General features: G+C 26.7%; 5 protein-coding genes across 5 annotated transcripts; 3 read left to right on the top strand and 2 right to left on the bottom strand.

Annotated features, from left to right (window-relative positions):
- Nucleotides 1-7,734: 7,734 nt before the first annotated feature.
- LOC129613832 (uncharacterized) lies at nt 7,735-21,371 on the top strand. Its single transcript, XM_055528123.1, has 3 exons — nt 7,735-7,761; nt 15,634-16,315; nt 21,157-21,371. Exons 1-3 carry the CDS (start codon nt 7,735-7,737, stop codon nt 21,369-21,371), a joined length of 924 nt encoding a protein of 307 aa, XP_055384098.1.
- An 8,225-nt stretch (nt 21,372-29,596) lies between these two features.
- Nucleotides 29,597-30,478, top strand: LOC129613824 (uncharacterized). Its single transcript, XM_055528116.1, has 3 exons — nt 29,597-29,657; nt 29,744-30,203; nt 30,282-30,478. The coding sequence occupies exons 1-3, from the start codon at nt 29,643-29,645 to the stop codon at nt 30,476-30,478; spliced, it is 672 nt and encodes a 223-aa protein (XP_055384091.1). The 5' UTR covers nt 29,597-29,642.
- Nucleotides 30,479-44,690: 14,212 nt separating this feature from the next.
- LOC129613818 (uncharacterized) lies at nt 44,691-52,805 on the bottom strand. The gene is made up of 3 exons (XM_055528103.1): nt 52,776-52,805; nt 50,307-51,143; nt 44,691-45,431 (listed from the first exon to the last, which is right to left on the bottom strand). The coding sequence occupies exons 1-3, from the start codon at nt 52,803-52,805 to the stop codon at nt 44,691-44,693; spliced, it is 1,608 nt and encodes a 535-aa protein (XP_055384078.1).
- Nucleotides 52,806-54,500: 1,695 nt separating this feature from the next.
- On the top strand, nt 54,501-55,351 carry LOC129613813 (keratin, type I cytoskeletal 10-like). Its single transcript, XM_055528089.1, has 2 exons — nt 54,501-54,515; nt 54,593-55,351. The coding sequence occupies exons 1-2, from the start codon at nt 54,501-54,503 to the stop codon at nt 55,349-55,351; spliced, it is 774 nt and encodes a 257-aa protein (XP_055384064.1).
- A 5,966-nt stretch (nt 55,352-61,317) lies between these two features.
- Nucleotides 61,318-62,208, bottom strand: LOC129613807 (keratin, type II cytoskeletal 1-like). The gene is made up of 2 exons (XM_055528075.1): nt 62,194-62,208; nt 61,318-62,121 (listed from the first exon to the last, which is right to left on the bottom strand). The coding sequence occupies exons 1-2, from the start codon at nt 62,206-62,208 to the stop codon at nt 61,318-61,320; spliced, it is 819 nt and encodes a 272-aa protein (XP_055384050.1).
- Nucleotides 62,209-72,089: the final 9,881 nt, after the last annotated feature.

Below are 72,089 nucleotides of genomic sequence, written 5' to 3'. Positions count from 1 at the left end.
ATATTCAGATACTGAATTTTGCATGTTACCTAGCTTATATGTTACCTAGTTCTAAATTATAGTATTTTAATAGTTAGGTCTATTTATTTATATATCAACATTTAATTTGAAACTAACCCAATTCCTTTCAGAATAAGCAAAGGTGAATGAAATTAATTATATCAAGGCCTTTGCAGGCAATTGAGCATAAAAGTCGGGATCCTGCAATGTACTCACAGAAAACTCATTTATAACTCACTGAAAAAAAATTACCACCATATTAAACATATTAAAATACGTATGTGTACGTATATTTCCTGTTCTAATAAATTGCAATAGTTTCACTTTGTAAATTTTAAATTAGAAAAAAGTAAATCAAGTAAGCTTAGACTTTTAATAATGTAGGAAACACAGATTTCCAAGAAGTAAAGTTTTTGTAAATGAATTGTCAATATCAAAACCCTTTTGAAATTCACAAAAATTAAATTTCTATATTTTGTTTCACTTTTTTTTATATTTGTACTACCCAGTATTTACAATAAGGGAAGTGTAATGCGCTGCCACTTAGTTTCACATGTCGAATATTCAACAGAAATGCTGCATATTGGTCTGCCGATTTGAGTATCGGTTTTTGTTTAAATTTCTTTGTCTCAATGTTAGCAAAATTTTTTGAAGCAGTATATTATTTAACGATACCGTGAAGTAACCATCGGATGTCTTGATAAATTTTTTTGGGGATGTTAATTTAAACCAACTAAACTTTTACAGCTGGTTGGTTTTATATTCTTTACAAAATATTAAAAAAAGTTACTAATTTTTGAAATTTTATAATTGAGTAGACAGAGTTTAGAAAAAACCTATCTAAACAAGTTTTCAAGGAAATCGAGTATTGTAGAACCTGCTCTAAAAAACCAAAGTTACAATTTTAATGGATTATTAACTGGAATCTTTATTATATACTAAAAATTTCAAATAAGTGTACAAAAACAATTAACTTTCATAATTTATAATTGTAGCATTAAATATTATACAAAAAAAAACCATTGTTCTGGGTATGGGCTCACCACACATCTTATAAAGCTTGAAACAAATAATGCTAAAGAATTGACTATAGTTAAGGTCATTTGTTACGCAAAATTATAAAGCGAAAGAAAAGTCCTTTGTGTACAACAACAAATCCCATTTCAATCGAACAATGATGGATTTATTACTTTTTAATGCTTTAATACTGAAAAAATTCAACTTTAATAAATAAATTTTTTTATTGTTTTTAATGCTTTTCATTTTCATTGATTTATTTGATTTACGCGTATATCGAAGCCGACAATCCAATGCATGCAATTTAATAGTTTTGAATCAATGGACTCATGTTGTTTTTTTTATATCTTAAAAACGTTATGTTTTAATAATATTGAATGAAATGGAGAAAAAAAAACCTCACACAATCATACACACGGGAGATAAGTTTGGTACCTATTTCCGAATTACAAATTCAAAATATTTTTATATTACATTTTAGGTTCAAGGCCATTTTGTGTTTATTAAATTTTAATTTTGTATCTTTTAATAGAGCATTAATAAAATTAAACAATAGATCAAAAGATACAAATTATCGGATTAAACAAAAAAAAAGTTAATTAAAAATATTTATTTGTATTTTTATGATGCAATTATCATACTTGCATACATACCAATTTCAAACATTTTACTCTAAGGTACCATGTAATGTTCAATTAATTAAAAAGTCTTGCACGCATGTATTAACAACAATGATGGTAGTTGCAAAATGCACATTTGTTCGAATTCATAAACAACTATTAAAATCAGATTAACTTAGAAAAATATAATTAATTGGGCGTGAGTAATAAGAAAGAAATATGTTGAAAGATAAAAGATATTCATCAAAAAAATAATATTAGATTAAGCTAATCTCGACATTTGATATTACTAATTTTATATAATAAGGTATACGCAATTTTAAGAGTTGATTTAATTGTCTGCTATGGCTATGAGCGATAATTGAATACTACTGTAAGAAAAATTAAAAATAAAATTTAATTTGCTCTCATTTAAAATATTTTATTTTGTTAATTTCAAAATATGTAAGTGAACTATATGTATTAAAATTTCAAGCAAGTTTGACTACGGGATCATGCCTGTGATTCATCGAAAAAATATTTCATTATTACAATTTTTTTATTAATTGCAATTAAGAACTTAATATTTCATGAAAATTAATCAATTAAAAAAAATTTTTTTGACCATAAAGGCCAGACATGGAAACATAGACATGGGGGCCATTTTTGCAACTATTGTTTAATTTACAAAAAATATACATACAAAAATCTTCGAAATCTAAATTTTATTCCGGTTCATTGCAATTTGAAATAGGTTTTAATTTTTTTCAATAATAAAACAGAATTAAAATTCTTATATAATTTCTTGATCTTAATTTTGGAATGTTCGAGCTTTTTGATTTTAATTAAAAAAAAGTTATTTTACATGTAAATTACACATCTATGAATGTCAAAAATATTTAGATATATTGTTAAAAATAATTAACTGCTAGCAGATAACCGATAGCATTACACATGAAAGCACTTGAGAATATTTTTTGAATTCTTGTATAGACTCGTGAATGATACTTAAATGCAGCATAACAATTACAACTTTATAAGCACAGCAAAATTTTATTGTATTCAAATTTATTCACTGCCATCATTAAGACTATTAAAATCTTTTATTCAGTTACAATGGGATAAACAAACAAAATAAAATAAGTTAAACTATCATGGTTTCTTTTTACGGAGAAAATTTATCCCAATATAAAAGTAAATTGCGAACGTCCTTGAGCTATTACGCAGTTTTCATTTTTGGTTTTTAATTATTTGTTAAATTCGCTTTTTATGCAAATAAGTACAAATTCAATTACATGAAATTGCAATGCTTAAACATCAAAAATCCAAATAGTTTGACTTTGGTGCTGTCAAAGTAAACGACGAATTGTCATATTGTGATCTGATTTATTCCCAAATAATGAACTTTAACGATCTTTTGTAATTTCTTTAATTGAATAATTAATTTTTCATGTTAATGCTTTTTTTATACTCTTTCATTTTAAATTTTTAATTGAATTCCTTTTTTAAAATTTATTTTAAATTTTTTTTTGACTTAATTTTATGAATGTTTTGTTTCGCTTTTTTAAAACAAAAATTTTTTAATTTGTATTTTACCAGATTCGCATTTAGAAATTTAGTAATATGCAAATGTATCGGCGATCTTTGACTTGATTTTGATTCGAGCAAAATATTTGAAATCCAACTAGTTAAAATGAAATTACTTTATTTAGCGTCACATCTTGGCTATAGGGTTATCTTGCGGAGCTTCTTAATATAAATAAAACATAAGTACTTAAGGGTTATGAGCTTAAATCGAAAAGTTCTGTTTGAAATAAATTAAAAATTTTTATTTTCTAGTTTAGTTTCTTTTTAGTTATATAGCTAAATTTTTTCATGTCATCGAATCAATGGTATATGTTGTTGTATACCTTTCTGAATCAACCTGTATTATCTACATAGATATTTTGTAAAGAATTCCACATTTAAGAACTGAGAAAATCAACTCTGACAGGGTTTGCTTGCACGCTGATATTTTTATATCTTGAAATTTAATTTCGGCAATATTTTAATCTTCCAAACTGGATTTTTTATTTTCACGAAACTATTCAAGTGCAATAAAACAAGGATCAGTTACAATTTTTCAATAAATTTCTTCAAAAATTTTACCAAGTACCCAGACAACAAATTAATTCAATTAACTCAATTTAATGCAATTATCTTAAATATTTAGCAATGCTATAAATGATAATATTTTTTAGATCAAAGAAAGTTATAAAAAAGTAAAGTTGGGTCAAACCAATGCTTTGTAATGTAGAACTTTTCACTTGAGCAACAACAACTGAAAACACTGCTACGCTATAAAAATTACATACCTACCTATACTTTTAAAATTACTTTCATTCATATTATTCAATTATTTCAAGAATTGCATACATCAGGATGAACGATTTATTAATTACAGATGTATTATATTTGTTTAAAATTAATAGATAGATTTTTTTTATGTACCCCTTTCGCCCTATATTCTTAAGGAATTTTAAATTCGTTAGTTAATTTAATATTATTTACGAAATATACTTAGCATAAGTGATGGTTTACGCGCGGGTCACAAAAAATTTTTATAATAATGCTCCAATCTCCAATAAACAACATATAATTATCAATATTTTTATGTAAAATAACTTAACTTTTGATTTTTTTATTATTGAGTGGGAATATTTAAAAAAAATCAAAAAATAGCCAAAGTACAGCAATTCCTCAATTTTAAACAAGGAATGAAATACATAGTATTATTACCATGAACAAGAGCGAGTATTAATTGATGTAAATTGCTTGATAAAAATTTGTTCATTAGTGCTTGTCGCTATCATCCAAGATTGTCCGTATATCAATCAAACTTTACACATATTCTCTTACAATTACAATAGACGACAAAACTATCAATAATTTAAATAAATATTTAATAAATTATTAAAATTTTTCTCACACTATCATTTATTAATATTGAGTTTTGACAGATAATTATATACATTTACAATATTATTTAACAATTACATATTTGCCATCAAACTATTACAGTGCCATTACAAATTAACATCCATTAAATTTACTCTCTTAATTATACTCGTTCTTCATTATACCCGTAGGAACTTAAGGGTATAATAAATATGCCTTACCATTTATAACGCTAAGAAATAATAATCTGAAATATAGACTCAAGAATAAGTTTTAAGTTGATCAGCTTCGAATTCTGAGTTATTTTAGATTTATCTGTCCGTCCGTCCATCCCAATGATAACTCAAAAACTAATTGAGCTAAGTTCACAAAACTTTTACAAATGGTTTATTATAACAAATGCCAGAATCCTATTTAAATTAGTTATGATCGTGGTACTGGTTCGGTACCTGCCATACTACTTCCAAAGAAATCAGAAACTATAAAAGCTGTCTCATCTCACAAACTATAAAAGCTGTGGTATTGAAATACAAACAAGTATATTTGTAGGACCAATGCGTTTGATAAAAATCATTGAAATTGCTTGGCTCTTTCTGGTAGCTACTATATACAACTTCAAAAGTTATTTGGCGTTATCTGGAAAATTATTTGGATTACAACACAGAAATTTTGTGAAAACAAGTGTTTTGTATTAAGGCTGTTATGTGTGATAAAAATCGTTGAAATTTCCTTGTGGTAGCTGCCGAACACTTAACAGGTAACTTGACTTCTTGTGGTAGCTGCCGAACAACTTCAATAGTAGTAAAATATTTAAAACACAGTATTACTTATACTTAGTGAGCAACTTAAAGTCATAGTCTGATAGTTAACTATGATATATTTACTCGCACATAGGGTAACAAATTCGTACTGGTATCACATAGTTAATAGGGTCAACTCTATTTTTTCTCGTTTAGAGTTATGTAATTATTGCACTTTTATTTTCGACGCTCACTAAGAAAACAACAACTAACTTTTATATATCTTGCAAATTGCATCAAATATTCACGTAGTAACTATTATACGCAAAAAACCATTTAATTCAAGATCAAAAATATTTTTATCATTCTTATTTTAACATTATTACTCAATCAAATGAAAATTGTAATTTCTAATATTAATTCATAAATTTGTAATATTTACTTAATGTTATTGTATACACATTACTTAATGATATTCTTTTGGATGATCATTACTCATGTACTCGCACCTACATAACATTTTTGTTAATTATAATTACTATAAGATTGCAGTTATTTAATTTTTTTACTAAAACACAGCCCTGCTTAAAAAACAACTATAATTTTTTGTTTAGGTACATTATTCGAAATTATAATACAAATATACATAAAAACGAAAATAAAAAATATAATAAAAAATTGCTATAGTAAAATATTAACAGTTATTTACATGTAAAACTACTTATCATTCACTAGTAAATGAATGTTAAAATATCATTAATTAGGATGAAAATGTACATAGTCATAATGAAGATTAAAATTTTTTTTCCATTATTATACTCTTTGTTAAATTTTTTAGCATACTTATGTGTATGTATGTATAAATCGTAAAAATATTGCAGTATGCATGTGAAAATTTTATCATATTTTTAACTTTAGCTTTATTTTATTGCATCACAAAGGAAATGGGGGAATCATTGGTAAATTCCAAGTATAAAAATTTTGATTTACTTCATTTTTACATTTTTATTTTTATTTTTTCAATTATCACTTTATTATTCACGATCACAAATTGAAATATAGCAGGTCTATTTTGAATTTTTAAGTTTAATAATCTAGATTGCCACATATTATCAGCACACCGGTAGTAATATAATAATTTTTCAAACAATTTTGCGATTTTGTAAACCTATATATAGTAAGTGTGTATATCATTATTACAAGAAATTTTTTAAAACTTTTACTCTTTACCGTATAAAATAAACAAAAATTTCAGTACGAGAGTTATGGTTTTTTTTCCATAACATATGAATCACAACATTATGTACAAAAATTTTAATGTTTTCTTCTCAAATTAACTGAGTATAATATAGCCCAAGTTAATACGAATTCAAAAAATGAACTGCAAATGAAAAGTGATTGGAATGTGGATTATTTGAGCTACAAACATGATGAGCCATATACATAAGAATATTGAGGTAATCAAAAATGTCTGTCTATTTGAAATATATTCCTCTTTGAACTTTCCAAAGGGAGATTTTTTTCATGATTTTTTGGTTTTTCTCTTATTTTATGTAAAAAAAATGCTTGAACAGAAACTTTCAGGAAAATAAATATGAAAAATTTTGTACGAAAATGAATTGAATAATCAATTATTAATTTTTAGGTTAAATTTTTTTTTTTTAAATTATTCACTAAGTGAATATTTTGCATAAACCGTGATTGGAATTTAAAATGATGCGGAAAATTATTTACATATATATATATGTATATACCTAGGTATATATTGATCATTTAATAATTTCTTATTATACATTGCGAAATGTTATACATTTTTGTTGTAATTATTGTATTAGTAATTTGGTGAAATTAATTTAACATTTTCGAAAGTTAGAAAAAAATAACCAACATGAAATGCAAAGAACAAAACAAGTAAATTTGTATTTTTTAATTCATATCTATCAAAACCCATGAAATTTACCCCAAAATATATGCAATTTTTATTTATGATTTTGAAATAATGTTAAGGTAAAGATATTGCACTTCGAAAAGTGTAAATTTTTTAAATTTTATTATTTGAGACAACTTATTTCTTAATATTAACTTGTAGTACGTAATTATATATGCATTTCAACTGCATATCTAATTGTATCTTAATATGCAGTTTAGATTGAATTTCGTTTAGAGATGAAATATTATGGTTGTACTCATCAAGAGGAACTAAAAGGAACTATTTGTAATTTAACAAAAAAAAATTTTTAGTAAACACTTATTTTTGCAAGAGAATATTTTTACCTATCCCCCCGTCTAAAAGCTATAGCTACCCAAAACCATCAAAAATGCTTTTTTCAACTATTTGTTGCAATGAAATCAAAAATATTTTTTTAATTTTGTAAACGCAAGAAGTTAGTAATATGTTCCTTCTACCTCGAACCAGCACAATTAAACATTATAAAGACAAAATGGCAGCAGCTGACATTAACCATTACGTAAATTTTTTTTTTTTTCAAATTTTCGATATCGTTTTTCTTCAACAAGAGAATTTTATCTGTTATCGCCTCTCGAAATTCCTAAAAGTTGAATTTTCGGTACCTTATATTTCTGAAATTGCAAGCTTTTTCAAATTTCTATAAATGTGGATCAATAACGGTTAATGCTTATTTCTTAACGGTTAATATAATTATTTCTTTTAAAATTAAATTAGTATTAGTAATAGAAGTAATTATAAATAATTTAAAATGAAAGTAATTGAAATTATAATGTAGGAGACTGATATTTAAGGGAGTATTTTAATTTGTACATAGGAAAAGTGCTTATGGAAGTACACAAAGAAAATTTCTTCATACAGTTGCAGAACAGATAGACGACGTAGCCAAAGGAACGAATTAAGGCAGAAATATTAAAAATTAAATTTTTTCTTCCAAATGATCTTGAAGCAATGACCTACCGCTTTCTAGGGGTAGGTCACCACAGAGGAAAAATGCTTCCTTGCAAACTATTGGTTTGATTTTTCCATAATTTCAAAAACTATGTTACATAATCGCTTATCTATCGTTTAATAATGTTCATTATCTGATGCAACACCATATTTATAGGTTGCACGTATAGTTAATTATTATTACAACATTATATTCTTTGTTCATCATCTAATAGGGAATATTACATACTGAAAAGCTCAATTATTAATAGTTGCATCAAAAACCTCCTAAACTTTAAATTAAATAATAAAAATTCAGTCTGCAATAAATTTTCGTTTTGAAAAATTCTTCCCGCCTTGTGAAATTTTTATTCGAATACAAGAGATTCAAAAGAAAATGTTTAATTTTTTTTTAATATTTTCGCAATCAATTCTACAAATTTCGATTATAGTATTCAATTAATCATGCTGAGCTTTTGAATAAAATAATTACCATTATAATTTAATTTCAATTTCAAGTTTCATAAAAACCCTTTAACAGCGTTTTTAATAATTAACTTATTTTATATGGCCATTAATAATACAAAACTTTTCAATAATATTTTTTCCTTATCTTTGATCGATGCTTTTCCATTTATAAGTACACATTAAGTGCCTATAGACATACGTATATGTACATGTGTGTGTGTAAGATTTCATACGTACTGTTTCTTACATAGCAGTCATATATAAGTAATTTGAGCATTTCTATCTAATTTTAACATAATAATTATGTATGTATGTAAACTTATGTTGATTATTTTTATTATAATTATAGTGTTGTATATGTACAATGGAGTTGTGAAATTCAACAGTTAAATTTTGCACTAAACTTTAAAGTATACAAAAGAATGCACTGCATCTTCATGTCATAAATTCGCAGCATATTAATATAAAATATAATATACACACGTCGTACTCGTATGTTACTACATTTAACAGAAGGAGAGGAGCGTTTCGAGAGGAATTTTCGTTTAATTTCGACTGATCAATTTAAAAATGTTTTGTGATTTCTTTTCATTGTTCTTTTTTTTTGCCTTTTGATTTATAAACGCAATTTCATCGCTTGTTGTACAATTATTATTAATTGTAATAAATCAGTCTCCGAAATTCAAATGAAAGTGAAATTTATGAGGAGAAAAATAATTCATTGTTAGTAATCAGTGATAATTGTGGAGCATGAAAGAGTCATAAGTTTTTTTTTTTTTTTTGATACCACATATTGTTATTAAATGAAAAATGTTATTTCAATTAACTTATATGGAATGTGAGTTTAATTCCGATGTAATTTCCGTTTCAAAAAAATAACAAAAAACTTACGACAGTAACCTTACATAAAAAAATTATACTTTTTAAAAATTAGTATGAGAAAACTAATAATTTAAATAACAATATGTGAAGTAAAATTTTATGAAGTAAATTGGAGGTCCCGTAAAAGTTTTTTAAATTAGTTGTTTTAAGAAACACTTATACCAATTCCTCAATACAATTATTATACATACATAATTATAGTAGATCATAATAAATTTTTCAAAACTTACAGCAAAAAATCAAAACAAAACACTTAAAGGAGCTATATGAGATTAAGACTTAGAACAAAGGGGATTTGATAATTTTAATATCGTTTAAGAATTTCAATATTGCAACTTTACGGGTCCGAAGTAATCCATTTTAGTTCTAATTGAATTTCGCCAAAATTTATTCATGTGGGATAAAAGACAAGAAAAGTTCTACAAATTTTCGTTGGAAAGTTTTTCGAAAATCGGCTCTGCCATGTTCCCCGCCCCTCTAAAATTTTCAGGAAGGTTAGTCCTTGTTCAAAAGATTAAGTGTTTACAAGTTGTAGGTTAAGCAAGTGTCTCTTTCACTATAGCATTTTTCAACAATTTTACCTAAAATATTTTCAAGTGTAATGCAACAAACGTGCGGATAAAAGAATATTTTCGAATGTACTGATGTTATTTTTATAATACTTATCCATAAGTTTCATTCTTTGAGCATATACATACATATATATTTTTTTACAATTGTTTTAAACTGTACAAGTTGTTCTCGCAAAATATAAAATACAAAAGTTTTCCAATAAACGATTAAAATATTTAATTTGATGTTTCTTGATCAGTTAAAATTACCTGAATAACCCTGAATCTTTCCTTACAGTTTATCCTTTAAATTTGACTTTATCTATTCGAATGTCGTCAATTTCAGATATTTTTTCTGTTTGACAATTTCTTTACATTGTATATATTGTTGTATATCACAATTAATCCAAACTATTCTATTCGGAAAATAAAGGTTATTATGGTCTTCTTGAAGCTTACTAGGTCCATTGACAAAAATATAGTATCGAATGTATTTGCTAAAAACTAAATCCTTAAATTTGTTCTTTTTAATTTCACTTGTTAAGACCTACACGTAGATCTGCACGTGCATGCATAGCTGTAATTAATATTTTGCTATTTTGCAAATAAGATTCAGAAAATATGAAAAATTCTATTGAACTTTACTAAAGTTGATTTTATAATACTGTTTACATTCAAACCACATAACCCGAAAAAAATTAGTAATAAATTACAAAAAAAATTACACCGAAAATTATTAAGCAAAAAAAAAATATCTAATGTTAACGCCCATCAATTTTATTTTCACCTTGAGAAATTGCAAATATAATAAAATTCGCTATTTTGGTATTAATTGAAGATGGAAAACAAAAAAAAAATTAATATTTTATTTAGATATTTGGAATTTATCAATTTCTGCAAACTTTGTATCGATCTGGTTTTTCAACTTTTCCAAAGCTTTTTTTTATTTTTGCAATGACCTGAAACAAGAGTTGATCTTTAAAATCTATGAATTCTGAGTCTTCTATACGAAAATTCTATAAAAATGCAAAATTTTTAATTTCCAATGTAACTATAAATCATGCTTCGAACTATGAAAAAAAAATAATGAATGTTCAATGCTTCCATTATTGTTAAGATTGCTTTTGAGAGCGGTGAGAGTACCTAGATAGACATGTGGAACTTGAAAATTGGTGTAAATAAAATCATATTACAGCAAAGCTTTAACTTTGTCGAAGACAATCAAAAATTTCTAAATTTTGTGTAAATTTACAATAAAGCGTTATTTACACACAATTATACATCAATTTCAATTCTCTTGAGAACTTGAGTTCATCTGCACTTTGTATTTCTTAAAATTATTTTCATTCTAACTTAATTTTCTATCAAGCTGAAAAGTTAAGTTTTATTAGTATTAAATTGAATTGGCCCGTTCTTTGTTTTTGCAAAAATAATTTTATGAACTCACCGTCTTTATGTCATCAAAAGATTTTTGGAATTTTTTAAGGTCTAAAAGTAAAGGCTCATCTTTTAATTAGAAAAAGTATTTATCAAATTCTAGGTACATTGTATAATTCGTCCAATCCGATATTCTAACGGCGCACTTCTTATAACGGAAAATTTGTGCAATTAATTAATCGGAGCTGCCATATACTAGTCTGCGTTTAAATTCTATACAAGATTCCATATAAGATGCCATATAAGATTGATTGTATTCCATATTTTCACGTTCGTATTAAATTTTACCCAAATCTTAAAGCCATAAAAAATACACTTAATTAGTATACTTAAAGCGATAATCGCTATAAATTGTGAAATCTTGTTTAATTGTTTTTTGAAGAAATCCAAAAATAATTTTTAATTTAATCTGCAATTAAATTTAAACTACACAAAATATTATATACGATCGAAAAAAAATTGGATACTGACAGTTCAACTTGATTACAAAATACCGAAAAGAAGGTTGCAGCTGTATGTGAAATTTTGTAATTTCATTATATTTAATTATTTGCAAGGAAGGTATATACCTAGTTGTATGTACATATGTAGACGAATTCGTACTCAAACATATTTTCCACTCGTATTAATTTAAATTCAAATATGATGTGTTACTTATGATTTCGTAATTCTCTTTATTGTCATTTTTAAGTGTCTGTAAAACGGTTTGCGAATATGCGAATTTATTTAAATAAGCGTTTACGATATAATTGTTATAATTTCATTTTATTTATTTCCGTATTTGATTTTTTTATTTAGATTAAAGATTTTAATAAATTTTCATTAATATTGTTGATTCACTTTTTATCAGCAAAACTGTTTCACTTTTTCTTCGTTTCTTATTATGAACATGAAAATTTAAAATTTAAATCTTATACAAAAAATTGTCATAAAATACAATTTGCCGCTTAATGTATTTGTGCTATTATATATAAAGCAGATGGACGCCGATTGAAATATTTTTATAATATTTATTATATGTATAATGAATTTGGAATAAACCAATGGTTTGTAAAGTAGCAAATTTACCTTCAACTTCTGTACAGATTTACGTATGTGCGTATTTTATTCTCATCATCATTACACTTCGTTAATTATTGCATATCTAGTGGGATAAGAAAGCTTAAGGAAGGAAGCCTTAACACTACTAAATTATAATGGAAAGAAGCGTATTAGATGACTTAAATAATACTATTTTAATATGGTTTACTGTTTTTATAGAAATTTGAAAAGTCTTAGTTTCGTAGAAGTAATATTTTGAAATATACTGTTTCCTATAAAAATATAATAAACACCGACCGGTCAGAGGAAGTATATCGGCATTTTTTTACATTTGAGCCCTAAAGTGCGTAAAAGCTTTATTTACAGGCACACGAACGGACTGACCAATGTACAATATGAAGCTAAGCAGCACATTTTTTCCAAATTTTTTGAGATCATGCATAAAAATTATTTTGATGGGTAAACGCGGTTAAAACATTAATGGTTTGTAATATAAAACTTTGGTAATGGTTAATTTTTGAAAACTTTTGTCTTTGTTTTAGCATAATTTTTTATTGAAATAGTCATAACTTTTGTTTTGTTATAACAGAAGTTGCTTTAAAGCCTACGGTATACCTATGAATTATTATAAAACAAACTGGCAAAGCCGGATTTATCAAATCAGATTTCTTAGGAAAAATGTAGAAGCTTAAATACTGATTAAGTAACTATGTAGAAGTATTTTTAATGAATTTGCTCACTATTATTGTCTTAATAAATCAAATTATAGAAAGTATATGAACGGGTTAAATATTTATTTTTTATGCAATAATTTTCTCATTCAATAAAATGCATCCAAAACTTAATAATCCGTTATTAACGTTACACAAAATCATTCTGAGTTTACATACATGTTGTATAAAATATTCACAATTTATTCATACAAAGTACTCAATTTTATAGAAAATAATTTGAAAAGTAAATTAATATAAACTAAAACAATTCTTAAAGCATCACTTTATTTTGGTGACAAAAAATGAAGCGTATCGATTCATTCATTTTACAGGTACGCTCGATTTAGTCTCTGACGGATTAAGATTTTTTTTGTAGAATTTTTGCTTAGGTTAAATATAGTCACTCAATCAAAATTAAATAGATTTTTTTTAATAAATAGGCTATAGTTTCATGATAGAATTAGGATTAGTAAAGTAAAACTCGAGAAAAACATCAAAACAAGGACACTTTTTGAAAAAAATGAATATTTTCATTTTAAAATTATATAACAACAAATACTATCAAAGATCTGAAGAAATTCGTAATTGTGGTTTATAAAGGTATAATGTCCAAATTTTTACGATAAAATCGGTATCAATTAATAAGTTCTAAGATACAAGATAGAACCTTAAACCAAATTTGGAAATAAGCTTATATCTGATAATTTGCAATAAAATTTATTTCTCATCTTCCCAAAACTTTCCATCCATTGAAATTCAATTTACTTGAATTTTAAGGCGGTGTCATTAAATTATTAAAATGTGTACTCACAGTTACCCAATTTTTTATTTCCTACTAATTCTCCAAAATAATTAAATAATTTAAGTTACGAAAAAAAAAAATTTTTGCTATACCTTTTTACTAACTACTGTCCTAAAAGTTGAAAAATACTTTTTTCTTAATTTGTTTTAAAGCTTCAAAAATCAAAAGAAAAAACCAAATAGAAGATCAGATGCAGTCATAATATTTTTTAACTCTCACTATCATTTTTGTGATTAAAGTATAAAATACTATGAAAATACTAAAAAAGCTTGGAAAAAAAAAACAAAAAGAGTTTAAAAAAACGCTAATTACAAAAGTTATACGAAATTAGTAAACAAATAAAAACCAAAATAATAAAAGATTTTTACGAGAAAACAAAATTTGTGGCAAAAATAACGTGAGTAAAACGTGCGATTATGACCAATTTACCTTTATACACTCATATATCAATTAAAAAAACACACACAAGTTCATCTACATACATACATTATGTAAAATAAAATTGAATAAGTGCCCAACACTCAACTCAACATTTCAAGAAAAATAATCTTCTTCTCCTATTCACACACAACAGAAAATACTCATATTGATTATTGTTGTTATAATGATTGTGATTGTGATGATCATGACTAGTTAGGCAGACAATATAACTAAAGACCGGCTTTTATATTCGTTTATGTTTTTATTTTTTTTTTATATACTCATACACATTTTCGTACATCAGTTAACATGAATACTTAATAATGTTATTGTTATTGAGTTTTCGTGTGTGTTAACAATGTTGTAGATGTGGTGGTAATAATTATCATATTAGTCTCTTCATGCATTTACTTGGAAAGGAAAACTATAACTGCATAGTTGCCTTTACTAGACAAATAAATTTTTGTCATGCGACCACTAGAGTCAAAATTTTCCTATGAAAATTTTGATGTAAAATTACAAATTCTATTTTTTTTTTTCTGGTAGGCACCAACTCTTTATTTTACTTACCAAAGATGACCCCGAGGCTGATAAAATTCAAAAAAAGAAGAAGAAGAAATTCAAACTTGTATTTCTTATTTTGTTTTATTGGTTTTATTTTGTTTGTTTTTTTTTTTTTATTATAAGTATTAAGACGCTCTTGTGTACAAGTTACCAATCGAAATCTACTAACTGATATTTTTACAGTGAAAAGCTTAAAAGTAAAAATTTAGTTCATTATGATTTTTCATATATAAAACTGTGGTAACAAGTCAATAGCAGCTTAATATAATTTTGACAGTCAAAGAAGATAAACCACAAATTTATCAAGTTTTGAGAAAAAAAAAGAAAAACTAATTTGAAAAGGAAAAAAGTGTATTAGTGTTGATTTTCTGTATAAAGAAATTATTTGGATTCCCCCTTTTTCGTTTTCGAAATGAAATTATTTTTGGTATGTGATCTGCAATAAATCATTTTTGATAGTGATTTTTTTTTAAATATACTAGAGATTAAAAGAAAAATAAAAATGATTAAATAATAATATTGTATAATATCAAAAATTAATTCATTGTTATTGTTATTTTGTAAAGGTGTTGTGTTCGTTAAGTTTAGCATCATGTGCTTCATTAGATGGTTATCAGTACAAACAAAATCAGCAGGGATTTATTGGTAACAGTATTCTAGGCGTGGGTGGTGGTGGTGGACATCATCATCATTCGCAACAGCAGGGATTTATTGGACTTCCTAGTCCCAATATAGGCAATCAAATTAATTCAAATCAACATGGTTTAATAGCACCACCATTACCGCCTGTTTTACCTGCACCATTGCCGCCACCATCATATAGTGCACCACATCAATCATCACATATTCAAGGACAAGCCGTACACGGTGGTTCAGCATATCAAGGAATACAACAAAATATAGCACCAATTGTTACAAAAGATGTTTATGTACATGTTGCACCTGAAGAACCAGAAGAACATATTGCTCAACCAAATTTACCACAACAACCACCACGTAAACATTATAGAATTATATTTATTAAAGCACCATCCCAATCAAGTAGATCGGCTGCATTAAAATTAGCACAGGCTCAAGCACAAGTTGAAGAGAAAACTGTTATTTATGTTTTAACAAAGAAAACAGATGCCGCCGATATACAAGCAGCATTACAACAAATTCCACAACCAGTACAACATAAACCAGAAGTATTCTTTATTAAATATAAAACACAACAAGAAGCGCTACATGCACAACAACAAATTCAAGGTAAGTTCTTTATAAATTTACCAAAATTTTTTTTTAAAATTTGCATGTCGTTTTTTCAATCGTTTTTTTAATAAGTAAATGCCACTCTCGTTTACAAAATTCTTAATACACAAAGTATAAAACTGGTTTTGCTTGCAAGTTTTTTTTTTTTAACGAAAATTTAATTCGCTTAACAGATTAAGTAACTTAACAAATATAAGTAACAATCTGCTTTCGGTTCTTGTTTTGATTTCCTCAAATTTAATTAAGATTCAGATCTGAACATTAAAAACCTTGACCAGTAAAATAAATTAAAAATTATTGTTAAAGTATTCAAATGCAAAGAATGTTCAATATAGATAAACTATCAGATAATTGTAAATTAATTAGTACCTTCATTTTATACAAATTTAATCTAGCATAACAAGTGCAATGAACCTTAAAATGAACAGTTTTCTTATAAATTGGATATAAGGCTCTAAACAAAATCAATAAAGTTGATTTTTTAATTAAATATTTAATGACTGAAAGAATTCATAAAACAGAAATCTTCTGAAATGAACTTTAACAAAACTCTTACAAAATTATGCAGCTATATTTAAATGAACTATGAAAATTATATATTTCTGATTCAGTTAACAAAATTTAAGTTAGCTCCAGAAGAGCTTTCATTTCATTTCATTTCATTCAACATTTCGGTAGAAAATCTTGTTTTAAATGGTTTCTATGGGTATTTTTATTTGACATAAAATTTCTTTCAATTTTCTTTTCTGATGTTATTCTCGACTGACCACCAATGTCCTTATCATTAATGTAAATTTCTGTTGTCTTCCTCAATTATTTGTCGCAATCTTTTCGTATTCCCACAATTTATAGTTTATTGTCAGCTACATATATAAATATTTGGTATATTAACTATATTCTTAGCTTTAGTGTAATAAATGGCCTCAAAGAACAAGGCACAGTTCAAAATTTTGCTACCATATTTTACAAAAATATCCCATTTTTTTTGTGTCTTCAATTCATGCAGATAATGGACAACACCATTTATTGTGCATTCTCTTCTTCAATTCAATTTTTTCATCTACAATAGATGAGAAATTTTGATTACAAAAATAATAAGCTATCAATTAATGTGGTGTCTCCCATATAGTTTTATTTCTTTGTTATGATTAACATGTTATCCATGACCCAAAAAAAAACAAAATTGCAAAAATTATATCTTTTAATTACATTATGACATATGTATTAAATTTATTGCTTTTAGTTTAATAAATTTTTAAGAGATGAAATCAAAAGAAATAGGAAAGAAATCCGTTAGGCTCTTGTTATTATAACACAAAATTATTATTTTCTTTTTGTTTTCAGTTTTAAAGAAAAATTTTATAGCGTCAATAAAAAACCAATTTTGTATTCATTTATTATTCTTTTTCTGCTGTTAATTTATTCGTGGTCCATGTCACCCAAGTTGATTTACATAAGAGTATAATGCTTTTATTATCATCACACGAGTATATTAATGGTGTAATAGGCTAGTGCTACTATAAATTTCCATTAAGGATGGCACGATAATATCTTTTCAAAAAAGCAAAATCCCTGCTACCAAGTGGCTGTCCACGCACAAGATAGTACACACAATACAGTTTTGAGTCATGAATGTAAATAGAAAACTAAAGAACCAAAATATGACTAAAAGTTCAGCGATATTTTAGTTCGGCAAACCAATTGTAATTGTTCGATAATTGTCAAAATACTAACATGAAGATGCTCCCTGAACTGTATGGACAGGCCAGTATATTTTTTCTCATTAGAACCAGCCAGCCGTTTAAAAATTTCAAAAAATCAGCTCCTGTTGTTTGAATACTTCTTCTGGTTTTTGGAATTTTTACAATATTCATGAGACATGAAGTGTCGAAGAGTACATCTTCCATTGATTAAATGATTTAAATTAAAGTTTATGGTTTCATCTATTATCGCAACTTATTCGGATACATTAAATAAATTTTGAAGAAATATAGAGCAAAACGTGGAACACTAGAAATTGAGATAAAATTCAGAAAAGTTTAATTCGGCTAATTTAGGTTACATACACCAAGTTCATAAATACGAAGCGTAAACAGTAATGTCACACTTTATATACATTATGTACATATGTAGATTTCAAAGAATTTTTTAAAATCAAATAAATTTTTTTAAAAATGGTACAATCATAATTTTCTGATCATACGATATGGGTTATTTTGTAAATTAAGTTATGAGTTTCCATTTGGAACACGCATTTGGTTAAAATTTTTCTGTTATACGCATAATCAGACAAATAAGGTTTTTAAATGCGATTATAAATTTTTATCAAAATATATGTGTACCCTAATCGGTTTGGAATTGAAATTACAAATTTTTGATTTTTTTATAAAAATGTCCATACATAAATATCGCCATTTACGAGTGTAATCACTTTGTGTGACATTAAAAGAAATAATTTATTTTGGATTGTATTACGACATACTCATAATAATACAAGTACACACGATATAATATTTTTATTATCTGTATATTACATACATATGTGTATTTAAATTCACATAATGTGTTTAAACCTTAAAATTTATGCGCACTATTTATGCGTGATCGGTGGGTCGTTAAACAGTGAAATTTATGTGAAATTTTTTAATAATTTTACTTTTCTTATTAAATTCAGTTTTCGTTATGTTTCTTTGCGGATTTTGGTAACTAATTTATTCAAAAAACAAACCAAAACGAAAAAAATTTATAATTTATTACCTATATTTGGCAACATTTATGATGGTCATTTTGATGAGTGTATAACACGTATACAGAGTATAAGAGTTGATAGTATGCAATTATGTAATTTCAGAATTCATACATAATTTTTTTTTATTTTCTTATTAAATAATCTTGTTATTTTATTTTATGGCTTTACTTATTATGATTAATGTATTAACCCTGCAGGGGTTACAATGCATGGAAGTGCCATAATTATCGAGTACAATGAAATTGAAATCTGCATATGAAAATAAAAGGGATATCCGGTACCCAGAGTGCGATAAAATTGATGACGTGATATTTTAAACAATCCAACTTATGAAAATATTCGTATTGAAATTCACATGGATTTTCATATTTTTGGGAATGCGAATTAATTTTCATTTTTTAGAGAATATGAATTCGCAGTTTGAGATTATTATAGTTTATTGGTTTCGTTGACTAACAATGATAAAAACAAAAAACAGCAAAAATAAAATGCAATTATGTGTTAAAATTTATTATGCTGCCAAAATATTTAACTATTTCCATTAATTTAATTTACCAAAAAAGAAGAAGCAAAGACAAATTTTATTTTTGTCTTAAAAGTTTTATGAATTTAAGAAATTCATTATGAAACAAATTCGCAAATATTCAAAATATTTATTTAGTCATTATTATTGTTAGCGCAATAAATGATTTACAGTAGGCTGCAGCACATTTTAAAATCGACTAATAAATCGAAATAGTAAAGGGGTTTCTTAACGTTTTAATTGCATACTAAAAACAGAGATAAATTTTTCATTCTTAATTATATAATTTGATCATTTACATTGTATGCAATCGTATTGAAGTATAATATGCAATTGAAGTCAAAAGTTTTTCAATCCCTTGCACTCTGTAACACTTTCTCGTAAATAATGCTGTGATTATGCTACGAAAATAATTGTGAAATTTAATTCTAATATGAAAATTATAAAACCTAGAATAAATTAAAAGTTGGCCTAACACAAATTGGCTGATTCATTTAATTTTCCAATTTGTGTTACTCATTACGATCTTGCGATACGTTCTTAAATAATACTAACTATTAAATTAACTGTGCAAAAACTTTTTCATTATTCTTTCGTTTGACTGTAGTTTATATAACTGCAAACTTGTGTCTGTTTGTCTTTTCCGAAACTATTGGCCCAATAAATTAATAAAACTCACATTACAACATTCTTATGACTACTAAAAGATTGTTGATATCAGATGCTAGCCGCATATTATGCGTTCAAATCGTAATTGCTTTTCAATTTTAATTTGTTTGGTATACATAGATATACATAAAAGTACACTTTACCATATCATATTGAAACCAATTTATGAAAATAAACAAGCTTGTAAAATGTGAGATCTTTTAAAAGTCGGGAAGTGATTTCAAAATAATGATTTGAAGAATCAACATATAAAAACAAGATATTTCAATATGAAGAGTGTATAAAAAGTACCATAACCTATAAAAATCTGGCATGACCATCTAATCCGCTATAATCGATCGCATTTCACCATACAATTATAAAAATATCTTTTAACCATTATTTTGAATTCTATGAAGTTCTGTGTTTACATAGTTCTTCGTATAAACATGAAATAAATCATAGAATAACATGGAGAAACGGTTTTCCGAAAAATCGACATTTGCCCCCACACCATTATTCTCTCTTATTCTATAAAAATGTGGCCGGTAATAAACTAATTTTTAAGAAAAGTTTTATATTTCAATGAAAAACAATCTTTACTTGTACACAACCATATCTTCGCACATACACATAAATCGTTTTCTTATCAAGTATAAAACTGTGTTTTATTTGTCATTAAAATTAATGTTGATTGGTCATATATTTTATTATTAAACAAAAAATACTCGATATTATTTCCTATTAATTAATTACAATGAATTTAAATAAGTTGTTCGGAATTCCCTTATCATGCATAACTCTACCTAACCATGTATCATTAACATTAAGTCTCATCTAACTAAACATAAGTATAATAAAATTAATGAATTCACATTTAATTATATACATGCATTTTATGTATTTTTTTATTTACAGCACAATATGATGCATTAGGTGGAACAAGTCAAATTACTGATGAAGGTATTGCACCAGTCAGTTCTGTTATTGGAGCTCTAGGAAACGGTGGTCATAGTCACGGACATATTAATGGTAATGGTGGTGGTGGTTTAATATCAGGTACTGCACCATCTGGACCAGGTGGTCTAATTTCACATCAAAATTCAGGTTATTTACCACCACATCGCCATTAGAAAACTAAAATAAAAAACAACACATTACATATTATATAATAATCGAAAAAACAAAAACAACGAACGAACGCGCGCATTTAATTTATTATTCATTTTTAGCTGTGATTAGTTTTCTTTTTATTTTTTTTTTCATTATAATTTCATTTGTTTTTTTTTAGTTTATTATCTATTTGTGTATATAAAATGTTTGTATAGGATAATATTAGTTCGCAATAATAAAAAACAAAGTTACTGTTATGTAATAATTATTGTGTAATTAAATATTTGTTACTTATTATGAAAAAAATTTTTTTTACATAAAAAAAAAGAGAATTTTATTTTTAATTATTTTCAAAACATTTTTGGAATTTTTTGCAAAAATTTAGCAAACCGGAAGTCAAAGCAGTTTCTAATTCACTTGACCTTATTGTGAATATCAGGTTAATTTGAAACCGTAACAAATTTTTGATGGATGGAATCAAATCGATTAACACATTAATTCACAATAAATTATTAATTTATAATCAAGTGTAAAGAATAAAAAAAAAAAATCGAAGACAAAACAAATTATTTATGTATAAATAAAAAAACAATTTTTATACACTTACCTACATACATGTGTACTTCAAAAAGACCAAAAAAATTCACAATAGGTTCGTATACAGGTATGTGAGAAAAAGATGAAAGTGAAACAACAAGACGGCACGGAGGTCAAAACCGTAAACTGCTTAATTTTTTATTTTCTCCAAAAATGATTTGCTTTTATAAAAAAATAGATTTGAATTCATTTAAAAAAAAAAAATTTTAAACATTAACATAATCTTAAAATTTTTTAAAAATAAGAAAAAATCACTACATTTTACAATTCTATTGTTTATAATAAAAAAGAAAATCAAAACAATGAGACAATCAAAACAAAATCTCATAACAACTTCTTCTATAGCTTAAATAACCAAAAAGAAAAATCAAAAAGTCGAAAACTTAAAATAGCAGAAAAATTTTAATAAATTGAATTCAAAATAATTTAACGCAAAGAGTAGGATGCAGACAGACGCTTAACACGTTATTGTTATGACGCTTAAGCACATAATCGATGCTTTTTTTATTCAAAAAAAAAAATTTAAAAATTGCATAATAAATAGATTTTTCTTCTTGGTTTTCTTCTGACGTCTTGACTTTAAATATTTTATTTAAAATATTTAATAAAATTTATTATGAAACTTTTTTGTTTTTTTGTGTTTGCTCTTCACGAGTTTTCTTCAAATTTGTTCAACAAATTAATTTTTAATTATCAATTCAGCGATAAAATAAATCATTATTAAAAGATTTCTAAAAATTATGAAATTTTAGTGCGTAGACATAACATTTTACGAATTGAAAGTTACTGATTTGCGCATATTATGTAAATTAATGAGCATTTTAATAATAAGAAATGCACAGTTTCTCTATTTGTTTATTTTGTTAATTTAACAAACTTCAAGACATTCTTATACTAATAATTAGAATTTGTATAGAAGCAAGCAGCTTATAATTAATTAATAGTGCTTTTAGTCCAATAATCTCCCAATTCATTCAATGTGTTCTAATTTGGATGTTTGCGGTACAATTTTAACCCACAAGACGCTTTCTGCTACATAAAATTATACTTTTATAAAATTTCTACTATTACTTGTAATTTCTATTAAAATAATTGTCAATGATTTTAATTGTTAACTCAAGCCGTTTTGTAATTCTTATACTGCTGTGAGAATACAAAATTCTAAACTTTACCTTGAAAGTTTTGTGCTGCTTTTACATAAATTTTAAAAATTTTTTTTGTTATATTGTCAATTATATAATTATCAAACAAGAATAAATATCTCCGCCATATGCATATTATGTATATATAATTGATTTTCCAATGATAAAATCATAAGTTAAATCATGTAAAATTCTCTAAAATAGCATTATTAAATAATTTTAATTTCATATTTAATTTTATGACTTCCAATAAACCTTTAAAATGCCCTATATTACAATGTAAAATTATACACATACAAAAAAAATTCAATGTTACTTACATGACTTTGGAATAAATAAAGATCTACCTTGGTCTTTACTATTCTTATTGTTTATTCATTTTGAGACTAAGTCTTTATTTTATTAGTACCTATATTTATAAATTGTAGGTGGAAAATTTATTTGTGTGCATGAGAAATCATATGTAGTTGAAATATGAAATTTTTGAAATGTGGAAGTGATTTGAGTCATGAGAATAATAGAATTAATTTAAAGAAATCGAAATTTAAATAAAATTTATATTAAAAAACAAATAATTTAAAATATTTTCAAGCTATCTGCTTTCAATATATTTAATTTATTTCAATTAATTCGGAAATGAATTCTTTCTTATGTTTATAAAATGCTTGACGTAAAAATTATACGTTCATTATATTTATGTTGACGTAAAAATTATACGTTCATTACATTATAATGCTGTTTATGTCAACAAGTAAATCTGAAAAGTTTTGCTCTTGATGAAATTTATGTAACATCGTAAAATATGAATTCCATTCAACTTTTGCTATGAAATGAGAGATACATAGGTAATAAGAAACATTCCAGTCTTAAAATTACTTAAATTCAACTTAAGGTTTAGATTTATAAATAAAACGAGAAAAAATAAAGTTGACCTTGTCAACTCTGTGATACCCGTACGAATTTATAATCCTACGTGCGAGTAAAGATGCCATAACTGAATATGGGAAAGATTATGACTTTAAGTTGCCGTATTACCATATCAATTTTTGCAAAATTTCAGTACTGTTTTTCAAAATACTGTGTGTGCCAAACTACTATTGAAGCTGTATGGCAGCAACCAGAAAGAGACAAGAAATTTTAACGAATTTTATCAAGCACATCGGCCCTACTAACATGTTCGTTTGTGTTAAATTTCACCGGTAACCGGATCATGCCCAATTTAAATGAGGTTCTGTCACTTATTACATTAAATCATTTGTGAAAAATTGCTGAAGTGAGCTCAATTAGTTTTTGAGTTATCGTTGAGACGGACGAACGGACGGACGGGCGGACAGACAAAGCTAAATCAACTCAGAATTTGACGCTGATCAAAAACATACACTTGAGTCTATATCTAACACCGTTATTTCTTCGCGTTACAAACGGTATGGCAAATTTAGTATATAATTAAAATCAATTTATTTTTGAAATTTTTTTATAAGCGATAAGATGGACCAACCTAGTTAAAACTCGTACCAGTCATTCTTATAAGGCAGGTTGCGATTTTAAAAAAAATTACGAAAAACATTTACTGCCTAAATCTTAGTTGTTAAGAGAAGAACTTGAGTAACACTTTATTAAACTTTCCGAAAAGTTTAATATTTGTGCTTAAACTAACTGAAACAGTTTACTTAAATGCAAGTTGAATCTGTATGTTGCAAGTTTGAATCTGTAATGTAAACAAGCGAACAAATGTAAATGAATTTATTTAAGAGAATGGTTTGAACGCAGCGATTTCTTAGAATACACAATTTTCATCTGTGTTCCAATTTAGCAACTCCAACATTCAGGATCTGATGGTTTAGTGTCATTAGCATCGTTGATAGTTAAGGTGATTCATCTAATATCCTATAAATGTCCAGCCACAGAATGCCCCAAATCTAGTACATTTTATATGTATGGCTAACAATCGTGGGGTAATGTTCTTTGTTTTAAACTTTTTGATTGTGAGTTAGAAATATAATAATAATTAAAATGCCAGTAATGAGTCAATACAATCGAAACCAAACAGTAAATACCGTTTAATTTTCGTGTCAAATTCTTTGTCAACTAAATAAAATTTAATTATTTCATAGTCACGTATAATGTCACGTAAATAACGTCTATAATATTATGTTATGTATAATATAAAGAAGAAGCAAAATCACATTAAGTATTGCTCGTATATTATAAAACAATATAAAACTTTTAAATATAATCTTATTGTAATGGGATTTGAATATCGATTATCTTAATCGAAATCATAGGAGGTTTCAAATTAAAAATGGTAGTAATTTACATAAATTTTCTTATACTTGAGGTATTTTTAGTAAAAAGCTAAAATTGTATTTCCGGAAAATTATATTTTATATGTATATATATGCATATGTGTTTATTTTAATAAATTCTAATAATCTTAATTTTATAAAAAAATATAAAAATATTTAAAGCAAAAATAATGTCATATGAAATTTTTAGTTTATAGAAGTTGGTGCACACATGTAAGTACATACTTTTTTAGTACCTAAATCTTGTCTTAGATACAGAGTTTTAAAGAGGAACAATAAGACTTTTCGTTAATAACATTTGATCAAACATAATATGTCATGAACTTTTACTCTTTTTCTAATTAAAGTGTTGAAATAAAATCATTTTGACAGGCTTATTTAAATACCACTAATGCCACAGCGTCCTGGACGCAGAAATATCTGTCCGTCTTTGTGTTTAAAAAACTTTTAAAATTTTCTTATTAAATATGACGCCAACAAATACCGAATATTCCTATCAAGCCAACAATAATAACGAATATTCCAATATTTTTAAAGTGTTAAAGTAAATTTTACTATAGACGTTTTTTGGCATATAGAACTTCCCTTTTTTCGTAATTGAAATTGGTTAAAATTTGGAAGTTCGTCCGTCAATTTAGTTATTTCAAAAGTTTTAGATATTCACATGAAATCAAAAAAAAATACTAGAGAAATTAATTAGTTTGTTTCATTATTTTATTTTTCGTTAATCCTGCAGTTTGCGAACCACACAGATTCACTTATTAATGAACTATTATATAACAATTTTATTTACTCATAGGTATCTTTAATTTTTGCTTACTACAAAATTCTGGTAAATAAAATTCTTTCGTAGACAAACCAAACTCATTAAATTTTATCAATAATTTAAATCTAAAACATAAGTTTATGTTCTCACATTTCTTAAAATCTCAGTGATCTTAACTCAATCAGACACGCTTTCAATCACTTATTTAATGTTGATTTGATTAAAACTTAATTAAAGTATTAAACTATTAAAACAAAAATAATAAAAAAAATAATGAATTTTCTAAATTATACTAAATTAACAATTTTTGAAGGTATTCAACAATCTAGAATATGATCAAAAACCATTATAAACGCGACCAAAGCATTTTTGTATTTAAAATAAATAATAACATTCACACACCGCTTTCGATGCCGTCATTTAATTTAATTCAAACGTAAGAAAAAATTTTATGTTAACAGACAATATTATTTGAATTTTACTAATTGATGAAATTAAAATATTGCCAGTTTTAAATTACTGAAATAATATGTCAAGCCAGATACGGAGATTTAATTGAAAATGTGGTCTTAAAAACTAATTTTACATAACCAAATTTCTTTTTTTATAAATTAAATTATTTTCAATATTAATCGAAAATGTTTGAAAAATTTAAAATATTACAATTCCTAAAATTTAAATATGTATTTGTAAAACTGGGTAGCTAATGTAAAAAATGAAATTATTTCATTAAAAAATTTTATTGCATATATTTAGGATAACTACTAAAGTAACAACAACCGATTTTAAAAACAAAATATTCATTAGGTATACAAGAAGCTTACAATACATACAAACATTAACAGTAGAAAGACTGAAATTTTGTATATACCTATTTTGCCCAAAAGCAGTCAAAATGACTACATTGTGTAAGAATAATTAATGTAAAAAAAAAATTGTTCAAAATTTATTTTTAATATTTTTTTATATTATTTACAGTTACTTATTAGTAAATATTTAGAGCGTAAATGATGTAAAATAAACAAGTAGGGCGAATATTACTGCATAATGATACGAAAAACAATTATTGAGCCACTGCAAGCTATCTAGTTAGAGCACGCTCAAGTCGACAATTTATCACATACTTGCATAATGACATTGTAGAGCGAAAATCTCACTTCATTTTAGAATAATAAACTTTTACTTGAAAAAAACGCCAACTTTTATAGGCCACGTTTTTTCTAATGGTGTAATATAAACGTATAACGGAAGTTCAAAAATTTTCCTTTTTATAATTCTTCTAATTTCCTCCTAAACATTTCAATTATATTATTCATTTTTTTCCTATTTATTGATATAGAATAGCTTATTCTTTATACAAATTATCATTAATTGAAAATCTATCCTAATTATTTTGACTATTTTTGCCGCTTTTTAGCTTATATTTTATATACTTTTAATGACATTAAACAAAATTTTAGGAGTGAAAGAATTGTTACCGTATTACATGTTTTATAGCATTTTTCTTAAATTTGATATAAAGGACCAAAAGTACTAAAATAGTACTATTATGTATTATTTTATGCCATAGCAGTATTGGCAATATTAACGTTATTTCATATAAAGTTTTTTTTCAATTCTTTCAATTTCATATAATTTGTTTCAATTTTTTATAGCCCTCTATTAGTAATTTTTTTTATAAAAAGTTTTGAAAATAAATTTTTAGGCATCTATTTGTTTTAAACTGTCCAAATATGAGTCTTGAGTTTTTCAAATATGAGTCTTAAAACCATAAATTTTTGGCAGATAAATCAGTACGAATTGCTATATGTTGAGGAAACACTGCACATAATTCGAAATAAAATCATGCTAAAAATGCAAAGTTCGATAAGTTTGGAAACGGCCTTAGCAAAATTACAATGAATGCAAGTTTGTTATTTCCTTAATCTTATTAAAACATGTTTTTCGTTTTCATTATGGCAATTAATTTACCTAAAAAGAAATTATAAGAATAAAATTTTAATTTGATGCAGGAAATTCTGGTATTACATAATTTAAATATCCGTTATCTAACAAAATTTTTCTTTTCATATTCGACTCTTCAACATAAGTGAATATTTTATTTTATAATTGCTTTGTAAAATGCGAAGAAGCCATAATTGACAAGTCCAAAAAAATATAAAATAACTCCACCATCGTATTATGTGATTATTAATTTAACAAATTAGATTATGAGTCAATTACAACAAATTTTATTGAATTATTAAGTATACGGTTTATTAGGCTGAATCAAAGGAAAAGCACTGTATATCTAATTTGATCGAAGCTGCAGGAATTAGGAGTAAAAGTTTTTTTTTCGTTGAAAACAGAATACTTATAGTAAAATCTACCCTTATATTATAGAAAGGGCACTATTTATATAGATAGAAAAAGCAATTATTAGGTTGCGAAAAATTTCAATCAAAAAATACATACATATACGACAAAACTATGCCTAATTGCTGTTTACATATCGGACTGAATAGTTAGATGAAGTTCGGACTTTATGTCAAAATTTATTATTTCTTCTAAAAAAATTATAATTAGAATAAAAATAATTGAATTGAATACTCCCATAGAATAGAATAATCGATATTGAATACTCCCATAAAAAATTGGTTAACGCCATTTTACTTTCGAAAAATTAAACGATAAACCCTGATGAGAATAAACTAATTTATACTAACTGCCGTCGGGAAAAATCTAATAATAATCAGTATTTAGACATACAACATTCATTAGACTCAGATTAAATCTTAAATGTTGTCGTTAATGTTAACAGAACCCTAGATAAATTTCTAAATTTTGTATCAAATTTTCTTTTTTCTAATAATCTTGTTTAAGTTGTTCTTCGAAATAGTCAAATATCTTCATTTAATTGTTTTTACAAGGAGATAATGCGAAAATTCCTACATACAAGGTTACAGGTTCATGCTTCGTAATATATTAAATTGAAATAGACAAGAAATAGTTTTAAAAATCCGCTGGATCAGCCTAATTCCTATATGAAATTTAATGAATATTTCCAGCGATTTTTATTATCCATTCGCCTCTTAATAATTTTGTAAGAAATTAAAATATAAACGACTATTTTTATTAATGAATAGAAAAAAAATAGAAAATATAAATATCAAAATATTTTACTTTTCCCTTGCATTCCCATTGTAATTCCATTCAAATGCACCGACTTACTTGTTTTATTTCTTCAGATAAAATATTTTAACTCTAGCTACTATGAATTATAAATTTATTTTAGTGGCGAATTATGCAAATGTTTCAATTTTCACATTTTTAACCGGCAGGAATTGTCGTTTTGTTGCACTTTTGAGACATTTCATTTTCATTATGCGATTATTTCAGCCTACAAAGAATATAAAAGTGAGATTTTGATTAAATATTTGTGCAGTTTGCGATGACTCCTCTACATATTAACATAATAAAGGGATATTGTTATAATCTAAAATGCGACTACTGTTAGTAAGTATTTAAATATACTAAAATAAGTAATTTGTGAATTCACTAATGTTAGTAAAAATTAAAAATATAATTTGTTGCATTAATAGATATTATGTTGTTTGATCATGGTAAATGTAGCATTACCGATACAGCCAGCATCTTCTCAATCACTATCATCTGAAAGTAAATATCAAAGTACACTTTTATCTAAAGATCCGGAAGATAATCAAGATTTAGAGGCAGCACTTGTTTCCAAGCACATCTATTATCATACAGCTCCAGAAGAACCAGAAGAAGAGCCTAGAACCGTATTAGCATCGAAACCACAAAAAAGTTATCGTGTTGTATTCATCAAAGCTCCAATTTATAAACCAGCTAAACTATCACTGGTAAATCATAAGGATAATGAAGAAAGAACTGTTATATATGTTCTAAGCAAGAAAACTGATTCAACTGATTTAGATATTTCTACGCCAGCACCTCAAGTGGAACCATCTAAACCAGAAGTATATTTTATCAAATACAAAACTCAGGAGGAAGCACAAAATGCTCAGCAACAAATTCAAGGTAAAACATCTTCACTATTTCATTAACCAATTATTTTTAATTGTTTTCAATTTTTATGGAAAATTTTCATCATTTTAGCACATTATGATGCTCTTGGAGGTGAAACCAAACTTAATGATGAAGTCACGGCTCCAATTCAATCAGTTATTGGTGTATATTCACAAACATCACCCTCAATAACATCTTTAACACCAAAACAAATAAACAATAATGGTTATATTTCGAACATAAACAATGAATTATCTAATCCAGCTTATTTACAAAAAAGAGTTTAGATCTATGTATGTCATTAATTATATTGTAGCAATAACAATAAACAGCGAATAATTACGTTGATTATTATTTTATATTTTATTTATGTATATATTAAAGAATATTTGAAAACTTAAGCGCAGGTAACAATGCATTATCTGCGGCTAACTTGTAGCTCTCATGAGCGGAACAAAAAAAAAAAACAAATAAAAACGTTTCAGTCGGTATAAACCGATTGAATTATACCCTGCACCTTTCGTTATTGTGTAGCAATTACTCGAACCTCTGAAATCATTCTATAGAAACTTCACGGACATATCTGACCTATAATTGGACATCCGACTGCCAAGTTTCATGAATCTGACCTTATAATTTTTCCAAATATTTAAAATTAGCTTTTGGAGTTGTATGGTAAGTATCTGAACCTGCCAAGCAATTCCATCAAAACTTCACAAATATATCTGATCTATAATCGGACACACAACTGCCAAGTTTCATAAATCTGACTTTATTATTTTTCCAAATATTAAGAATAAGCTTTTAGACTTGTATGGGATCTACTCGAACCTGTTAAGAAATTCCACCAAAACTTTAGAAATATATGTGACCTATAACTCGACATACAACTGCCAAGTTTCATGAATCTGACTTTATTATTTTTCCAAATATGTTAAATAAGCTTTTGGAGTTGTATGGCAAGTACCGGAACCTGTCAAGCAATTCCATTAAAACTTCACAAATATATCTGATCTATAATCGGACACACAACTGCCAAGTTTCATGAATCTGACTTTATTATTTTTCCAAATATTAAGAATAAGCTTTTAGACTTGCATGGGAGCTACTCGAATCTGTCGAGCAATTCCACCAAAACTTCAGAAATATATTGGACCTATAATTGGACACATAACTGCCAAGTTTCATGAATCTGACTTTATTATTTTGTCGAATATAAAAAATTAGCTTCTGGAGTTGTATGGCAGGCACCCGAACCTGTCAAGCGATTCCTCTAAAACTTCAAAAATATATTTGACCTATAATTGGACACATGACTGCCAAGTTTCATGAATCTGACTTTATTATTTTGTCGAATATAAAAAATTTGCTATTGGAGTTGTATGGCAGCCACCCGAACCGGTGCAGCTATCCCATTACAATTTTTAGAACATGTGTAGAATATAATTGGACACATGTATACAAAATTTTATATTTATAGCTTTATTAGCTTTTGAAATATTTAAAATAAACTCTTGGAGTTGTATGGCAGCTACCCGAACCCGTTGTCCGACTTAGTCCAATAACAATAGGGTTCGTCCTTAGCACAAAAGAAAAAACTTGTGAAAGTTTGGTGTCGATTGCATTATTCGTTTTTGAGTTATCGTGCGATCGGACGGACGGACGGACGGACGGACGGACATGTCTAAATCGACGCAGAATTTTACGCTGAGCAAGAATATATATATATGTCCATACCGCAGATGACTTCTTCAAGTAGTTACAAACTCCATACCAAAGTTAATATACCCTTCACGAAGTGCAGGGTATAATAAAACAAATTTTTAAAAAAATTCAAAAACCAAACCAATGTTCTAACTTTGTTTCGAAGACTATGGCTCAAACGTATATAGCGGTAAGTAGTTTTACTACCTACTTTACGGCAAATAGTTTAATTACAATATTTGTTGTCGAATTTGTAGCGGCAAATATTGTAACTTAAATATTTTTTTCTGTCACTTTTGTGTATGTACATACATAGGTACATTATTTCCACAACAAAAATTTGTCATTAATTTAATTTGTAATTCAAAAAGACGATTTTTATTTATGTACATAATCATATAAGTACTTAATTTAAAATTAAATTTAAAAAAAAAATAAAGTTTTGAGTTTTATTTATAAATTTTTTTTTTCTACTGACGCTTATAGGCATATGATGCTTATAGTTACACATTTTTATGAAATTTTTTGTGTGACTATAAGCGGACTCCACTGTAATTGTGAGATCGAAAATAAAAAGCAATCAATTTAGCTGGAAAACAAGCACCGATGACTACTCTACGTCGCATAGTTCCAAAGTTATAAGCATTAATATGCAGGAAAAATTTGATACTTTTTTTTTTGGAACCCTTCCCCTCTTTCACACACACAGTTTTTTACTGGAAATTGATTAAGGAATCATCCGTAAAGTTATTTGACAACCTATGCAAAACACATGCGAAAATATGGCATTGAAGAAACTCATATAAAACTACTAAAAACCAAAAGCGGCAATTTTGTTTGTATTTTTCAAAATAAATTGATAATTTTCCGAATCTTAAGTTTCTCCTAAATAGAAGAAAATTAGCTTTGATAAAGAGCAAAAATAGAATGCCTTTATTTGTAAATAATTTTTGGAGTTACACAATAGAATTGAATTTGTTTGAGTGGCGCACTGTCATTTAAATTACCCTATACCTACATAATGTTTCCTTTTTTGTTTATTTTCTGAGGATGCACAGTATTTCCCTAAAGCATATTTAATTACTCTACGTAAATCGAAAGAAGGCTGTAATTTAAACCATTTGGTATTTAACGAATAAAGTCAAGCTCAAAATCAGAATCTAAAATTCACAATTTGGATTGCAAAGGTGAATTCCGCTGTGTTTTAAATAAACGTACATTACGTCATCTACCTGGAAGTTTTCCTTGAATTATTAATCGTATCATACGTCGCACATTGCATAATTTGTGTATTAAGAATCGGGTACGAAAATTGACGTTGCAACAAATTATACATCAGCTGAACTTGAAATAAACAGATGAAGTTTTAGATAACAAAAATCCTAATGCTTCAGTTTTCAATAATAATTTTTAGTAAACATACATATGTACAATTTATGCATATGGAATTCATTAATTCAAGAAATTTTTAGAGTTATTGAAAAAGTGGATATTTATAAAAAATTATGAATTTATTTCATTGTATATTTTTGAGCATTGTATATTTTAAATCTAATCTATACAGACTATGTATGTATTTAATTAACACGGCCTTCCGAACACTTTTTGTGAAAGAACAACTTTTCATCAAAATTTTAAAAGAACATTTTTAAATTGTGTTAGAATAAGTTCTAGGTTAAATTTAAAGGATTTAACTTGTGTAAATGCTTTACTGTGCTTCCGTTTAAATATTGCTATTATAGGTGCAAAACAATAGTTGAGTAATTTCCGTAGAAAGATATTTGAAGTAGAAACCAATTAATAACAAGCATGTTTAATAAATTATTCATAGTTATCATACATCAGTCGAATATTCATCAAGCAGTCTCCCTTTTCAAGTAATAGACGTTTTTGCTAACTAGAATTTTTCAATAGTTACAATTAACTTTTTTTTTAAGAAATCAAGAAGTGAGAAATCATCTTAGTCACTTAACTTACTGAAAAGTTATTTAACAACGGTAACTCAAAAAAAAAACGCCGATCATCAAATTTTTATAAAGCAATCTTGCTGCAATCAATATCTACCATTTTTTTTATTTTCTATATATAAATCGTCATCGCAATCACCAAATTAGAATATGTATAATAGGGAAAAAAAGTTGTAGTCTCAGCTATATTAAGCAAACTTTGTAAAAAAAAAATTTATGTAATACTTTGGATAATAGATGTCACTTTTTTCAACTCGGAATTTTCAAAATTAATTTAAGGGAAATTTAGCTGACATTGGGAATTATTTTAAAAACATAAAAAACATCTAGGTTCGCCTCTTCATATGCAATTTTAAGTTGATAACATTTCGGTTAGTGTCTTTACTAAATATGTTTTTCTTTTTTTAAATAAAGAACTGCTAATATATTTTTTTATTAAAAAAATATATTCTAGTAATAGCGAAGGAGTAAATAATTGAAGGGGTTAGAAGAATAAGGAGTTAAGTGACATTTTTCTCAAAAATCGTTTTTTGGCAGCTTTAGTCTTTTCAAAACTTACACGTCTTTTACAAAAACGCGTTTTCGAAATATGAAGTTTTACGGTATTTAGACAATAAAAAAAAGAGTTAAGTACACATTTTAATCTTTTGTTTATTAAATGAAGGCGTTAAGATCACTTAACCTACTCGTACAATATAAATGTTTTCAAATAAAATGAGAAGTTTATTTCTTAAAAGGGTTAAGTGCGCATTTGACACTTTCATCCACAAACAATTCAATAAAAAAAACAAAATATTAGCAAAACCGTTATCATATTTTAGAAGTTTAAAGTGTTACTAGTGTTTGTTAAGTGTTATGAGGGCTAAAATTTTGCTATTATTGTTAAACTTTTACTATTATTGTTTAATTAAGAAAGCGTAAGTCAAATATATAATATGGGAATATGGGAACAATGGAATCAAGAGGATAGCAAAATGGTAAAACCGGTTTCGGACCAAGAAAAAGAAAAAAAGAAATCTATAGACAACGTTCATACTGAAGAAGCTCAATTTAGTATGTACATTTCACTAATCTATTAGTGAAGAAAAAATTAAAAATTTAAAAGTACAGTTCATTTTCATTCCAAATGAACATAAATAGTTCTATCAAAATATAATCGGAAGGAAACCTGAACTATAAATACTAGTGGGATATTTGATGATATTAACGAATTAACAGAAAATTATTTCAAATTTTTGTTTTTGCTTATTAATTTGAGTACCCACATGCACTGCTAGATATTATATCTGAATCTGAAAGTGCTTTATTTAGTAGTTTAACAAATATTATGTATTGATATTATACATATTTAATATTTTAATACCTAGTATAAATATACTTATTACGAAACCTATATTCCTTTTTTCTTTTTCAATTAATTTAAAAGAAAATTACATATTTTATTAAGTTTATAAGGTTTATTCAGAACAAATATGACGAACTTTTTTGGTTATTTTCTAAATTAAAGTTTGTTTTTTATTTTTGTAATATTTGAAAAAATAATACAGAATGATAATATAAAACAAAAATTCAATTAACGCTTTTTAATTCTTCAACAGTTTGTTTTTTGTAAATTTTATTGGTGTAAAAAGGAGTTAATTGCATATTTTTCTAAATTCCACTTTTGCCGTAACATTCACAAGAATTTGAAATACCCTATTTGAAAGTACTTTAAGAACAATATAAGATCTAAAAAATAAAAATTCTATGTTTCAAATAGGTGAAAAGTTGCAACGTTATTAAAATCAGAATACAAAAAAGCGTTTTTCTCGAAATATTGAAAATGTTACTTAACTCCTTCTTCTTCTAACCCCTTCAATTATTGAGCAAATTATCAACAAGCAATTTTTCCAATAAAAACGCATAAAATCTAAAGAGTTGAAATTAATTTTTTTTTTTTAATTCTTTTCTTTCAAAAACGTTAACATTTTTAATAATGTAGCATTTTATTAAAGCAATCTTGAATTAATAGAGGTGTCTGCCGATACCAATGTACATAGATCAACGAATTTTAAGAAAATTTATTGCAATTTTGTAGAATAATTTTGTAGTACTACCACATAGAACCTTTAATAAAATCAATTAGTATGGAAAAACACGTAAATGTAAAACCTGACGGTCATTTGATTTATAAACTTTTAATGTCAACTTACCTGTTGTTTATTATAGTCTCATTTTTCATTTTTCGAAATAGTAGAAAAAAAAGCACACATTTAAGATTTAAATTTTCATAACTTCCATAATGCATTAATAGTTCCATAAGACATAATCCATAAGGTTCAACCTTAAACGTTAATTCTAAAATAAGGGTAAATTCTATTGGGCTTCATGTCTTCGCTCACCTTATTAAAAAACGAGAATTACTGTTTAAAAATTTCTGTAAAGATTTACATTATTTTACGTTAATAGCTAGAAAATTATTACAATGCATTTAAATTGCGTGACTACTTACATACCAGAATTTTGAGATATATAATTAAGAAGAGTGTATTCACAATATTTGAGAAGAGATTAAAATTCTAAAAGTTAGAAAGAAATTAACACACAACAATTAAAAACGTTTCAGCCGTGACAATCTGAGTCCAAAAACAGAAATATATTTAACCTGAAATTGGACATACGACTGCCGAATTTCATTAATGCAGGTTTATTAATTTTCGAAATATTTTAAAATACCTTTTTAAGTTGTATGGCTGCTACCCGAACCCGTTGTGTGAACTGGCAGCAGCCGTCCTTAATACAAAAGAAACAACTTGTGAAATTTTGGTGTCAATTGCATAATTCGTTTTTGAGTTATCGTACACTTTACGAAGGTGCAGGGTATAAAAAACCATTCTACATCCGTATTGTAAGGGTAAAGTTGTAAATTAAACAAAATTTAATAATTAAAACAGACACCAGCTGGTTTTACACAGGTTTATTTCATATCATGTTTCTTATATACAAGGAGGACAAAAAAACTAAAAGTTTTTTAAGAAAAGAGGATGTAAAATAAAGTTTGAGACCACTGTGGTCAGTGTAAAAGTGCCCAAATAAGAAGAAATGTAGCAAAAAAGTCGTCGTAGTTAAAATGGAAATTGTCGTAAAAAATGGTTTTCAAGTGAATATAACAATTTTGATAGTAACCAAGTTTACGTCATTTAAAAATGGGTGAATTGTAGTAATATAATTAAGCGCCTTGCAAAAAGCCAAGAAAGCACAACAACTCAATATAGTACAAGTGGCGCTTACACGGCATGAACATTAGAGTGACTAAATGTTACAATTCAATTTTATATTACTATTCAATTTATGATTAAATGCAGGTTAGCCGGAGAGGCATATTTGGTATTCCGCTGATTGTGGGAGTTAAACAAAATGTTTGTGCTTCCAACAGAAGCTAAATTTATTTATTTGATATTTTATATACATGTACTTATTTGTGTTGAAGCGTAAAAAATTTATTACGAAATTGATATTATTTTTTTATTCGATATTGCACCTAAAAAATGAAATTTTAAATTGAAAATTTTGCGCTTTAAACTTTATGAAACAATAAATTAAAATCGTTTTTGTATCGCACTATACGATTTTCTTGGTCAAGATTCTTGATAATATTTTTATATTTTCAATTATGGCACAAAATTTTGCATTTTTGATTTAGGTAAAGTAGGTAGAGTAATTAACTATCGAGTAGGTAAAGTAATTAGCTATTAAAAATTATAGATTTGTGAGCAGACATTTTTGGCAATTAATTATTCTAAATTGAAAAATAAATATTCATTCTTTATGTACGCACAATAACTGATATACATAAAGCAAGAAATAAATGCTTGGCACACAAAAAAAAAATCCCACGGGATGGTTAACAATAAAAGGTATTTTAAGAATGGCCAATAACTACATATTTATTTTACTAAATTCTTTTTCTTAATATATAATATAGAATAAAAACTTACTAATTTACTTGGTTGAACTTTTGCATATTTAAATTAATGTAAAATTATGATCAGCACATTTAATTGTTCAGATAAATTGAAAAGAATTAATTTTAAAATTTTATTTTTAAATTATTAGACTATATTTCAAAATTATGTCTTTGAATTCTAAGTGAAAAATTATATTTTTGCTAATCATACCTGTATGAATAGTATCTTCGAAATTTGCCTTACCGTTTGTAACGCTAAGAAATAACGGTCCTAGAAATAGGCTCAAGTGTATGTTTTTGATTAGCATCGAATTCTGAGTCGATTTAGCGTTGTCTGCCATCTGTCCGTGCGTCCGTCCGTCCGTCCAAAACTAAAGTTCACTAAATTTTCACAAATAATTTAATATAGTAAAAGCCAGCACCTTATTTGGTTCACACAAGCGAATATATTGTTAGGGCTATTGGAAATTTTGTGAATAGCTGCCGTACAACTTCCATAGTAATTCGGCCGTGTCTTAGAAAATATTGGAAAACACAGTACTGAAATTTTGCATAAATTAATATGGTAATACGGCAACTTAAAGTCATAGTCTGTTCCAAAGTCATAATTCAAATTTAAAGTACCAAAACATTTATGTGTAATGCATTTTTCTGCTTGAATGAATAATTTCATAATATTGAAGAAAACAACCTTTGTTCGCCAAAAAAAAACATAACTATTACATTACTTATTCCCATGTGTGAAACAAAACTTTCACGTTTACAGGATATTTTTTTTATATATAAGATTCAATTCCATATAATGTTCGTATTCCTTAATAGTATTCAATTATTTTAGAAGGATTATTAAATGTAAGATAAAATGTAATTTAATCTGAAGCTGTAGAATACCTTTGAACAGACTGAGAAGTAGGCAAATTCAATAAGAATTTACTTTTTACATTTCTAAAATAACTTCGATCCTTATGCCTATGCAGTTAAGATTTTTATACATATTCAAAAAATCGAAATGATTTAGAACTTCCATTCCATTAAAATTTCTAAATTTTTAGAAAAAATCAAAACTTTTCTTTTTATATTAACCGCTTTCTCTATTTTCTTCGATCCCATTCCTTTATATGAGTTACGTATGTAAATAATTGGAATTTATATGGGTTTTTTAAAGGACTCGGATTGGTTCACGTGACGACGGGGATATGAAGATCCAGCCGTATTACAACGGGCCTACCTGGCCTAAATGTATCTATTGATAGCTGCATAACAAACAAAAACCCATTCTACTTAAAACCAATCAGTGAAGGATACACTGGTCATTTTTTACAATATTTTGCCATTGCTTGAATAAAAAATTGCTTGAATATTATTATGTATCTGGATGTGTCTTCAATTAAAGTTTTCACAAATCGTAAACAGAAAGCATGAATTTTCGTCATCGAGATATAATGTTTAAAAATGTTTAAAAATTCCTGGTTTTCGATGAAATTTATTATTTAAATAATTCGATCTTATGACGTGAGCTACTCGTATTTTATCAACTATAATAAATACTTGCAAGTTGCACCTAAATGGAATGCTTTTACTGATGGACAGTATAATCAGTACCATGTTCAATATAAAATATTTATATTCACTTAAACATCTTATATTAAAAAATTTATTTTAGTAATAAATTTTAAAAATTTTGTAAACTTTTGAATATAATCTCATGGATTTCTTAGCGCCTTTATCTCAATAATTCATTCATTGTAGTTTACATAACATTAAAAATTTATTCACATTATAAAAATCTTTTCTACGCATATTTTTACACATTAAAATTAAATTAATGTAAACTTAAATGACCAAATTTTTTTTTTTTTGCTTTTATGTAACATTAAAAAACTAAGTTATCAACAAAAAATGCGTTGCTTCTATCTTAACTCTTTTTTATTTGGTATTTTGTTATTTGCTTTCTATTTGTGTTTTTTTTTTTATTTTGAAATTTTTTCCATCTCATTTTAATTATTAAACAACATCATTTCGCAAATCATTTATATTTATGAAAATTCATCAAGATTGTTGTAAACTATAATAAAACTTTAATACTGAATTAATTAACCTCGAATCAAATTTCGAATTAAATGAAGCAAAAATTTTAAAATAAATAAGAAATTTCAAAGAAAAAATTAAAAAAAATTGTAGTCAAAGCTGATGAATTTCGATCCCAATACATTTGAAATTGATTTTTTCCCTCCTATAACAACAAACAGTTTTTAAAAGTTACACACATACGTACAATACTCGTATGACGCGTTCATTTTGAACTCATATATATAACAATATTATTTTGATCATCTATCTGAATTAATTCATTTATATAATCTCATGCAAATCTAGATTTTTATCCATTAACCATAAATTTATATATGGTGTGTACGTAAATTAGTTTTACAAACATAAATCTTCTGAAATTCTTAAATTTTGTGTTTTCTAAATACGGGACAAGATCAATTTGAATAAATTAATTTAAATTGAAATTTATTTTGTATAAAATTTTTTTAATTACATACTTAAACTGTTTCAATAAAAGTGAAGGATTAATATTCAAAGACGTGTTATGGGATTAGAAAACAATAGAATATGTTTCGCTTATTCCCTTAATCCATTTAAAATCGATTTTCTTAAAAACCTACCAAATACCTTGGCTGAATTTTGCTTTAATTTTCTATTTTCAATAACAAAAATTGATTCAGTGAAATAAAATTTACCAAAAATATTTCATTATTACTTTTCAAAGTGTATAGAAGCCAAAAAATTTACCAGCTTGAAAGCGGAAATAGGAAGAAAAACAAAATATCATTTAAAAAACCAAAAATCAATTTTGTTTTTTCACTAGCCTTTTTCGGGTTTTCCACCTAAATAAAATGCGAGAAAAAAAAGGCAAGAAAAAACAAAAAAATCCTCATACAATATGTTTGATTGACTATAAGAAGAGAAAAACTAGAAAATCGGCATTCTATATTAAAAGATTTTCATTAAGGATACCTTAAATAAAGCTTACCCAAACATAATTGAATCTGAATATACGAGTAATGGCTTAAGAAAAAGACGTCCCTTCATAGTATATATGCTATGGGAATACAAATCAAAGATTCCATATTGACACCATATTTGTTTGTTTGATTGTACTAGTGATTATTCAGAAATAATCACAAAATTCACTTTAATTAATGGTTTTTTTTTTTTTGTAAATCAAAAATTTCCGTAATATTTCAAAAATTAGACAAACATAATATCGTCGGTTAAAAAGCAGAAAACATTAAGTCAGGAAACTGTGTTTTGAGTAAAGTCAATTTGAAAAATCACTTTACTCAAAACAGACTTCAAATCACTTTGAAGTCGACATTCTGGATTTGCATAATTTTTTGCCACAACAAAGATTATATTATTCTGATTTAATTCATCTATGAAATTCGAATTCTCAAAAAATGCACTTAGTGCTTTCTGCTTTTTAACCGACAATATACCGATAACCCAAAAGAATTACTCTCAAAGAAATTCACAAATTTGAACAAAAGGCTTAATGGTAGCTGGCTTAATGGTAAAAACAAAAATTTTTTTAACCCGGCAAACGGTAGCGAAGTGTTTGTTATACCATGATATAGTATTTGGCCGTAAACCGTGATTAAAATATGGCCTTTAAAACTATGCGTTTTCCGGAAACGAATAGAAAATCGTTCACCTTTTACTAAGATAACAAATAAGTAAATACAAGGTGGCTCGGTCTAATGATTCGATAATAAAGCACTCGGGAAATGATTCGTAAGAGTTTTTTTAAGGACAAAAATCGTATGTGCAATGGGACATTTAATGGTAGCTTTATCGAGAAAAAGAAGAAAAAAATATCATATTTTTTCGAGGCAATAAATTAGCTTTATTCGAAGAATTTACAGGTTTTCCATTTAACATTTGGTGTTTGAGCAGCTATTGCGTGAAAACGGTAAGCCTGACACCTATCATCGGTATAATGTCTATCGGTACAGCTATATACCAAGTGAAATCCACTCATACGACTTTTTTATGATATGCGTAGTAGATTGATTTCAAAATGAATGTATTCTTTTGCATTTTCTATTAATCATACTATTCATGAACATTATACAATAGTACTAAAGTGAAACGAAAAGGCGTATAGAATTGCAAGATTTTTATATTTTTTAATGTAAAATTCAAAATCATTTTAAATCGACTACAATGACTATTGCAGGACCGGTATAGGCCTATAAATTTTTATATTTTCCGAGTTAACAACAACCTGATTTAATTTTAAAATTTCCTTCCTACATTAAATTAATTATTTATGAGATTGTCATTCATATTTTAATTTCGTTTTAAGATTTTCGAAAATATTTGAGATGAGTACGTTTCGCGATATTGGTACGTTTCGTGCTTTTATTGCTAATAGCAATATTTTCTTTTGTTTAAGGGAAAAGTACAATTTGCAAAGCATTAGTTTGATTTTAAGTAATAATTTTTGTAATACATTCTCGCCTACGATATATTTAATTCTACAAATATTGTGTGAATGTTCAATAGCTTTAGTAATTACAATACGATTTTGTTAAATAGAAATTTTACAGTCTAAAATTCTAACCAGAACTCATCTCCAAGAACTTTATACATATATTTATAGAACGATGTTTGTAATTTCAGAATTTTATATCAAAAACTTGGATTATGTATGAATTTTTATATTAAAAGTTTGATACATTTTTAAGACACACCGTGTCTAGGAAAATTACAAATTTTAATCAAATTTTTTATTTTTACAAAAAAGTTTTTTCTTTACACGTGTTGTTTCCTTAATTACTCGTACTCCTTTAAGCCACTATTCCACTTTTCTTAAAAAATAATTCATGATGGAAAAAAAAACATTGTTTTCTTAATATTTATATCACAAGGTCATCAAGTCTATAAATGATTAATAACTAAAATAAAATTAAAAAAATATGTCATAATTTCAAGAAAAAAACGGATTAAATACGAAAAACTAAAATAAAATGTTAATCAACATTATCGATGTTACATCAAAAATACCCATGTATTCATTAGGTTCAATAAGTTACAGAAGATTTATAATATGCAAATAATCCAACACACGTAAGCTCAGAGTGGTCAATTTGTTTATTTAAATACAATGATGGCAACTTTAGACGCATCATCGCACGTTACATATTTATATTTTGTTATAAAACGACCAAGTTATTTAAATAAAATAAAAATTCAACACGAAAAAAAAAACATTATTTTTCGCCTAGATTCGCATGAATTTCAATCAAAATTTTATGGCGGAAATACAAAGGTAGGGATTTGTTTTTTGTTTTGCTTTTTAATTTTTATTCTCTCTCTTTTTTTTATTGTTGCATATTTAAGAGAGTAGTGAATTATGTATTTTTAAATGTCAAATTTTAATAATAGAAATCAAAAGTTTAAAAAATGAAAAAATTATAATATATTCAGCGTTTTTTGTTGTTGTTAGCTTTACGCAGATTGAAAAAAAATTAATTATCATAGTTAATTGGGTTCGATTTTAGTACAATGGATTCATTGGGGTTCCTATTTATATTTTTGAATCAATAATGCACATATTGTAAAAAAAATGATAGAATAGTTGTCATGTTCAACCACGTTTATTGCGATATATCGAATTCAAATATAGTAAAAAAAATATTGTTTACATACATGTACATACAACATAGTAGTATACAATATCATTGGCATACTAATATAATAATAATTTGTGCGCTCAGTGTGTAGAGTGGAAAGTGGACAAGTAAAAAAATAACATTTTACATAGGCAACATGTAAAAAATCTTAGTATGAATGCCTACTGTTCGTAGAATTTTGTCGTTCAGTGAAGCAAAAGCAATTTTCTATATTATCAATTTCTACTAAATAGATGTTTACCAATTTTTTAACTTTTATGATATTTTATTTCATTTAATTTCATAATGGGATTTCAGGTTAATACGGAAAGAAACAAAAATGAGGAAAAACTTTAAAATGTTAACGATACACGCAAAAAAATTTTATTATTCCGAAAAAGTTCTAACAATAGGAATCAATTTTTAAAAATAATTTTGCTAGTGGTATGCTAGTACTTTGCTAGTACTTTGTTCTAAATTTTCAATCACTCTTTCTCAATTACTTACAGCTTTAGCACTCATATTGAAGGTGTTCCTTCGAAAAAAAAACAATCAATTTAAAGTGGCTTGAACTTATTTATAAGTGTCTGTTTTACTTATTACTAGAAGTATTTCAGTATATAAGCGTTCAGAATAAATATTTTTCCTAAAACTTTTTGTTGAAAGAAATATGCTAAAATGTTATCAATAAAACAGTGCAATTTTGTATTACAGCTCAAAATCGGCAAAATTGTAAAAGGTCACTTTTGATAGTAGATTGACGAATTATTTATGGTTTTCATTCATTTTTTATTTTTTTTAATTTGAATAAAAATGAAAGACTTTCTACTTAAAACTTAAAAATATTTACGATTCAAAAGCGATTGTTGTTTTTCTTTCTTTTAATTTTCAATTTTTCATTTTCATTTCTACAAAATTTTGGCATTTTTATAATGTTACTTAATAACAATAATATGGAATGATTTTTTAAGATAAAATTAACAAAAAATTAAATAAAAAATAGTTAAATGTAATAAAAGCGATTTATGAAGTTCGTGTATGTGTATGTGTTTGCATCAGTCGTATGGGTATACAATATTTTGGGTACTTACAATCATTATTCCCTAAATTAATTTTTTTTTAACAAAAAATAAATTAATGTAAGTTTGCATCGAAAATCCTATTGATTGGCTTTGTTTTGAAGTTTCTTATTATACTTTTATATTAAAAATCTATATCGGTTAGATGGTAAATAAGTTGAACCTGGTAACGGTAATCGTTCCAATTGAACAGGTTGATTATTGCTATTTCCATTATAATTTGATTTTGGTAAAGAAAATGCAGTAGGTTTATTTGCCAATGAGCCGATAACAGAAGTTACTGGTGCAAAACCTTCATCAGTTATTGAACTTGTTCCACCTAACGAATCATATTGCGCTTGAATTTGCTGTTGCGCATGACGTGCTTCTTCTTGTGTTTTATATTTTATAAAGAATACTTCTGGTTTTGATACTTGTGATTGACCATTCTGTTTAACTAACTGATTTTGTAAATCAATTAAATCAGTTTTTTTACTTAAAACATATATAACAGTTTTTTCTTCTTGTTGTGCTTGTGCTATTTTTAAGGCTTGAGCGGCCAATTTATTTTGTGATGGTGCTTTGATGAAAATTACACGATAATGTTTATGAACTGGTGTAGGGCCAGAATTGTCACCTAATGAATTGTCATCATCAGCATCATCTGGAGCTGAATGTACATAATAATCTTTGGTTATAATTGGAGCTGGTGGAATTGATTGTTTTAATTGTTGTTGACGTTGTTGATTATATGTTGTTTGTGGTAATAAATTATTTATTAATTGCTGAGATTGCTGATGATATTGTTGCTGTTGTAAATCTTGTTGATAATTATATCCTTGTGGTGATGCACGTATCAAATTAACAAGTGATACAATCACCTATAGACAAGTAATTTGAAATAAGATTTTTAAGAATATTATTTTTCTAATTGCAATCATACAATTTATTTAACTTACAAGAAATCGAAGCATCTTTTTTAATTATTTTGTGTTTTTAAACTAATTTACAATGAATTAATTTCAGAAAAACTTAACCTCAGGCAAGTTCAAAATGTCAACTGACCCGCACTTTAAGTTGCTTATACGTTTTTATACAACATAATATTGTAATTTTTAAATTTAGTTATTTCTTTTTCAGTTTTTTTTCTTTTTTGCTATTCATCACCATTTGAAAAAAACGAAGTCACTAAAAAAAAACCTAAAGGTAAAACAAAGGCACCGTGATTGCACACATATTGAATTTCAAACCTTTATAGCAGATTAGCAACCAATAATATGCATTCGTTGGCATATAAGTTTAAAATTTATTTTGAATTAATTTAATAACTGAAATGCAAACAAAAAAAGTTGAAAAAAAATTAATAAATAGTAACAAAAAATATAACGATAACTAAACCAGTTAAATTTCAAGATATTGCAAAAATTATGCTTCAGCATCACATAATACTTATAGGGATATACTAAAATCTATTAAATGAATATTAAATATTTAAATTTGAAAATTATTTTTTGATTTTGTAATACCTCCAACTGCCTATTATGCTTACCTACAATCAATTTAAAAGAGTTATGCTTCCAGCTTCACTGAAAATTTTTGCTTAAACTTAATACATCACATGTCATTCAATACTATTAATGTTGATTATGATTAATTGTAAGACTATTTGAAAATAAGGAGAACGTGGTTGGAAGTCATAACGAAAATATCAAATACAATTTTTATAGAACAATTTTGTTATTGTTTTGCTCGTTTAAATCCAAATCTCCAGTAATGTCAAAGAGATCTGAATTTAACGGATTTCATATACAATATGTATGTATATGTGCATACCTATATATTTATTTAATAAAAACAAAAAAATTTGAAATTAAAAATTTTATAATCATAGATAATTCGAAGACTTATGAATGTCCAATTGACATTATATAGAGCAATTTTACTACACTTTTAAAAAATTACAGAAATTTTTAAAAATTGGGTCGATCATGTCCAATTTTAATAGGCTTCTGGCGTTTACTATAATAAATCATTTGTGAAAAATTGGTGAAATTAGCTTAATTAGTTCTTAAGTTATCGTTAGGACGGATGAACGGACAGACAAAGCTAGATCGACTCAGAATTCGATGCTGATCAAAAACATACACTTGAGTCTATATCTAAGACCATTATTTCTTAGCGTTACAAGTGCAAATTTAGTATACCCTTTGAACATACGTTCGTACAGGTATAAATGTTATATGTAAGTAAGAAGATTGAAACTCCTAAAGAACTCTATCATTGAATCTCTCCTAAAGATTGTTTCATCAACTTAGAATATTTCTTAAAGTAATAATTTTTTAAACAATAGGTACTTGAAAAAGAAAGCCTTAAATGAATTGAAATTTGAAACATAAAATTGAAATGATACTCGTATATCGAAAGATGAAATTAGCGAAGAGATTTTTTTGGTTTTGTCTTTCAAAATTATTAAAATGAAATTTATGATAATCTTTTATATCCCGTAGGTATCCGTCACTGATTAATCATTTCTATAATTTGTTTTTCTGTCCGTGAAATTGTCATAAAAATAAAAGAAGACATAACACATTCTTATACATATATGAGTTCAAAAATTGATTTGATGATTTTATAGAAATTATTGCGAAAAATTCAAAAATCATAGTGAATTTGTTAACGGTTGACATATTCGAGATATTTTAAATCCACCAAATATTTATTAAAATATTTTCTACTGATTTGAGTATAAAAATAATGGCGATTGAGCTATTTTATGACCCAAAATAAACATAATAATAAACATCATAATAAAATTATAATTTTAATAAAAAGTTTTATTGTTAGAAAAAAATTTTTCATATTTAAATTTTCTTGCCTTATAAATTATTTGACCTCGAAAAAATGCGGGTGTTTTATCACTTCATATTTAATATTATTTGATAATGTATATGTGTGTGCTTGGGTATATAAAATAAATATTTATTATTTTAAAATTAATTTTGAATTTATTAAATTAAAATACAACTATGATGAATAATCTTTTCTCACGCATAGTCATTAAGCATGCTACAATCTGTCATATTTTTTTAAGACACTATACATTTGGATATTATAATTTTTCCATAATTTATTATTAGGAAGTCAACAAAATCAGCTAAACTCTTTTCTAGTTATTTACTTCACAAAAAGTGTAAATCAGTACAAAATATCGTAAATTTAAAAATAATTTTAATAGATTATTTTCTTAAATTTTTGTTTTTAATACTAAAAAAGGGTGGCAATAACTTTCCAGCTTTAAGTTTGAAATTCCAAGCTAAGTGAAATTGGAAACAAATACGCAACTCGAATTAGCACGATAGTCACGTTAAAGAAACCTGCTTTGTAAAAAAAATTCTTAAAATGCGTATTTCATATTTCACTCAAATGAATAGAATTTAAACTAAGGCCAATAACCCTACTTATAAATAGAACAATATCGAACAAAATTGTAAATTTTAGTGAACAATTCTTCAGGCTTTTTGAAATCAAATAATCCTAAGGTGGCTCAATTCATAGAGAATAAAGCTGCTTTAAACCAATGATTTGTAAAATAGCACTTTCCTTCAACAATTGAAAATAAAGCTTCTAAAAACAATCTATCAGGGTACTTTAGTTAATCTACATTCTACATTATTAAATTACATTCTTTCCTTCATGACCAAAATATTTTAAAAATTGCATACGTTTAGGATTAGGGGAAAAAAATTGAAAGAAGTGTTAACAAAATGTTTGAATTCTAGGGTTAATTGCATGAACTCAGAAAAATAATTATATTTATTAAGGGCATGTCATTTACCCTTAACCTTCTGCATTTATAGCAATTTGAAAAAGCTTGCAGTTTCGGAAATACGTGTCGGAAAGAATTCGAATTTTACAATGTGAATGAGGAAAAAATTTTTTTTCTAGGGAAATAAACTTTTTATTAATATCTAGTAGTTGTTAAAATTGCAATTGTTACAAACTTATTATAGAGAAGAAAAACGATATCAAAAATTTGAAAAACGGGTTTAAGATAACGATTAATTTTAGCAGTTTTTAAAGACTTTCCGGCGTTTGCAAAATTTAAAAAATGTCTATGGTTTATTTACGTTAATAAGTTTCTAGTTGATACCAATTTATATATTAAATTTGACGTTTATACCTTCCATAGAAATTTTTATTTATATCCTTAGTGTTTCGAAAGATATAAAATCTCATGGTAACTCGAAAAACTAGAAGAACTGTACAAAAATAAAATTTTTATAAAAAGTAAAGAGAAAAAGTAAAACTGATTGAATTAATACTGCCATAACTAGAGGCCATAACACATCCTTTACCTTAAATCCTTTTACCTTAAATCTTTAAATTTGATTGAATTGAAACTACTGATCCATCTAAAACAATTTTACATTACTTTTTTAAATCCCATAACTGAACGCAATATTGTCGTTTTCCGATTTATTTCCACAAACTGATTACTTGAAATAACTATAAAATTTGAGATATTTTGGTTCTCACAATAAAATACTAATTCCGAATATGAATTGTTTTGTTCGAATTTTCAGTAAATAAACATTTTTATTGCATTGATCCGGTTTATGGGTAAAATAAAAGCGCATTTGACGAATCAAAGAACAACTTGCTGTTAATATTAACGGAAACATAAAATTTTTATTTTAGCTATTCACAAGTTTTCAAACAAATAACATAAGACATAAAAAATTATATGGATTGGTATAGCAGCCACTGGCTATTTTAATTTAACCACAATCTTTATTGATTTATTGAATTCAAAATTAAGACCGTTTTTATTAATATTTTGCATATTGAATATTATTAGCCATTTTCACTAACTTTTGAATTTTTTAATATATTCAGGTATTCCACTTCTAATTTTTATTTTATGAAAACTGAATTATTTTGAAATTTATAGCAATTTTATTATGTGCGCCTAATTTTCATTTTATATTCAATAATAAAAATGGTTTTGCATATTAAATTTTTATTGTGTTTTAAATTTAACCCTTTAGAATGAAAATTTTTTTTAATATTGTAAATAATCTAGTCGCATCACCGATATTAGTATTATTAGCGAACCGTAAAAAACGTGCATTATTTACGAATTTTATAGGTTAGATACATGCACATAATATTCTGAAATTTTCGAATATTTTGTTTTTTCATCATTTCAGCCTGCACTAAATTCACATCAAAAATTGATGAATCATTTATAAAATTCCTGAATAGTTATTTTAAATAATACGGTGATTGTGTGAGTCTAACTGTCATTGATCAAAGAAACTTAAATGGTGGCAAAATCAACTTGAGTAATAATGACTTACTCTCATTCCTTGACATGAAAAACATGTACACTAATACAAACATCATCTTTTAAAAGGTTAACAGTAGAAAATTATTTTTGCCTAATTCTCTTTATATAATGTAATCATCAAATTTGGAAACATTTGGCAGTTAATTTATAAAGTTGCATCATAAATTAAATTTTAAAATTTCAAACTTCAAATTTTGTTCTAAAATCAAAAGGAAAATCTAAATAATTGGCGAAGACTTTCTTTTGTTAAAATCAGCTGTTAAAATCAACTTTATATTCAGTATAAAGTAACAATCGAAAATAACAAATTTCTTAAATAAAAATTATATATATTTATAAATTGTGTAACAATAATTAACAATTAAAACAAAAAACAAGTAAACTAAATCACAAACGCATATTAAACGCGTCCTGCTGGCAAATATTGGTTGCTGACGGATGGGAATGATTGTTGGGATCCGGCACCTTCAAATCCACCTGCGCCTCCAGATGACACTGCACCTCCAAGACTAGCACCACCAAAACCAGAACCACCAGCTCCGCCGAAACCAGCGCTACCAAAACCACCAGCACCACTAAAACCACCGGCTCCACCGAAGCTTCCACCACTTGATCCTCCTGCAGATCCAACATAATTTTCAACTGGGGCAACACCTTCGTTACTGACTTGTGATGGGCCTTGATACTGTTGATCATATTGACTTTGGATGGAGTGTTGCGCATGTTCAGCTTCTTCTTGTGTTCTATATTTAACAAAGTGAACTTCTGGTTTATGTCCTTCAGCATCTTGTAATTGGCTAAGTTGATTTTGGAGTTCACCCAAATCTGTCTGTTTATTGAGTACATAGATGGCAGTTTTATCTTCACTAGCTGATTTGGCGAGTTGTAAGGCAGCTTCCGTGAGACCTTTGTTTTCTGGTGCTTTAACAATAACAACGCGTAAGTTTCTTTTAAATTGAGAATTATCCAAATTAGCGGCAGATCCATCTAAACCATCATCCTCTGGTGCTGCATGAATGAAGTATTGTTTATTCCATACGGCTGGACCTGCTTGCCTATGACCACCAGCAGCGCCATGTGCTACACCTGGTGCTACACTGTGTGCAACTGGTGCGGCTGCAGCTGGAGCTGCACCGAAACTCTGTACAGATCCACCAAATGAAGCAGCTGGAGCTGGAGCTGCAGCTGGTTGTTGATAATTATATTGTGGTGCAGCATAAGCGATAGTAACGCAGCATAATACCTGTAATAATCCACATTTTGTATGATTAATTTTTGCTTCTTTGAAAACACATAGAAATTTAGTTAAAAGCAATGTAAGTCTTGCTAATTATTTTGTAAAACAAATTTATTAATTTCCACTAACCAAAAAAGCACGCATTCTGAAGTTTAATTTGCGTTTAATTTGATTACTTTTGAAGTTTAAAACTTGAAGTTATAAGATTAACTGATACAAATTCTCTTCAATTTCCCCATTTTATACTCCAAAGGTTTTACTATTATGTGATTTAATTAATTTTTTGGTAACATTTCTTTTTTTAGAAAGAAGAAATTTTTTTTGACTTTTTGTTTTTTTTTTTTCAGGAGCATATAATCTTAATCAAATATGCAAAATCATAATTCGTTATATTAAAAATCTGTAGGTTCCGTCTTAAAAAATAGTCATATTTTTATTAAAACAAAAAACAAAGTTGAAAGTAAATAATTTGCAAATTTGCGAAAATTCAAAAATATGCAAAACGACCAAAAAAAAAACAAGATAATAAACCGTAAAAGGTTTTTTATGTGTCGTTAACAATATGCATAATGAATAAAATTTGCAATCTAAATTCAGGTATCCAAGGATATTAGATCAATAGTGTGCTCAATAGAATTTTGAACAAGAAATTTGACCTACAAATTCTGAATAATAATAATTACATTCCACGCAATAATTTTGATTTTGCATAATTGTGGAATACCTTTCCTAAAGTCCCGTTAATATGAATTCTTCATAATTCAAATCTTATGCACATGTAACTACAAAATTTTATTATATAACATTTAAGTTTAGTATTTCAGGTAGCATAAGACAGTATCTGTATTTAATTACACGTTTTAATAGAAGAAAAATTAAAGATGATTGATTTCGGTAAAAAAACTTTACTAATGTATAAAAACCGACAAAACTTGGGATGAAATTTTTTAATAAATTTTAATGAAAGGTTTTGAAAATTAGCTTGACAGGTGTTCTTCTACTTTTTTCTCCAAATTAAATAATTAAAAAATAATTTCTGTTTAGCGGATGATTACCTAAAATGATATATGGTTACAGATAAAATAGTGAAATATGTGTATGAAAACGTTTAAATTATTTATTGAAACAGAATTTCACCATACCGTCTATATGTTTTTTTTTTCAGATACTTTGGTATACAATATATTAAAATAAACATTAGTTGGAAATTATGGTTTTCAAGACTGGAATTTCAAATATATAAAACATAGCTTTAGGACGAAGTTAACTGAAAATCTCAATTAAAGAACTTTATACATTATATAAGATCATCAATAGGAGATTAGTACGATTTATAGGTTATAGTAAACGGCGGCTATTAATGCCGGTAACCTTAGAATTCTTTATTGAATTCTTTGGAAAAGCTACTCAATTGAATAAAATTTAGGTAAAATATAAAGTTTAACATTAGTTTAGTGAATTTCAGCTCATTAGATTTTGATGAACAGAAGAGAGCAAGAGTCTAAGAAGCTATATTTTCATTCAAAAAATTACCAGATAACCAAAATATCCAAATACTAAATAAATATGTGACTTAAATTTTAATTTCAAGATATTCTATACTATAATTCTTGAATAAAAATATTCTCGAAGATTAACCTTAGTGTTGACACCTAATTCTGTATACATATTTCGGAATTTCAGTTGAATTCTTGCTGCAAAAAGGGCTACTAACATTTTCCGCAACTTTTCCTGATAGAAAAACGATTTTGACATACATATATAACAATCAATTTTATTTCAAATACTACCAGATTCACCTCTTTGCGATTTTAATTTTTTCTCCCTTTATATTCACTTCCTCTTGAAATTTTTAAAGATCTCATATAATTAAATTAGATAAGCAGCAAAAGCCATTGACCTGTTGCACGTTTGCACACAGCATTTTGTTCAAATTAGCGACACCGCCCTTTGTAACCTTGTAGACCAATATCATTTCCGATTTTTTGTGTGATAAATAAGAAATGTTTGTAGCACAATGAATAGTAGATAATAAAATTGCATTTTATTTGGAACATTCGAGCACATGTAACCTCTTTACAAAAATATTGTAGACTTAAATTGTTTAAATTTCATAAATCCATCTGCCATAATAATATTCATTCTTACACCAAAAAAAATTTAGAATAATGATTCCGTTCGGAGGTAGGACGACAAGTTTTTACAGAAGGGTTAACCTTACTTCAAAGATAAAGTTTTGTAAATTCATATGAACTTTTCAAGTTACAACATTTTTGGATTTCTTTTGTTTATTTTGCGAAAAATAAGTTTCCGTTTCCGTTGATATAAATTTATTCCACAATAGATTCGATTAATTACTACCTATCGTATAAATATATCCACATATACATACTCCCAAACATATGACTTACTATGTTTTTACAATTAATTTTGTTTCGAGCATGAAAATCTCAGTTTTTACATTAATGTAAGCACTTAATCTTCAACAATATTTACTGTGCTGATAACTTTTTCCGGCTACCGTTGTTTACACTTGTTCATACAAAATGTGGAATTTGTTCAAAAGAAATTTCAAAATGATAAATTCTTTTCAATTTCTATTAAATATTTTTTATTGTTGTTGGAAATGTGTACATTTTTTTTATAATACCAAAAAACCAATAAATAAAATAACCAACCAAAGGTAGGAGAATCATATAACAATATAAACGTTTGTTTTTTTATTAACTTTTGCAAAATTTAAAAAATATTTACATATGTATAAATATAGAAAATTCATAAATAGTAAAACTAAATTTCAAATAGTTCGTTATCCAATTAAAAAACACAAAAAGAAAAATTTGTAAACGAAAGAAATAATCATAAATGATATAAAAATGCAAAATTAAGTATCAAATGTAGATTACAATGGTTACAGCCCCCCTCATTTCGTGAATTTCTTAATTAGCTAAAAATATCTGCCAAGAGGAATGCAGAATTTGAATTATTGGAATCCATAAGTTTCACTACATTAGTTATATTTGCATAAACTCGTAATTTATCATATAAATCAAAGCCCTAATTTAGGTGTACAAAGTGAATGTGAATATATTTTTAACGAAATTTGGTTAACACCGCAAAAAACAATAAAAATGAAAAGAGAAAGACGATATATTATCAAAACGTAAAAAAAGAAATAAAATTGAGTCATCTTGGAAAGAAATGCATCAACTAAGATGAATTAAAAAAATTTTAATTAAATCATTATTTAAAAACGAAGACACTATATAAAATGGAAAAATTTGAGAGAAATTATATCAGTCATAATTGCAACTTCAAACTTTTAACTAGATTTTATCACATCTCGTTCAAATAAATTCAAAGATGCGTGCTTTCTTGGTCAGTGAATACTTTTTTTATAATCAATTGAACGAAAAAAAATTGTTAGTAACACTTTTTATTATGGATTATTACAGGTACTTTGTTTTGTTGCTGTCGCTTATGCTGCACCGCAATATAATTATCAACAACCAGCTGCAGCTCCGGCTCCAGCAGCATCATTTGCAGCACCAGTACAGGGTTTCAGCTCGGGGGTAGCTGGACATGCTGTAGCTCCAGCTGTTCATGGTGCTACTGGAGGTCATAGACAAGCTGGACCAGCTGTATGGAATAAGCAATACTTTATTCATTCTGCTCCTGAAGATGATGGTTCAGATGCATCTGGATCAAATTTGGATCAATCATCAATAAGAAGAAATTTACGTGTTGTTATTGTTAAAGCACCAGAAAATAAAGGCCTTACAGATGCCGCTTTACAACTTGCTAAATCAGCTAGTGAAGACAAAACAGCTATTTACATTCTCAACAAACAAACCGATTTGGGTGACTTACAAAACAGACTTGGACAATTACAAGATGTTCATGGTAACAAACCAGAAGTACACTTCGTTAAATACAGAACACCTGAAGAAGCACAAGTTGCCCAACAATCCATTCAAAGCCAATATGATCAACAATATCAAGGACCAACTCAAGTTAGTAATGAAGGTGTGGCCCCAGTTGAAAATTACGTTGGATCTGCAGGAGGTTCTAATGGTGGTTTTGCTGGTGCTGGTGGTTTTGGTGGGGCTAGTGGTTTTGGTGGAGCCGGATCAAGCGGTGGATTTGAAAGTGCTGGATCTCAGCAATCATTCCCATCAGTTAGCAACCAATATTTACCAGCGGGACGCGTCTAATTTGTGACTGTGATTTAGTTAGTTTGTTGTTTCGTTATAATTATGAATTATTAGTTTGCCAAATATAATGAATTTTTATTTAGAAAAAAATTTTTTTGCTTAAGATTGGAGAGTATTTAAGTGACGCTTGGTATATTTCTTCTTTACAAATTTTTTCAGTTGTCAATTGATAAATGAACTTTTTCGTAATTGTTACAAAACAAAAAAAAAACCATTACAGACACCCAAAACTCCACTGTTGACAGATCAGATGACTTTGTTTAGCTTAATATTTATTTGTTCAACTGAAAAAATGTTTGTAGCATATCAGAAACAATATTTAGGAAAAAAGAAGAGCTTCCCAAAATAAAGGAAAGATAAAAATACGCATACTAAATCAAATAATATAATCTTACATATTCTGGTCAATTAAGTAAGTCTTTAATAATTGCTACTAAGTTTAAGCAGAAATTTGGACACTTTCGCTATCAAAAAAGATTTGGATAAAGCAATTAGTCTAAAAGACGAAAAGTTGGGAATTCTCGAGAAAGCTATCGATTTGGTATAAAAAAACATTTATTCCCATCCATTTTCAACTTTTTAAGTTATCACACTCCAGAAAGTTCTCTAAAAATTTATTTTCTTTTCAATTTTAAAAATTTATAAATTAATATACCTGTAATCACCCTCTTCATCTCGTTCATACTTAAATAAATCAGTTTTCAAGTTATTATTGAAAAATTAACAAAATTATGATTAATTGGAAGTTTAATATTGCTTTTTACGTTGCAATAACTTAGAGAAAAACATTCCACAAATATGTTAGTATTAAGCAAAGGCCATTTATAAGAACTTTTTAGACGTAATAAAAAATTTCTATTAAAAATACTTGAACATCCTTTAGTAAAACAAAAAACTTTTACTTTCAAAAAATTTAAGACAAATATTTTCCAATATAATAACAAAATGGAAAGAGGCTAAATAATAAAAAGAATTTTACAATAAGATTGATAACATTTCGAATTTATAATTTCCGAAAAAAATTTTGAATGTGGTAAGCACATAACGGACCATATTGTATGTTGTCTAGTTTAGTGAAAGTATAACGTAATAGAAGATCATGAAAATGCATTTAAAACACTTCTTTATAATTGTAAGAATACTAGTAAGATTTCAGTTAACAATCCTCGAAAAATGTAAATTTGGCTTTGAATTGAGTTTTGCCTTGTACATTTCAAATTTGCTGAAAAAGTTCGCCAATCAGTTTCGGTAATAGTCAGAACTCAAATATCTTATTTCAAGAAATTCCAACAATTAGTTCCGTAGATATTGTAAAAAAGTAACAGGAGGGGGGGGGGGGGGGCTTGTTTGCAAGGCAATTGATTGCTTGTTTTGTTTTTGGTCTTACAATCAATTTGATCTGAGCCATATTTTTCCTGATAGAGTTGCTCAGATTCGAAGTGTTTGTTTTTTTGAAAATTTAAAATAAAAAATAAAATAAAAATTATGTTTTTTTTCGATGTGCCACAATGGGAACTAAAATTTAGCCAATAGAACATTTTTCTTTATTAAATTTAACCAATAGAACTTTTCATAGTTTCGCCAGTAAAACCTGTTAAAGTTGTTTAAAAAAAATGCAAAATTCACGTAAATTCATAATCTGATATCTTTTTTCTTATCAAATTTTTTGCTGGAAGTTCATCAAAGAATATCTGTGAAATTATTTGCCACATTATGCGAACAAACCCTGTATATTTCGTATGCAATACACGAACTTTAACACAGCTCAAAATATTTTCTTCAATTTAAAATTTTTTTTAGAAAAATAATGCACTCTCATTATGCTCAAATTTTTTCACTTGAGACTAAAGTTAACTTAATATAGGTAATTTTAATATTAAACTGATATTTGCTATGCCTATAGAAAAAACTATAAAAAGTAATGATTCTGCCATAATATGCTCTGCATGCATAAATTCACAATTATCCCTTCAGAATTCACAGTTACTGCGTCAATATTCAATAGAAAAAGAGACCGCGGATAATAATTTTTGAAAGAGATTTGGTTCACTAAAAGAAATGATTGAGAAAAAAAATGTTGATGACTCAAACTATTGGGATCAACCAACTATGCTATAAAAACTTTGCTTTGAACTGTGGAAAACAACCAAATCAAAGCCAATTTTGATTTTTAAAATGCTTTTAACGTCCTAGCAGATTTTCGATATTTTTACCGACCGTATTGTGTAAACAATAGGTAGGTTATGTGATGGCAACAAATTTTGCATATCGAGTTTTCGGTGGGAACGTACTTCTCCATAGTAGGGAAGTGTAAATAAACTATTTTTAGCAACCTGTCGGTCTGTCGGTCTGTCGGTCTGTGTATACACGCGTGTATCTCAAGTTCGGCTGAACCGATTTTGATGAAATTTTATATGTAAGTTTGTTTCCACTATGACACAGATTGATCAACTTTTGGTATATATCAGGCCTCGAGAACTGCACTTTTTAGCGGGCCTGTTTTACATTTTTGAACATTTTGAAGAAAATATTCAACCGATTTACTTGAAATTTAATATATAAGCTCAGCTCGACCGTCCGCAAAAATTCGTATGTTTTGGAAGAAATGAGGCATCGGCAACTAGACGTTTACTACGGGCCAAATATACATTTTTGTGTATATAAAGAGAAATAATCAACCGATTTCATTGAAATTTAATATATGAACTCCTCGTATTAAAACCATGAACATATAAATTTTTTGGAAAGATCAGGGCTCGAGAACTGATTTGCGGGGCGATTTTACATTTTTCACCATATCCACAGAACAAATTGATGGAATTTCTTGAAATTTGATATTTGAGTTCTGGTTGTTAACGAAACTAACTGGCGAGCATTTCAGGGAATTCGGATAGCACAAAGCGAAACTCTACTAAGAGCCAAATTTACATTTTTCTAAGAATGTTAACTATAAGCTTACTAATGTCCTAAAAATTGGAAAGAAGTATTTAACAGACATTTTATTATATTCTGTAACACTTTCATTTAACTAGACAATACACAATGCGGTCGGTTATGTGCTGACCACATCAGATTTTTTTTTAAATGGAACTTAAATAAATTCTGCAAAGTGAAGGCATGAAATAATTTAAGTTTCATTTTGTATCTTAGTTCCAATTCATTTAGAAAACCATAATAAAAACGATGTTTGTAGTCAGTATTAACAAAAAACAAATTTTGAAGAGCAAACAAAAAATTCCAAATTCAATTATTGTAAGTTGTATTGTAAGTTTAATTATTGTGCAATAATTTAAGAATTGAGAATTGGAAAGTAATATTTGTGGTAAAACAATGTCATGCTTCGCCCACGCCCCCCCTCGTCTAAAAGTATGCCCCTTCAAAATCAGAAAAATACCACTTGTACTGCACCGAAAGTTTTTAAATTCTGTAAACGCAGAAAGAAAGTGATGTGTTTGCTCCTCCGCGTCATAGCTTAGTTCAAATTTAAAAACAAACAAAATGAACATTAAAATTAAACGTTAAATGAAATCCGTCTTTTTTTTAAATGTTTACTACCAAATGCTTTAGATAGTAAGTTGTAAGAGCATGTATGATGTAATTTTGGCAGCTGTAAGACAGTAACAAATAGTTTTTTTCGTATCAAGAAGAACTTTCCACCTCCATCGCCTCTCAAGTTTTCACTGCTCGAAATTTGTTAAATTTGAATTTTCGCTACCTTATATTTCTGATATTTAAAATTTTCTTCTACGAAAATAAATTTCTAGCGAAGGCCTATTAATATGTAAAATTCCAGCTACCTATTTGAAAAGGTGCAGAAGTTTTGATTTTTCATGTGAAATATTTTCAATGCATAATACTGCAATTAAAGTTAAAAAAGGTCCACGGACAAAGCATAGACGAACGAAAATGTGTAAGCACTTTTTTTCAAAAATTTTCTTGGAAAAGTTCTAATGAGATAATACATTTTTTATATTTAGTAGGAATTACTTAGGTTTCAAAGTACATATTATATTTTAGAGACATAGAAATCTTTTTTTTCGTTTTTCGAAAGAAAAACTTTCATATTTCACAGAGCTCGTATTCTATTTTGACATATTTTTACGCTATTGTCCATACTATTTTCAAATTCGAAAGGCTCGAAATAAAATCTCTAACTTTGAGTCTTGAAGGTAAAAACGGACACGGCCATCTTTTTTAATATATCTACCAGAAGTTCTCATTATGTTACTTACTAGTAGAAGAAATATTCAGTTAACAGAAAAATATTTATACTTTGTATATTTAATTATTAATTTAAAGCACAAGATAATTCACATCTGCACTGAAAATCAAAAAAATATAACTAAATTTTAAGAACATGGAAAATTTATTGACAATGCATTACAAGTCTCAAAAACCTTCCTCTATTAGTTTAGTATTATATTTAGTGTAGTATTATATTAGATTATTTTATTAAAAAATCCTAACTTTATACTATTAAACTGGCGTTTCATTCGTAACAAAACTAACATTTTTATTTCGGCTTATTTGTGTACAAAATTTAAATTCGTATATAGGAAAATCGCCCTTATTGGAGAAATTCTGACATCATAATGACAATTTAATGGGAAAAACGTACTCTACAATCCTATGACAAAAGATAAACTATCTGAAGTGAGCAGCACATAACCAATTGCAGTGTGTATTGTTTAGTTTAGCAAAAGATTTTCAAGATTTTAAGGACGGTTTTGGTTAACGTACTTAGAAAAATGTAAATCTGGGTTTTAAAAGAGTTTTGCTTTGTGCTATTCAAATTCACTGAAAATGTTGCCAGTCAGCTTGGGTAACAATAATAACCTAAATTATATGTTAAATATCAAGAACATATATGAATAACCAGAATTTAGATGTTAAATATAAAGAAATTGTGTAAATTAGTTCCGTGGATATGGTAAAAAATAACATCCGGAATTCACATATTAAATTTGAAGAAAATTGGTGGATCATTTCTCTGTTGAATTTGGCATCTAAATAATATATTTTGGCATCGCTTAGATCGAAATTTTATATAAAATGAATAAATTTTTTATCTGATATGCTCATCTCAGCGGTGACCAGAAAAAACTTTGGTTAATCCGCAAGTGTGTTGTATCAGATCAATCCCTTGATTCAAAGAATCCCTTGATTATCGAAATGTTGATTAAATCTTTGATAGAAATTAAATTTGTTTATCGTTACTTATAGTTATGGAAGTTCACGGAAAAAAGTTGGCGCTTTAAAAATGACACTAGTAGTTCTTTTTATTTCAACGTAGGTTTTGTTTTGCGTCCAATCCTGAATACCATTTGTTGAAGTTTTAACATAATGAGAAATTCATACTCCACAGGTAACAACGAAAGGTTCTTTTTGATATTCGCTTTGTCCATTTACAAACGTCTAGGAACCTTGTTTATACGTTAAATATTTATAAGAATGTCCGTTTTGAACATTTATTGGAAATTTTTTTACATCATTAAAAAATATTAAAAGTAACAAAATTATTTATTTTAATTTTGTTTTCCTCCACTGGTAAATTATCACAAGTAAAGGATAACTGTTATTCAAAATCAAAACTCAGTTTGCAGGGATTTAAGATGTGGTAAAAATGTGGAAACCTCAAAAACTATCTCAGTGGGAAACTTAAAAAGCGTCAAACCCAAAGCACTAAATACCTTAATTAGCTTCATAAATTATATTTGAAATAGTATTAAAAATGATAAAAAATTTCATAAAAATTCTCATAAAATTTATTAAGGAAATTTTTATGGAATTTTCAAGAAATATGATGCACACGTACTAGATTTTTAAGAGTTGTTTCAGTTTTATAAATAGTAACAATCGTATTTTCAATTTCAATAACAATTATTTATTTTATATATTCACAATTTAACAACATATAAATAAATAATAAAAAAGGAACTAAATAATATTGATCACACTTAAGGTTTTTAAGCGCGTGCAGCAGCTGGTAAGTATTCATTGCCGACAGAAGCGAATGATTGTTGAGATCCAGCACCTTGTAAACCGCCTGAACCAAATCCATTTCCACCAAATCCTCCGCTTCCACTGCTTCCACCGAATCCACTACCACCACTGCTGCCACCGAATCCACCATGACCTCCACCGAATCCACCATTTCCTCCGAATCCACCATTTCCTCCAAATCCACCATGTCCAGCTGATCCAATAAAGTTTTCAACTGGAGCTGAACCTTCATTGCTTACTTGGGATGGTCCTTGGAATGATTGCTCATATTGGCTTTGAATACTATGTTGTGCGTGTTCAGCTTCTTCTGGGGTATTATATTTAACGAAGTGTACTTCTGGTTTGTTTGCATTAGCATCTGAAATTTGGCTAAGTTTGTTTTGAAGTTCAGCCAAATCGGTTTGTTTGTTCAATACGTAAATAGCAGTTTTATCTTCACTTGCTGATTTAGCTAATTGTAATGCGGCATTTTCTAATCCTTTATTTTCTGGTGCTTTAACAATAACGACACGTAAATTCTTTCTTAAAGATGCAGCATTGTCATTTGAGCCAGCTCCATCTAAACCATCATCTTCAGGAGCAGAGTGGATAAAATATTGTTTGTTCCATGTTGATGGACCAGCACCTGCTTGGAATCCACCTCCTTGAGCAAAACTACCTGCTGGGGCTGATCCAGCTGCTACACCACCAGCTCCGCCAACACCACCAGCTGGTTGTTGATAGTTGTATTGTGGAGCAGCATATGATGCAGCGATCAAACAGAGTATCTGCAATAATATTTTTGTAAATAAAGTTTTATTTAGATAAATTGAGTTTAATTAAATTGAAATCAAACTTACCAAAATAGCACGCATTCTGAATTCAAAAAAGTTTCTATTATTGTTAAAAGTTAAAACTTTGAAGCTTCAATGGTAACTGATATTATTGATCTTGAAAATTTTCATTTTATAGTCAGCAGTGTTTGTGAATTTTAATCAATTTTTTAATAATATTTTTGCTATGATAAAAAATTTGCGTATTTTTTTCGCTAATCTTCATATTTTTAATTCGTTTCTGGTTTTAATTAAGTTGTTATTAATGCAATTTTTCATTGCCAAATGTACAATTAGTGAGTGACAATTTTCAATATTTGGCGTGGGAAGTAAAAAATTTTCTTTTCTTAACATCTAGAAAACTTTTTATTTTAGAAGAAATTTTTATCTAAATTCCATTTAGATAAAATCTTTCATTTGTGAAATATATGCAAATGTTCATGTATTATGTTTTTTCCTCAAAAGTGAGATAGAGATCACATTTTGAATTGCAAACTGTAGTGAAATAAAGCAATGTAAGATATTATAATCTTAAAAATAAAAAATCAAGAATTTGTTTGTGTGATTTCAAGAAATTTTAGTATAAATCCTTAGCAACATTTTGTGAAAAAGTTTTTGAAATTGAAAATCTGATTTTACAAAATTGCAATTGAAAGTATAATGAGTTCTAAGTTTCATTTTTGTGTCTTAGTTTCCTAGCAACTGAATATTTAAAATTAGAAAGTTTTAAGTACGAAGTTCTTTTTTTTTGAAAGTTAAGACTATATTCAAGGTTTTAAATCAAATTACAGTCAATATTCACTTTGAGATCCATGACAACTCAAAAACCAAAAAAACAAGCACGACAAAACTTTCACAAATTGTTTCTTTTCTGCCAAGGACGGTTGCTGTTGTAATTAGGGCAATTTGAACAACAGGTTGGGGTAGCTGCCATATAACCCAAAGAGGTTACTCTAAATATTTAAAAAAGAGTTTAATATTTAATAACAGCGAATGAATTTTCATTCAGTCTTGAGAATAAAAATAATAAGAAGTGTCGCACTAGTCCGACATAAAGTTTAACCAGCAGGATATTATTCAATTGAAATATTATCTTTCGTTTAAAAAATTTGTTCATTTTAACTAAAATTTTTATAGTATTTCTTGCTCGCAATTATTTAAATTTAGAATCAATTTTGTCGAATGCCATAAATTGCCTGCAATTCGACTAGATTTATATAGTCGCTTGAAGTTTTGATTTTAATTACATTTAATAGAAAAATTTCTAAAGAGGTTTGAAGCTAAAAGTGTTAAACCGCTGAATTTGAAGGTATTTCAAATAGTTGGAACATTTACAAAATATGATTCACTGCCTTCGGTCACTATTCAAAAAATACTGCTAAATTTGTATCCAAGAACAAGTCGACAGATTCTTTACATTAGCTCTAGTTGTTTTATAAATCTCCCAATTATTTAAACCCCATTTTGAAATAATATTGTTATCACAATACTTCCAATTGTTATTGCTTCTTTTAATAATGCACTTATTTTCATTAAATTTAAAGATCCTGAAATTTTTTTTTAATTAATCCTGGTTTTTCCATCTTAAAAGTTAAAGACGTGTAAGATTTATCATGCAAATCATATTATTATCCCACTGAGATTTTTAATATAGTCATTGTGAAAACCTTATAATGAATGAAGGCATAATTAACACCCACAATAAAAAAAAAACATCATGCGACATCTAAAAATAAAATAAAAGTTTGTTTTTATTATTCCGTTGTCGCCAGCCCAATACCATATTTGTATACCTACATATATGCTCATTGAAGAAAATTAAAAATTCATTCGTGAATAAATCACAATAATTATTATTTAAACCTGATGGGTGATTATAATCTTTAACTATATCTAAAAACAAAAGGGCAAAAAAATGCGATATTCCAATGAACTTGGTTATATTTTCCGGTGTGGCCTGAATTTATTTTGCATAAAAACAAAAAAAAATTTGCGATGAGACATAAAAATTTGTAAGAAGCTAAGTTTAAGATACGCTATTTCTATTTTATGTTTGACTTTTATTTAAACTTGAAAACTAGCAGATACTCTTTGGTACACGAACAAAATCTACTTAAAAAGGATTCGCACAAATGCAAGTACATTCAGATTCTACCGAAAGGTGTGGTTTTTCTTTTGTTTTTTAACTTTTATGACGAAGCGAATCTTCCATATATTGATTTTCGTTGGAGTGTCTAACATACCTAGTGTATATTTAGCATAATATAAACGAAACTTATTCGTGCGTACATGAAACATCAAAGGAAGCCTTAAAACCACAATTAAAATAAGATGGCACTAGAAATATTTATGATAACATCGAATCAAAATCAAAAGGAGAGGTTTGACCTAATTGAAAAATCCTCAATTAACATTACGATTATTCAATAACTTTAGATTCCATTAATAAGTTTCAGAAAAAAACCTTTGTTTTTATAATTTTAGTCAGTTATATTACTGGTTTTCTAAGGCTTTATTGCTCTGGAACACCTTTAACAATCACACATTCACATTGAAATTTTGTACGACACCTTCTTCCATATTTTTTGCCTCTTTTTATTGTCGATTTACTTGTGTTAGAGTTGATCTGATTACTTCAGATCAAAATTTTTGATTTAAACAAAGGGTATTGAAACTATGCATAGTCTTTTTCATGGAAACACATCCATAACTAAATCTACGATCTACGTATTTTTATAGAACACAATAAAATACACAATTCAACATACAATTAAAAACAGAATAGGAAATTTTGAATACGACCTTTTTAAAATTTTTATTAATTCTGCTTTGCTAATTTTCATTATTGTTTTTGTTTGTAAGACCCGCGTTTAATGTTATGTTTTTGCAAATATCATTATTTTTTATGCTAATCCATCGTTACATATCCGTTATCGATTAATGATTTGATCTGTACTAGCAATTTAAGCAGATAAGTTAAAAGCGGTTGATTAAATTTTTTTTAAAGTTTTTGTTTTTTTATTCTTTTTTGCTTTGAGCGGCGCTATAGTCATTTTTGAACTTATTTAAAAGAGCGGTCTCAGGTTACCTAGAAAATTTTAGTAAAAAATTTTTATCGATTTATAAATTTTTGTTTTAAAACAACTCCATCAAACATAATAATTTTTAGAATATAAATAAGGTCAATCGCAATATTGAAAGATGTTTGTTAATTGGAATTTTTTCGAATTTAAACTCATATGCATATATCTAAATTATGAATAAGAATATTAGAGGTCTTGGTATGTAATTCGATTTTCGTGAAACTATTTTCGTATTCGGGAAAAATAATTAGATAGTACCAATCAATTTGTGTAGTACTACCTTTCCATTTCTGGAAAATATTGCAACTATTGCAAGAGAAAACAACTTGATTAACAAATCATCGTCTTATTGATATCATTTAAAAGTTTTTTTAAAATAAGATCTTTTAAATACACATTGAAAATAAATTTAAATAAAACTGAAATGTAAAACTTTTTACGATTAGAAACAAAGCACATTATTTGTAATATAACAGTTCCGCAATCGTTAGAAGAAACCATTTACAATTCTTAATTTACAACTTAGTTTGCGAGCAAAGATTTACAATAGGATATAAATTTCGAGTTTCATAAAATTTCGCGATATTTTTAGGCAATCCCGGTAGGTATTCACGTTAACAACTTATAACTTTTTGTTAAATGTTCTTTAACATTTTATTTTAAAGAAACGATATGGTCTCTGAGCCCTTTTATCCGAATATTAGATTGCCCATATTTGGTATTTATATGCGAACCTTTTTTGTTTTAAATCAATTTTGATTAAAAAAGTAGGTAGTTTTCTTTTTTGTAAAAGCTTTTAAAACAATAATAATTAGGAGATGACCTTCGTATTTTACATATAAGCAGAGAAATAAGAGAAAAATATTATACATAAATATGCAAAAACAATAGTGACAAATTATTTCCATTTTATATTCTTATTTATGCATTTTTTCGTGGTTTTTGTTAAGTTTTGTTAACAGTTTTCGTGTTAAAAAAAAAAACTTACCCGATAATCCTATTTTATTGACTTGTCTAATAAAATTTTTTAAGATTTCTACTGCGACTACCTGTTGATTTTAATTGAATATTAATAAAAAGCGAAGAGCTATCAAACAACTTTTATTAACCATTTTATATAAGCCTCAAGGATATCTAACGGATTTACAAGTGTTCGAGAAAAAAAATATTCATATTTCTTTTACTCTTTTTAGAAAAAGAGATTATGAAATTAACAAAATTGTGTCCCGAAATTTAAAATAAATTTATTTTTATTTTGAATCCCTGTTTTAAATTAACGCTCCTAATTAAATGAGATAAGCAACTGGTCTAATGAACCTATATTTATTTTTTGTTAACTAGTAATTGCAATCTAATTTTGGAGTAAGATATGCGTCTCCTTTATTTTCTTACACCATTTTAGTTAACAATATTTTAGTTGTATTTTAAATTCTACTCATGCTTCAGTTGACCAAAGAAAAAAAATGGGAATTTTTTTTGAAAATTTTGGAAAATCATGAGTTTATTTAATCTTCGAATTTTCCAAAGAATCTATTTTGCTCTTATCGTAATGTTATTAAAAGTGCACATACCGTAATGTTACTTTACGGTAAAAGGTCATAATACTAAATTAAAAACAAATTTTAAATACTAGTATTATTAATAAAAATGAAATTTCACAAGTTCTCAAGAATTGTTTATAGATGTAAAAATAAATTATGTACCCTACAAGTTTTAATGAACATAAACATACCGTCTACATTTTTACAGCTCATTCTAAAGCATTTTTTAGTAAATATAAAACCTTGCCATTTTTAATTTTTAATTTTCTATACTAAATAAATTTTTTTATGATCCATAAAATATGCGGATATCCATTAGTAGAGGATACACGGTATCAGGTTTCTGTATAAATTGAATGAATATTACAATGTTTATTACAAAAAAAAAAATGGAATAACAGTCCATCATAGACAGTTCGTCAAATAAAAAAAATACAGTTGAAAAATTTATTAACCATTTAATAAAACGAATGTAATAAAAATCATAAAATTTACCATAACTAATAACAAATAGAAATTAATTATGTATACGTATATACAGACGCGGTAATTATAATCAAATAGGTGTTGGAAAAACTTTGGAATAATATTATCAATATTTAATTAAAAAACTATAAAAAATGAATTTAATTTACAATTTAAATATAATTATTAAATTTTTATTTTAGAAAAATTCTTTAATATGCTGCTTTCGTCTATTTTGCTCCGTCCTTCTTTTTTCAACTGGCTACATCAAAGCGTTGATTAGACTTGTTAACGATGTGATAAATAAAAAATTTAGTATAATATTATGATTTATCACTGGACCTACATAAATAGTTAATTAAATATTCAAAATGCTAAAAACAAACTAAATAAATATGAAATTTTTAAATTAATTTACACACATTATGAATATTGAATTGCATATCACGAAACGAATGAAACTAAAAGAAAAGATCATGTAAATAAAATTCAAATGGTCTCCCAATTTATCGAACATTCAAATTGGAATCTTAGTATTTGACAAACTAAATTGACTATAATTTTAATATTTACAACAACAAACCATGTATTAGAAAGCAATTAATTTTTTTTAATCTGTACAAACACACGTATTTTCTGATACTTTGACTGACCCTAATAATTTATAAATATTTGCTTTGCCAACACTTTTGAAAAGTGCTTTAAAAAAGAATTATTTAAAAAATTTTCACCAGTTTTGTACCAAAATATAAAATATTAAATTACAAAGTTTTTACACGTTAAAAACTTAGATAGCTTTAGTGTTATTACCATACTTCTTAAATAATATTTACTTAGCTATTGTAAACAAATTGAATTCAACCCAAAATTGTAAAAATATTGCAGATTTTTAGGGGCGCCAACCCGATTTGATTCAATTGTCTTGCGCTCGTATAAATTAACAACAGTATTTATGGTTTCAAATTATTATTTATTTATCATGATGTTTTCTATAAAAATATACAAACATCAAAATCTATATTGTCTACAATCATCAGGAGAGTTTATAATGCTATAAACATATAAAGAAGTTAAAACTAAAATACGAAAACAGAAAAGAAAATTAAAAGTTTATTACGTAAATAATGAATCACTTTTTTATTGAATGAAGAAGATGGCGCTTAATTTTTTTTTATAATTTGTTTTCAATTGATTGAATGCAAAAAATACATAAAGATGCAAAAAAATTATTAGTATACGTGCAAAATGTTTATTACAAGCAAAGAGATTCAAATACAGATGGCCCTCCTACAAAACGACCTTGTTTAATACGATTTCGCTCTAACACGATTACAAAAGTTCCACTAACCATCCTATAACACGTTTCTCGCAACACATTTTCGCTTTGAAAAAAATAAAAAAAAACTTAAAATCTAAACATGTGAAAATCCATCTGTAAATAGGAAAATTCCCCAACTTTATTTTAAATAAATTTGCAAGTAAAATTTTTCATGTCATTCATATCAGGTACGTTTACTACAGTAGTATATATATATAAATAAGGAAATACATACCCGAATTTTATTGTAAAAAAAATTACTTTTCTTTTTGAAGCTTTCATTTATATTTTGTTAGTTTTTTGGTTGAAATTACATAAAAATAAAATTAAATATTTGAAATAAAAAAAATGTGTTTCTAATAGGTTTTGGAACGTACCCCCCATTTTTGTAGATACTGACTTCGAATCTCTTACAACACGATTTAACGGTTTAGAACGTAACCCCCTTTTTTGTACTGACTTCGAGTTTCTTACAACACGGTTTCACATTACATGACGTATTTTAGGAACTCACCTACCGTATTACTACAAACCAGAATAATTTAATTAAATGTTAAATTATTCTTATTGAATTAATAAAACATTCTACTTGGAAGTTCTTTTCTCGCTTGTTATAGATGAAATTATTGTCTCGCTATAGTTGGGTACAGATGCATACAAATTAACCTGTCAATATAGAAATACGATTAAAGAGCGTTATCTTTTTAGTTTATGTAAAAGTCCCAGAATATAAACATTAATTTATTAAACTCTTATAATATAAACTCAAAAATCTAATTTCACCAAATAATGGTAATATGATAACCAAAAATTTATCTTCTCTTAGCTAAATAACAGATAATCACCTTAAAAAAAGATTGGTTAAAGATCATATCTATATTTTGATCAGTATTGATTAAAATATTCTAATGAAATAACCGACAATGCAAATAATACAAATAAAATGATTTATAACAAATTTTCTTTCTATTTATTTCAGATTATTAATTTCAACAACTTCCGGCTTTATATGTTTTGCTTCTTAATTTTAAACAGGTTTAAGTGCGGAGAGTTAAAAAAAAAATTAACAAATTACATATTTAAATTTTATTTGACAAAATTTTTAATTAATATTCAAATATTTTGCAAGTTCTTTGTTAACCCATACTTTAACTCACATATAACCCATTTATAACCAAACTGGTACAAATGATTCCTTCATTTTCAACAATACATAACATCACATTGCAACATAGTAAGTTTTTGTTTTTTTTTATATAAAATATTTTATAGGCCTCGAATTTTTTTACCGCAACAAAAAAGAGGTACGTAAAGGTACTCTTAAAATGATAAATAATGTGAGTCAAGAAATGTTGCAAAAACCGTAGACGATTTTTGACTTAATGGTGTTGTTTTGTTTACTTAATTTTACTTATTATTTACGTTTCATATTTTATTTTTAATATTTAAATATGTGCGTGTAACTACATAACTGAAGGTATTAAGGTTGTATGTGTGTGGATGTCAAAAAAATTACATTGTGAATGGTAAAATCGTATATATATATATTACAATAAAAAATATGCGTACGTTGGAATAGTTGTAGCCTGTTGTATGTGGATTAGAAAATAGGTTCAACACATAAATTGGTAGCATGTTATGTGTTACGAGGATTATTGCTAAAATGCATAATTTTTGTATTGTTTTGCTTTTTTTTCTCATATTTCTTTTAACTACAAAAATTTACATTTTACATATTTGATTAACTGAAAAAAAAGGTTAAAATATTCGTTACTATTTGATATGCTTAATTTTTGTATATACATTGATACATAAACACATAATGTATGTATGTAAATATACACAGACAAAAGTTTTGTTTTTGTTTTTTTATTGTATCAAAATATTATGTGCAATCTTATTAAAATATTTTTAATTTATAAACAAAATCTAATAAAATTGTATCAAAAATATTTGAAAAAGGGGAATGGCGTTGATTTGCAAAACTTTAAGATAAATTTAAACAAATACAATTACAACGGAAATATAAGGATGTTTGGCTGAAGTCCTCATTATATAAAACACCAACTGCGGATACCGGAACGACCGGAGTAGCTAGTAATTGCTCTCATAATCGCTCCATTTTTCAAGAACTGATCTGTTTAATTAAAATGACAGATGTGGACTGTAATAAGTTTTTAGAAAATGAGACAATCTTTAATTTGGAATCTGAAAAACCGTGACTTCAATAATGTTTCATAAAAAGTACGGTATTAATACGTTTGTAGTACCGTCTTAGTGCTTTCAATACCTTTACATTTTAAAACAAAACTGCTAAAGCTTTTGATACATTTTGGAATACAAATTTTACAGTATTAATACATATTTTGACGTTTATTTGAAAATTTCAATTTAAAGTTCTATGCAAATGTTAATTTTGAACAAACGTTACCACATCATTAAAAACAGAGAATTTTATGTTGCATTTTAGAAAAAAACTTAAAAACTAGCACTTTATTGCTGAAAATGAATGCTAGTTTGTTTAATTAGTTTGTTTCTGGCAACATTTATATGAAATTTGTAAGAAAAGCGTGCTCGATTTATTCGATACAAAAATTACTTTTATTTTACGTATCCACTACGTATAAAACACATTTAGGAAAAGTGTACAATGTCAAGAGTTTTTACAAAACTTTTAAGACTATGATGCTTTGTAAAGTTTACGTCGTAAGCGCATTATTGAAGTGATAGAAACTCTAGTTTCGCAAATAACATATTTTTAAATAAAAAATCTTTTTTACATATTGCTTAGCTTTGAGGAATATTTACAAATTGATTAATTCCTTGATGGAAATTGTTTAAATCCAAGGGCCTAAAATATAAGTCACATACATAAACAAATCGAAATGAGTACTTTTTTCAAAATTTTAAAAATGTATAACAGTGGAAAAAATTATACTGTAAAACCAAATAAAGGCTTCACTTCCAATTTTCAAAAGTTCAAACTGAAATGTGTTCATTTTGTAACTAATTTATTTGATTCAAACAACATATTTATTCAATAATTTAATTCTCTTACTTAATCCTTAATTACATCCACTGCATTACATTAGAAACGAGTTAACAGACTTGAAAAGTCTCTGAAAATAAAAATGTTCATGTGTATGTATAGTGAAAATTTCATTTATTGGAAACATTAATCAAGCTTTTCTAAAATTTCAATAATAATAATTTGTTAAATTGGAGATTTCATGTGCCGTCTTTAATGGATGCTTATTAAATGTAATAATTTAAAGAAAACAGGAATTTTCTAGTAATCTTCTTTTTTTGTGTGCAAATACTTTAAATTTGTTTTATTTTTAAGTTGGTTTATAATTATTTATTTTCAAATGAATTCAGTACACTTATGATGAAGGCGTGCTGAGTATAAAAAGGTTCTGGATGAAATTATTAACTATATACTCTATCAGTAAAGTTGGGTGAACCAATGGTTTGTAATGAAGCATGTCTCCCTACAGCAAGCGAAAATATTGCATA

This window comes from Condylostylus longicornis, unplaced genomic scaffold (genome assembly GCF_029603195.1).
Source record: "Condylostylus longicornis isolate FDR11 unplaced genomic scaffold, ASM2960319v2 ptg000004l, whole genome shotgun sequence".
Taxonomy (NCBI): Eukaryota; Metazoa; Arthropoda; class Insecta; order Diptera; family Dolichopodidae; genus Condylostylus; species Condylostylus longicornis.
The sequence above is the reverse complement of the archived record's forward strand: the minus strand, read 5'-3'. Positions and strand labels throughout refer to the sequence as shown.

Coding starts and splice junctions, on each gene's coding strand:
- LOC129613832 (XM_055528123.1), top strand. CDS start 7,735: ATGGCAGCAGCTGACATTAACCATTAC. Junction 7,762..15,633: donor CAGCTGACATTAACCATTAC/GTAAATTTTTTT, acceptor TATTTTGTAAAG/GTGTTGTGTTCGTTAAGTTT. Junction 16,316..21,156: donor TGCACAACAACAAATTCAAG/GTAAGTTCTTTA, acceptor TTTTATTTACAG/CACAATATGATGCATTAGGT.
- LOC129613818 (XM_055528103.1), bottom strand. CDS start 52,805: ATGTATACAGAATTAGGTGTCAACACTAAG. Junction 51,144..52,775: donor AATTAGGTGTCAACACTAAG/GTTAATCTTCGA, acceptor GGATTATTACAG/GTATTATGCTGCGTTACTAT. Junction 45,432..50,306: donor AATATTTGCCAGCAGGACGC/GTTTAATATGCG, acceptor ACTTGTCTATAG/GTGATTGTATCACTTGTTAA.
- LOC129613824 (XM_055528116.1), top strand. Junction 30,204..30,281: donor TGCTCAGCAACAAATTCAAG/GTAAAACATCTT, acceptor TCATCATTTTAG/CACATTATGATGCTCTTGGA.